Raw genomic sequence first — 72089 nt, forward strand, 5'->3', positions numbered from 1 at the left:
GCAGGATCCGGTCACTGCATGTTGGTGAGTTCCTCTACCAGATGCTAGATCTGCAGGATCTGGTCACTGCATGTCGGTGAGTTTCTCTACCAGTTACAAGAGCTGCAGGATCCGGTCACTGCATGTTGGTGAGTTCCTCTACCAGATGCTAGATCTGCAGGATCAGGTCACTGCATGTCGGTGAGTTCCTCTACCAGATACTAGAGCTGCAGGATCCGGTCACTGCATGTCGGTGAGTTCCTCTACCAGATACTAGAGCTGCAGGATCCGGTCACTGCATGTCGGTGAGTTCCTCTACCAGATACTAGAGCTGCAGGATCCGGTCACTGCATGTCGGTGAGATCCTCTACCAGATACAAGAGCTGACGGATCCGGTCACTGCATGACGGTGAGTTCCTCTACCAGTTACAAGAGCTGCAGGATCTGGTCACTGCATGACGGTGAGTTCCTCTACCAGATACTAGAGCTGCAGGATCTGGTCACTGAATGTTGGTGAGTTCCTCTACCAGATACAAGAGCTGACGGATCCGGTCACTGCATGTCAGTGAGATCCTCTACCAGATACTAGAGCTGCAGGATCCGGTCACTGCATGACGGTGAGTTCCTCTACCAGATGCTAGAGCTGACGGATCCGGTCACTGTGTGTCGGTATGTTCCTCTACCAGATATAAGAGCTGCAGGATCCGGTCACTGCGTTTCAGTGAGTTCCTCTACCAGATACAAGAGCTGCAGGATCCGGTCACTGCATGTCGGTGAGTTCCTCTACCAGATACAAGAGCTGCAGGATCCGGTCACTGCATGTCAGTGAGTTCCTCTACCAGATACTCGAGCTGCAGGATCAGGTCACTGCAGGTCAGTGAGTTCCTCTACCAGATACCAGAGCTGCAGGATCCGGTCACTGCATGTCAGTGAGTTCCTCTACCAGATACTAGAGCTGCAGGATTCGGTCACTGCATGTCGGTGAGTTCCTCTACCAGATGCTAGAGCTGACGGATCCGGTCACTGTGTGTCGGTATGTTCCTCTACCAGATGCAAGAGCTGCAGGATCCGGTCACTGCGTTTCAGTGAGTTCCTCTACCAGATACAAGAGCTGCAGGATCCGGTCACTGCATGTCGGTGAGTTCCTCTACCAGATGCTAGAGCTGCAGGATCCGGTCACTGCATGTCGGTGCGTTCCTCTACCAGTTACAAGAGCTGCAGGGTCTGGTCACTGCATGTTGGTGAGTTCCTCTACCAGATGCTAGATCTGCAGGATCTGGTCACTGCATGTCTGTGCGTTCCTCTACCAGATACAAGAGCTGCAGGATCCGGTCACTGCATGTCGGTGAGTTCCTCTACCAGATGCTAGAGCTGACGGATCCGGTCACTGCATGTCGGTGAGTTCCTCTACCAGTTACAAGAACTGCAGGATCCGGTCACTGCATGTCAGTGAGTTTCTCTACAAGATACAAGAGCTGCATGATGCGGCCACTGCATGTTGGTGAGTTCCTCTACCAGATGCAAGAGCTGCAGGATCCGGTCACTGCATGTTGGTGAGTTCCTCTACCAGATGGTGGAGCTGACGGATCAGGTCACTGCATGTCTGTGAGTTCCTCTACCAGATACTAGAGCTGCAGGATCAGGTCACTGCATGACGGTGAGTTCCTCTGCCAGATATTAGAGCTGCAGGATCCGGTCACTGCATGTCGGTGAGTTCCTCTACCAGATACTAGAGCTGCAGGATCCGGTCACTGCATGACGGTGAGTTCCTCTACCAGATACCAGAGCTGCAGGATCCGGTCACTGCATGTCGGTGAGTTCCTCTACCAGATACAAGAGCTGACGGATCTGGTCACTGCATGACGGTGAGTTCCTCTACCAGATGCTAGATCTGCAGGATCCGGTCACTGCATGTCGGTGAGATCCTCTACCAGATGCTAGAGCTGACGGATCCGGTCACTGCATGTCGGTGCGTTCTTCTACCAGTTACAAGAGCTGCAGGATCCGGTCACTGCATGTCGGTGAGTTTCTCTACAAGTTACAAGAGCTGCAGGATCCGGCCACTGCATGTTGGTGAGTTCCTTTACCAGACACAAGAGCTGCAGGATCCGGTCACTTGCTGTCGGTGAGTTTCTCTACCAGATATAAGAGCTGACGGATCCGGTCACTTGCTGTCTGTGAGTTCCTCTACCAGATGCTGGAGCTGACGGATCCGGCCACTGCATGTTGGTGAGTTCCTCTACCAGTTACAAGAGCTGCAGGATCCGGTCACTGCATGTCGGTGAGTTCCTCTACCAGATACTAGAGCTGCAGGATCCGGTCACTGCATGTCGGTGAGTTCCTTTACCAGTTACAAGAGCTGCAGGATCCTGTCACTGCATGTCAGTGAGTTCCTCTACCAGTTACTTGAGCTGCAGGATCCGGTCACTGCATGTCGGTGAGTTCCTCTACCAGATACTCGAGATGCAGGATCAGGTCACTGCATGTCGGTGAGTTCCTCTACCAGATACAAGAGCTGCAGGATCCGGTCACTGCATGTCAGTGAGTTCCTCTACCAGATACTCGAGCTGCAGGATCAGGTCACTGCAGGTCAGTGAGTTCCTCTACCAGATACTAGAGCTGCAGGATTCGGTCACTGCATGTCGGTGAGTTCCTCTACCAGATGCTAGAGCTGACGGATCCGGTCACTGTGTGTCGGTATGTTCCTCTACCAGATATAAGAGCTGCAGGATCCGGTCACTGCGTTTCAGTGAATTCCTCTACCAGATACAAGAGCTGCAGGATCCGGTCACTGCATGTCGGTGAGTTTTTCTACCAGTTACTAGAGCTGCAGGATCCGGTCACTGCATGTTGGTGAGTTCCTCTACCAGATGCTAGATCTGCAGGATCTGGTCACTGCATGTCGGTGAGTTTCCCTACCAGTTACAAGAGCTGCAGGATCCGGTCACTGCATGTTGGTGAGTTCCTCTACCAGATGCTAGATCTGCAGGATCAGGTCACTGCATGTCAGTGAGTTCCTCTACCAGATACTAGAGCTGCAGGATCCGGTCACTGCATGTCGGTGAGATCCTCTACCAGATACTAGAGCAGCAGGATCCGGTCACTGCATGTCGGTGAGTTCCTCTACCAGATACTAGAGCTGCAGGATCCGGTCACTGCATGTCGGTGAGATCCTCTACCAGATACAAGAGCTGACGGATCCGGTCACTGCATGACGGTGAGTTCCTCTACCAGTTACAAGAGCTGCAGGATCTGGTCACTGCATGTCAGTGAGTTCCTCTACCAGATACTAGAGCTGCAGGATCTGGTCACTGAATGTTGGTGAGTTCCTCTACCAGATACAAGAGCTGACGGATCCGGTCACTGCATGTCAGTGAGTTCCTCTACCAGATACTAGAGCTGCAGGATCCGGTCACTGCATGACGGTGAGTTCCTCTACTAGATACAAGAGCTGCAGGATCCGGTCACTGCATGTCGGTGAGTTCCTCTACCAGTTACAAGAGCTGCAGGATCCGGCCACTGCATGTTGGTGAGTTCCTCTACCAGATACTAGAGCTGCAGGATCCGGTCACTTGCTGTCGGTGAGTTCCTCTACAAGTTACAAGAGCTGCAGGATCTGGTCACTGCATGTCGGTGAGTTCCTCTACCAGTTACTTGAGCTGCAGGATCCGGTCACTGCATGTCGGTGAGTTCCTCTACCAGATACTCGAGATGCAGGATCAGGTCACTGCATGTCGGTGAGTTCCTCTACCAGATACAAGAGCTGCAGGATCCGGTCACTGCATGTCAGTGAGTTCCTCTACCAGATACTCGAGCTGCAGGATCAGGTCACTGCAGGTCAGTGAGTTCCTCTACCAGATACCAGAGCTGCAGGATCCGGTCACTGCATGTCAGTGAGTTCCTCTACCAGATACTAGAGCTGCAGGATTCGGTCACTGCATGTCGGTGAGTTCCTCTACCAGATGCTAGAGCTGACGGATCCGGTCACTGTGTGTCGGTATGTTCCTCTACCAGATATAAGAGCTGCAGGATCCGGTCACTGCGTTTCAGTGAATTCCTCTACCAGATACAAGAGCTGCAGGATCCGGTCACTGCATGTCGGTGAGTTTTTCTACCAGTTACTAGAGCTGCAGGATCCGGTCACTGCATGTTGGTGAGTTCCTCTACCAGATGCTAGATCTGCAGGATCTGGTCACTGCATGTCGGTGAGTTTCCCTACCAGTTACAAGAGCTGCAGGATCCGGTCACTGCATGTTGGTGAGTTCCTCTACCAGATGCTAGATCTGCAGGATCAGGTCACTGCATGTCGGTGAGTTCCTCTACCAGATACTAGAGCTGCAGGATCCGGTCACTGCATATCGATGAGATCCTCTACCAGATACTAGAGCAGCAGGATCCGGTCACTGCATGTCGGTGAGTTCCTCTACCAGATACTAGAGCTGCAGGATCCGGTCACTGCATGTCGGTGAGATCCTCTACCAGATACAAGAGCTGACGGATCCGGTCACTGCATGACGGTGAGTTCCTCTACCAGTTACAAGAGCTGCAGGATCTGGTCACTGCATGACGGTGAGTTCCTCTACCAGATACTAGAGCTGCAGGATCTGGTCACTGAATGTTGGTGAGTTCCTCTACCAGATACAAGAGCTGACGGATCCGGTCACTGCATGTCAGTGAGTTCCTCTACCAGATACTAGAGCTGCAGGATCCGGTCACTGCATGACGGTGAGTTCCTCTACTAGATACAAGAGCTGCAGGATCCGGTCACTGCATGTCGGTGAGTTCCTCTACCAGTTACAAGAGCTGCAGGATCCGGCCACTGCATGTCGGTGAGTTCCTCTACCAGATACTAGAGCTGCAGGATCCGGTCACTTGCTGTCGGTGAGTTCCTCTACAAGTTACAAGAGCTGCAGGATCTGGTCACTGCATGTTGGTGAGATTCTCTACCAGTTACAAGAGCTGCAGGATCCGGCCACTGCATGTTGGTGAGTTCCTCTACCAGATGCTAGATCTGCAGGATCCGGTCACTTGCTGTCGGTGAGTTCCTCTACCAGATGCTAGATCTGCAGGATCTGGTCACTGCATGTCGGTGAGTTCCTCTACCAGATGCTAGAGCTGACGGATCCGGTCACTGCATGTCGGTGAGTTCCTCTACCAGATACTAGAGCTGCAGGATCTGGTCACTGCATGTTGGTGCGTTCCTCTACCAGATAGTAGAGCTGACGGATCTGGTCACTGCATGTCGGTGAGTTCCTCTACCAGTTACAAGAGCTGCAGGATCCAGTCACTGCATGTCGGAGAGTTCCTCTACCAGATACAAGAGCTGACGGATCCGGTCACTGCATGTCAGTGAGTTCCTCTACCAGATACTAGAGCTGCAGGATCCGGTCACTGCATGTCGGTGAGTTCCTCTACCAGATGCTAGAGCTGCAGGATCCGGTCACTGCATGTCGGTGCGTTCCTCTACCAGTTACAAGAGCTGCAGGGTCTGGTCACTGCATGTTGGTGAGTTCCTCTACCAGATGCTAGATCTGCAGGATCTGGTCACTGCATGTCTGTGCGTTCCTCTACCAGATACAGGAGCTGCAGGATCCGGTCACTGCATGTCGGTGAGTTCCTCTACCAGATGCTGGAGCTGACGGATCCGGTCACTGCATGTCGGTGAGTTCCTCTACCAGTTACAAGAGCTGCAGGATCCGGTCACTGCATGTCAGTGAGTTTCTCTACAAGATACAAGAGCTGCATGATGCGGCCACTGCATGTTGGTGAGTTCCTCTACCAGATGCAAGAGCTGCAGGATCCGGTCACTGCATGTTGGTGAGTTCCTCTACCAGATGCTAGAGCTGACGGATCAGGTCACTGCATGTCTGTGAGTTCCTCTACCAGATACAAGAGCTGCAGGATCAGGTCACTGCATGACGGTGAGTTCCTCTGCCAGATATTAGAGCTGCAGGATCCGGTCACTGCATGTCGGTGAGTTCCTCTACCAGATACTAGAGCTGCAGGATCCGGTCACTGCATGACGATGAGTTCCTCTACCAGATACTAGAGCTGCAGGATCCGGTCACTGCATGTCGGTGAGTTCCTCTACCAGATACAAGAGCTGACGGATCTGGTCACTGCATGATGGTGAGTTCCTCTACCAGATGCTAGATCTGCAGGATCCGGTCACTGCATGTCGGTGAGATCCTCTACCAGATGCTAGAGCTGACGGATCCGGTCACTGCATGTCGGTGCGTTCTTCTACCAGTTACAAGAGCTGCAGGATCCGGTCACTGCATGTCGGTGAGTTTCTCTACAAGTTACAAGAGATGCAGGATCCGGCCACTGCATGTTGGTGAGTTCCTTTACCAGATACAAGAGCTGCAGGATCCGGTCACTTGCTGTCGGTGAGTTTCTCTACCAGATATAAGAGCTGACGGATCCGGTCACTTGCTGTCTGTGAGTTCCTCTACCAGATGCTGGAGCTGACGGATCCGGCCACTGCATGTTGGTGAGTTCCTCTACCAGATACAAGAGCTGCAGGATCCGGTCACTTGCTGTCGGTGAGTTTCTCTACAAGTTACAAAAGCTGCATGATCCGGTCACTGCATGTCGGCGAGTTCCTCTACCAGATACTAGAGCTGCATGATCCGGTCACTGCATGTCGGCGAGTTCCTCTACCAGATACTAGAGCTGCAGGATCCGGTCACTGCATGTTGGTGAGTTCCTCTACCAGATAGTAGAGCTGACGGATCCGGCCACTGCATGTTGGTGATTTCCTCTACCAGATACAAGAGCCTCAGGATCCGGTCACTTGCTGTCGGTGAGTTTCTCTACCAGATACTAGATCTGCAGGATCCGGTCACTGCATGTCGGTGAGTTCCTCTACCAGATACTAGAGCTGCAGGATCCGGTCACTGCATGTCGGTGAGTTCCTTTACCAGTTACAAGAGCTGCAGGATCCTGTCACTGCATGTCGGTGAGTTCCTCTACCAGTTACTTGAGCTGCAGGATCCGGTCACTGCATGTTGGTGAGTTCCTCTACCAGATGCTAGATCTGCAGGATCAGGTCACTGCATGTCGGTGAGTTCCTCTACCAGATACTAGAGCTGCAGGATCCGGTCACTGCATGTCGGTGAGTTCCTCTACCAGATACTAGAGCAGCAGGATCCGGTCACTGCATGTCGGTGAGTTTCTCTACCAGATACTCGAGATGCAGGATCCGGTCACTGCATGTCGGTGAGATCCTCTACCAGATACAAGAGCTGACGGATCCGGTCACTGCATGACGGTGAGTTCCTCTACCAGTTACAAGAGCTGCAGGATCTGGTCACTGCATGACGGTGAGTTCCTCTACCAGATACTAGAGCTGCAGGATCTGGTCACTGAATGTTGGTGAGTTCCTCTACCAGATACAAGAGCTGACGGATCCGGTCACTGCATGTCAGTGAGTTCCTCTACCAGATACTAGAGCTGCAGGATCCGGTCACTGCATGTCGGTGAGTTTCTCTACAAGTTACAAGAGCTGCAGGATCCGGCCACTGCATGTTGGTGAGTTCCTCTACCAGATACAAGAGCTGCAGGGTCCGGTCACTTGCTGTCGGTGAGTTTCTCTACCAGATGCTAGAGCTGCAGGATCCGGTCACTGCATGTCGGCGAGTTCCTCTACCAGATACTAGAGCTGCAGGATCCGGTCACTGCATGTCGGTGAGTTCCTCTACCAGATACTAGAGCTGCAGGATTCAGCATGACATGCAGCCACTGGCGGAGATTTCCACTTTTCACACTAGTTGCATCTGTGACTGATTCTGAAAGTTGGGTTTGTCGGGTTGTGAATCTGTTTGTGAAAGTTCATTTCAAAACTATAAATTTGTAAGCATGCTGGAAGTCGAGCCTGGGTCAGCTCTGCCATAGCGAACACAAGATCCATGACACTATCAAGTGCCAACTCGTACACTGTTGTAATTATAAGTGCCCTTGAAAGACGATGCCAATATGAGAAGTGTTGTATTTTGGACAGTACGTTTGAGTTGCAGTCGTCTGTGAAATGACCTTCTGATTTGTGTTATGAATGGGAATAATGCGATAACATTGATGAACAGCTAGTATGGGAGTATTGTCTGCGAGCATGTCGGCTAATTAATCATGTCTCATTTACCGCCAGGTGTACATAAGAAATCTACATGACATGGATGATGACTTGACAGCAATGCATGCAAGCTGTCACTCAAACACGGGCTAATAAATTCACCATGTCTTATGATTGATGAAAGGGTTTGATGTTTCCAGAACAACAACACGCATATCACATCGACTTGCAATGACTTTCGTGCAATTGATTTGGAGATTTTCTTGGACAATGTCATTGACAAAAAAACCATCAAACGTGGCGTCGAGCGAGAGTTGAAAGGATCCACGTTGTCGGTTCCGATCCCGACAATATGGACTTGTGGTAGCCGATCGGTGCTGTTTTCACGATGCTTTGATTGACAGTTGATACATCTCAGACCTGTTACACATGACCTGATAATCTTTGACGATTCTGAAATATATTTCTGGGTCATTTGGCAGCAAACCAGGCACACAGGGGAACGTAATTATCCCCCATTTGTGATTCATTTTAACAGCAGAGGATCGTTAGGATGTGAGTTTCGTTATTGTAATCAACATTCGTGTTATACAGAACGTGAAAGGGAAGTGCAGGGATTTTCCGACTTAACAAACACATCAAAGGTCGTTCATGGTTTACTTGGTTCAGTCATACGCAGGGTGACTTCGGGACCCCATGGGAGCCGTGCCGTTATATTACGACTCACAATTAACCGATTCATTATCGCCAATCAAGGCCTCACATGACTGATTTCCAATATCTTTATCATATATCGATTAGAGTCGTGGGGTGTCTGCTCCGTGGTATGAAACCTGTCGGAACTCTCAATTTGTACACTATAGACATGCCAGGAACATAGGACCGGCAGAGTATCCACAAACAAAACACATTCTCTGTGCTTAACGCCGTACAGTGACACCGCATACCTGAAGGCAGATACCTTTGTGGAGACATCCTTTCATCTTGGCCGACTTCTCAGTCAACAACTATAATAGAGCTCATGAAATATACTTCTTTCACTAAAGTAGTATTAAACACTCTTGGTATGTTTTCCTAAATATTGTAAGAATATTATTTGAAGGAATGCACTTGACATCGTCAGCCGAGTGTTCTGGCGTGTATGACAGCTGATGGCGATGACTAAACCGTCATGTCCTCCTTGTGGCCGGCCCCACAACTGCCCATGAAGTGTGCGAGGTATTTGGGCAGGGAGAGAATGGACAAAGTTAAGCATTTCTCCCACTGAATACAGGGAAGGCGTCAGTTGTTTGATGCTGACGGACGACTTGACAGCAAGTGACATGTGTTTTGTGGCAAATATATTTATGAAACATTCCCATGACATTGCGGTGGATAGTTTCGTGGGTCCTGCCCACAGGACTCGGGTTCAATATCAACATAGGTAGATGAGAACCAATAGATAACTGAAATAACTTACTGAACGTTTATGATTCCTGAATATGTGGAAATATTGTACTGTGAGTCAAGCTGCAGATAATATGAACACCTCTGACGGGAAATATAATCGTTTCGGTCTAAAACAGTATACAAGGAATATTTTATTACATATATATGCAAACAGCATTATATTAAACAGCATTTACAAATTCACTAAAACTCTACCACATTATGTGATTCTTGTTGATCGAATTCAAATATCAGACAATTCCCAAGTACTGATTCACCTACATTGTTCCAAAACTGTTGTTAATGTAGGAATTCCCTACATGTATGTCCCCTAGTCCATGAATGAACAAGTAATATCTTACTGTCAAGACGTCACTGGTCGTTGTGTTGAATCACATTCTAATATTGGTTACAGACTAAACTGGGCGCAAAGAATCATAAAACTTTAAACCATAAATTACTGATTGGAATACGCCGCTGGGGAATATTAGCCATAAGTGCAAATATATTGTCGAACCGTGTCAAAGTTATTCAGGTGACGATTCCATCTACACCTGTTAATATGTATATTTTTAATGAAGGTGAAATGTATTTGGAGCAAATATTGTAAATCTATAAAATGTGAAGTTCTAATCCAATCCAAAAATGTAACAATCCCACGAAATCAGAGGAACTTGTTATCGATTATTATGCCTGTGTGCTAATGACTGAGTATGTAAATGAGATATACACATGTGCTAGTGATATACGTGTATGTTTGACTCACAGACTGGGCTGATACTGTCTAAAACCGTTAACTGTCCATAATTGTATAGTTGCAAATCCAGAGCTCCACAATTCTATAAATTTCTTTTTCTGTTAAATTTATGTCTAATAGAGCCTACTTATTGTTTTGACGGTTTAAGTCCAATTAAAACAAATAGGCAGGGTTCACTCTTTATCACGCATCCTCTTTAATCTACATGTTATATATAATTAGCGTGAGAACAACGAACCTAATACTCGCGTCTGAGATACAATTCTAGTATACGTACTGTTATATTGTAAGATTATTTATCAATCAGTTCTGTACACCCATACCTTGTTCAGCAACATTTCACACTACTGTAGTGTTGAACTGAGATTAGGCGGATGTAGGAAAATGAGAACACACTTCGTTGACCGGAGAGAGAGCTCCACCCTACACCACTCCCTTAACCTCTTTTCCAGGCGACCTAACATTGTATATACATACGGAAGACACGCCGTTTTTTATGGCTTGTCGATTTCTTTCAAAATAGTTGCTATTCAGTGTCCTATCCCGACCCTATTGAACAGAATTATGCCATTTCATGAATATGACGAATATTATGGAGTGGTTGGCACCATGTGTTTAGCTTTTGTCTAAGTTACGGCCAGCATACCACGTCCTGGCAGTCTAACGTAGTGTCGTTACTGGGATTTTATGCTTTGGCTTCACGTGGCCACTGGCGCGTGAAAACTGTTGACGACAAGCAAAAATGCATCTAAAGAGTCGTTTAGGCGTACCAAGTCGTGGTGTACAGCAGGGCTTCCCGGGTGTGGTGAGCTGACGTTTCACGGTGACTGATCGGATATAGGCAGTGAGAGTGTTTATGGAGTGAAACATACATATGTGACATTTGCGTGACTGACACAGACATGCTAAGAACAACATGGTGAGTACATACGTCCAGTCTGTATTATACATTTCCCATGAAATAACTGCCAATGTTTATGTTTTTTTTCTATGTGTGCAGAGCATTTAATGGAACGTTATCCTTATTTACGATGTTATTCTCAGTATCCTACTGTTTAGGTGTGTATGCATGGAACCAGCATGAACGTTTAACTATGAATATATACACATTCAACCAACTCGTCTGTGCAAGTGACAGTGTTGTGTTAGTGTTGCCATTGTCGTGTTGTAAATATCACCTGTGATTTACGTGCAATATGATATCATTGTATTGAATATGCTTGTATTGATCGACGTCAGTCAGCGATCTACCAATACAGATAAACACTACCTCGTACAACGTTACTTAACTAGCGCGGGGTGTTGCCACCGTCCCTTGTTCAGTTCAGAATGGCTAACTGTCATATTCCGCAATGCATATCAACATTTTGTCAGCAGTCTATGGAAAATCGAAACTCCAACTCAAAGTTTGACAGGGAAACAATGCAAACATTTTTCTTCTTTTGAATGCCTCAATACAAAAATAGATCGTCCAAAACAGTACTTGATAAACGTATTGGTGATATTTCTAGCACTGTATAGAGGCCGACTCGTAGGAAGGCCGTTGAGCGTGACAATTATTTTCCTCACTGTGATTTATGGTGCATAATTGATTCGTTGCGCCAATACATCTTTATTTCAGGCTGTAACTCTCAAGTACATAACTGTCATTAATATCTGTTAGGGCTGAATATTGATTAAATTATAAATAATAGAAAATCTTGCTTGATTACTCAGATTAAAACATGAACATTCTTTCAATCTTGACATTATTTTCTCTTGAAACAATTTTTCAATACTACCATCTTCGGTCCTTAGATAAGTCCAGTGTATCACCAGTGAATCGTGACGGTATTAAGGATAAATACATTGTGTCTCAGACGTTGTAATACTACTCGCTATGGAACACGACAAAACGTATCAATTTCTTTTCCGATGAAATCGACAAATTTTGCGATGCATATCAGAGTGTACAATGCTTGCCGAATAGCTGTTTGTCACTGGCTACTCGTGGTTAGTGCAGTCAGTAATGATAACGGGAACTAGCACGTGTCCCATTGTGACAAGTGTCAATGAAATGTACAAGACATTGTGTCAATTTCAGTTATCATATATTGGTGGATACACTGTTATTAGCTTTCTCCTACACCAAAGAATACAATTAATTTGAAGCTTGGCTGATATTACCACGGTAACAAAAGGCCGAGTCGATACAATTCACGAAAATATGTCTGTCTCTTTTCCAAAACTAACAAATCGTTGCGAGAATGTGTCAAACAGATTGGTTTTCTGTCACTAGTCTTTCAGCATACAGTACATATAGCGAACACCGTCCTCTCACTCTCCATATATGTCACCCACACAGACTGTCTCCGAAATCACTCTGGAAAATGATACAGCATTTTATTTCAAATCTGTTTACAAAGAAGATGAAATCATGTGTATTTATTTACAAAATGGACACATAATGCCTCATCGCCGGTTTCACTACACTGACAAAACCCGCACTCGACGAGGCGGGAGCGTATCTTCAAGAACTATATGAGTCATCTACCTCACTCGGGTGATTTTAAAGCTGTATATATTTGTACAAAATGTCTTGAACGTGCCTCGTCTTCCTATTCAAAGTGATGACAAAAAATAAATGCTATAAAGCTGTTCTCCACGCTATCAAAATATGAGTAATTTTGTTGCTATATATGAATAAATCTAAAGAATTATGAATTCCAGTGGCGGTAGTCATCACGTAGAGATCAAGCTGATTATAGGCTTGGAGTTATTCGTCCCGAGGCTTCACAAGCTTTGTCCTCGTCATTGAAACCTACAAGCTTGTCAATTTCTTGTGCGTGTTCATAGCCACCCTCGCGTGTCGGGGCTTCGGGTACAGCTTGTGTCTCGCTGCACATTAGCGGTTGACATATGCACTTTGAAAAATGTATTTTTGTAGTAGATGAATTAAAAATAATTGCACTAGTCGTTTTATAGTATAACATTCCCAGTTTAGATGTTATTAATTTGGCTTTAAGAGTAAGTAGTATCAGTTGAGTCGACCGTCTTTACCGTATTGTACCACATATTACGTGATAGGAATATATTTTGTATAGAGTGGCTTATTAAAATATTCATAATACTATGGTCTGACATACATATGAGTAACAAGAGGGACATGTTATCGGTCCAGTGACTTCGGCCACCAAGGCTGTAATTAACATTTAGTAAATAGGGACGCGTCGCTGCGTTGTTCGCAGCCATATTCTCACAAATATATTCATGGAGTAATAGTAAAATAGTTTTCATCACAAGCGTTGATTACATGGAGTATGGCGAGAGAGGGACAAAGGTTTGGGATACTTGCTATCATATATTTACCACTATTAACTCTGTAGTTGGTAAAGCCAAGTTGTTGAGTTGTATCGCCGAAGTTTGTCATGTACATATCATGCCTGCCAATCAAACTGAGTGCTAAACATCATGCATTTCGTGCACGACCGTTTGTGTAAATATCGATTAACCATTATCATAAATGGTAATTCCGGCTTTTTACGGTGAGCAAGTACTTTTGTATCAAGAAATGTTTGCTCAAAATAACTTTAACTTCGTTGTAATTAAGAACATTGAGGTGCTCTTGGTTTCCACCCTTTCAGCAGTAATCATTGATCCGTTGCTCTGTCAGAGGATTGTCATCAGTGTCGCTGTTTGACTTCTGCGATTATGAAATAATCCTGGTCGCGTCAAAGTTCATTGGATTATCAATTTGTTACCTCAGTAACCAAGTCGATAATCAACTGCCTGATTTCACTGATTTTGAATCAAATAGAATTAATTGAAAACAGACAGACGTATTCGGAAATGTCTCGTCTAGGATTACAATCTGTAAACCAATCTATTTGTAGACTGGGGAATTACGACGACAACGGCAAATCCTATTTCTGTCTGCTGGGGGAATTAATCTTTCAGCGATGGCCGAAAACGGTTCCCGATCAGTGAGTTTGGTCGGTTGATTAATTTCAGTATTTTACCCGTAATCTGGCAATGCACAGACTTATTACCCAAACCAACAGAGAGTAGGTTCGTTAACCCCGTGTACTTAGTTGTGTCCACATCGCGATGAGGATTAGGATTAAGTGATTACTCTCAAGTAAGCCTGAAAAACCTTCCTGCGTTGCAGGAGTCGAATATGGCACCGGGGTTTGACAGACGATTTTTTCCGCGGAGAACTATGTAAGCGGATGAATGTCATCAGTGTGTCAAAATACATTCCATACTAGTAGAAACGTGTCAACAGTTAAGTAACAGAAAACAGGAATTTCGTAGTGACCTAGATGCGATAATGGTTAATGATCAGCAAGAAAATATACCATGCAAACAATTCTTACAACTATTTATTCAGACTATTCATATTTATGCTTATAGTTATTTACTGTCTGTTTAAACGTCATTCTTTTTTCTTTTTCTTACCTTGAAGATCCGGGTTAGAATTGATCTTATTTTTTATACTTAAACGTCATTCACAGTGACTATCTGCCGATAAAGATCGTGGAATTTCATCTCAGGAGTGACGTCATTAGCGGTAATTCCCCAAGGAAACACAAATGCCTTGTGGGTATCATCTCCTTTCAAGTCAAGGAAATAAATGTTATCTGGTGGAAATACATCTCACAACGTCGCATTATCTCCCAATCCCGCTCCGTAGAAAAAGAAAGCTAAATGACTAGTATGTTAAATTCAAAACCGTAATGATCCCATTTATTGATAACTGAAATATGCCAGGATAACACGGACTACATTATGTAGTTTTACAGTTATGATCTATTTCCTTGCTGTTTACACAACAAACCATTGTCAAGAGAGGTGGGCAGCTTGATGTTGTTTTCATGCACAGTGGAATATACTTTGAGGTCACACCCCTGTTCTTTCACGTTCAGAAAGCTGTAAACTGGGGATATACATGGTCATTATTTATATCTGTTAAATAATACACTTACATTTTGAATTTGTTGAATATTGATTTAAGAAACAACACCAAGAAAATGTTAAGATTACCAATGGGGTCCATCTTCAACTAGATAACCTTAATTCACCGTAATTCTTCAAGGGAACGGTTTCGAGTTATCTGTATGAAACAATATTGGCTTCAAGTTAGCTATGTCTTTATTGGAATCTGACTGGATACAAAGAAGAACAGGTAAATGTATTGTGAATATTATATTACATTTTGATAGTATAAACTTTATACCATACTTTAAGTACTAGCATTTTCTAAAAAATGAATTGCTTGGTCTGAAATTGGTGTTTGTGAAGATGATATTTGACCCTATTTTCCATTCACCGTACTGTGTTGTCTTCTGTCGACGGTAAGTGGTCACACGTGGGGAGATGACTCGTGGTCACACGTCCATGTGGCAGCAGCTGGACTGTTGGTCCAGCACTGACCGTCACAACCATCGATCACATCGTGCATCTGTAGCACTCTCTGTACAGTGTACACCCTATCTGTGTTCTGATCACTGTACAGGAGACAGTTACTTGGTGATAGTTCCACACAACTCTCTGTACAGTGTACACCCTCTCTGTGTTCTGATCACTGTACAGGAGACAGGTACTTGGTGATAGTTCCACACAACTCTCTGTACAGTGTACACCCTCTCTGTGTTCTGATCACTGTACAGGAGACAGGTACTTGGTGATAGTTCCACACAACTCTCTGTACAGTGTACACCCTCTCTGTGTTCTGATCACTGTACAGAAGACGACATGCTTTAGTAGATGTTTAAATGACTACACTACTCTGTACAGTGTATACACCCTACTTGTCTTCTGATCACTGTACAGTAGTAAATTCACAACGGGCCGAGATCTTACTGGTAACGTAATCATTATCCTGTGAGGCACGGCCATGCTTTCATTCCTAATCAGTACACCAAACACTCCGTTATAGCAGTAAACATACACAGTGGAAGTTGACAATGCTGATGATTGTGGGCAAATATGATCCTAGAAAGCATTTAACTGACAATGGGAACTAACTGGTAAAATGCTCATTCCTGCAGAAACTGCTTCATCATTATGTTCCGTTGATTGGACACTGCCAACATTGGTTATTTAGGCTAGTTCTACATTGTTGAGTGAATTGTCAAATGGTATTACTCTAACCTATCTCATATTGCTGGAATATTGCTAAAACGGCGTAAGACACAAATTATAATTTGATACTAAATCTACATATCGTTAAACATTTCGTCGAGGGACGTTTAATATCAACCCCCGCTTGTATGTAAGGAAACATGCAACGTGATGGCTGACACCTTCTGGTTCGTGGCATTCAACAATGTGTATATTCCCACACAGTGACACGGTCTACATGGAAACATTTCTAAATACAACCAACCACTATTTCTCATCCGAGAACTGTATGTTCCTCATTATACTCTCCAAATAATGAGTCACATTTAACTGAGTACGGTATCAGAAAGCTGTTTACATCCAAATAGACTCAACCATTTATAAGCTACATTACGCGAAAATTAGCCTCTTTTTCGTGGTAAGTTTACAACTGTTATTAAGTTCTCATGATGAGATGTTTGTATTATGTTGAAGTCTACACGTTGCTATTTTAACCACAATTACACTTGTGATGGCAGTTACATTTCGTTACACTGTGTTCCGCTAGTTACCTGTCATGCATGGGAGACAGTCTTCTATACAGAGCCCGGTAATCACCTGGGAAACAGCGAGACTGGCATCACTGAACAGCCTACATAGGTATACATATACATGCACTGAAGCCCTGGATGTGGTGGCAATAATCATATACCTGGCTGGGAAACACAATAGTATGTAATTATAGATGGGAAAAGTGAGTACAAAAGGTATTCCCATGTATCTATTTTATTGAAATGTGTGGTTTTAAATTACCAATTGACTTCAGTGGTTGGTGCAGCAAAATAGCTCATGTTCATTTTCAACTCCACTACAAACTATTAATATCTACTTTAAAAAAAAAGATTTTTATTCTCTCGAAATACATGACCTCTGACGCTGGATTTCTATATTAGGCTTGACAATACCATGAAACAACAATATTCTAAGTCGAGCTATTTCATCATACTGAGAAACAGGTCAACGTGGTGGTTAGTTTTATATTCTGGGATGCTACATGTCAATTACATAATTATGATGTGCAAAACGGGATAAAGTCTGTCTTTCTGATAATACTCCTTGTGCAAAACATTCAATCAGGGGGGTTAAAATACCACAAGCATAGATGTGATCGAGGTTGCAAGTGTTGTAGAAATTTTATTCAAATTATTCCTTTTAATCCGATAGCCTAAAGGAACATGAAATATAGTTGTGTGGTTAATAGTCTGCCATTACCGCCATAAGTTCTGCACAATGAGTGGGTTGGCCGTATGACCCGAACGTTCACAGCACGAGAGTGGTCAGCTCTGGAAATGGCCACCGTCCAGACAAATGACCATTGATTGGTTACTAATTTCTGGCCATTGTCACCTCTAACAATACATGCAACATGTCCCAGACCATGAAAAGGGGAGGTAACTGTCAATATTTTCCCAGAGTGTGAATTTAATTAAAGGTTTTACAGCTACATGTTGGAACTGGACCTTAGATCAATGTGTTCACTTACAAATGAGATTAGTATGGAGTAGAGGCATTAATTATGAGCAGATTCTTTGTATTTGAGATATTTCAAGTTAACATGATACACAGATCTATACAGGCTGAATTAAGCTTCAATAGAAACAATACTTTAGACAAGGTTTTCAAGAAAAATGAATGATAATTATGATGAAAATGATGATAATAAATTATCAGAATAATAATGATATAGACTTTTAAACTATGTATGTAGATGTATTCTTTGTACAATAGTTAGGGATACTTAATCCGACGTTTTACCCCTATTTTATCATTTTTCAAATGGAATTAAGGACAAAGGCTTTCAAATCTAAACTGAAGACATACCTGCTTAAAAAAACATACAGTGTCTAAATGTTCATTCTCGACTTGTTCGGAGAGCGCTACTGAGCAGTAGGTTTGGACCGGAACTGTCGCTATATAAATGTTTTGATGATGATGATGATTGTTCAGTATGACCCAGATGACATTGTGATGCAACCACTCATACCAACACTCTATAGATAATGCGACTGCCATGATTGTCTGAGTATGTTTGAATGTAACCCCCATCCCAGTACCAACCAGTGATGCTACCCGTGTCCCCCTGCCATCAGCCACACTCAAGTATCTGCACTACAGAAAGGTGTGCTGCATTATCCATGAAGAATATCTCACTTATCCCTGACAGACAAGGGCAACAAAAAAGATGCTCCTAGGAGGATAAGGGGGTGTCAAAAAATTCCCCAGGGTCGAACAGAGCGTCAACAGTCCTGCATGCTCTCATTCCATGGTGTTCCCCATGTTTACCTGTGCACACCTGTAGCGATAACGACCCCCTAGGATCATCCTGCTTTGCCCACTGCTGCATATTCTGTCATAAAAAATATAGTTAAAAAGCAGAGATTTAGGGTGTTTTCTGTCCTTGGAGGCTGAGTCAGATGGGTGACAAGACTTGGTGTAGGTCACAGCATCCTCTGGGTGTTGTTCCAGATTTGGGAGTAGCCATGTAATTCATGGCCATGAAATCAGATTTACATAACATTTTATAGAAATACTGGTTAAAAATTATAGTTAATGCTTTCATGCACTTCACATTCTTTATGTATTTCTCTATCAATTTAAGTGTAACAAAAATTTAGAAATATCAATTTCTTATCTTACTGAATGGTACTCCCTACCATTCACCTGATGAAGGAGCAAGCATACACTCCAAAATGTTGTGTTATTCACAATAAAGAAGTTGAAATCCATAAATCTGGCTTTTCTTAGTATCTTACTGCACATTCTATACTCTCTGTAAATACAACTTGCTTCAAAATATAGAAGTTGAACTTGAACTAACAGAAAGCACAATATATTCTTGTTTATTTGCTAAAATTTAACCTTAAGTCTTGAGAGATGTGAGCAACTATTGTCATGTCAGGTATAGAACTATGTTCCAAGTCATCAAGCCACCTGATGAAGTTAAATGGAGTTTTAATTAGTTGATCTTCACACCTACTGTGAATGTAGGTTTACTTGACCTGTTTGTTGACACAGGTGAGGTCACAGATGGGCAGGTGATGGACAGGTCTTCAACTGACCAAGGTGTTATCAACAATTCTGATGCAGTGCTGAATAGCTGGACTAGTGTTATTTATACAGATCAGTTTTTCCATTAGCTAACTGATGAGATTATTGGAATCAACATTGTTAAGAGATCCTCCTGAGCAAAAACAACCTATCACCTAGAGAGATTATGTTCATCCTTTCTTTGTTTTATGTTATTTTGTTGTTGGATATGCCTAATTCAAGTAGAGAGGAGCACCATTTTCATGTAACCAGTAGCACCAGAAAGTTTCATAATTTTATGGAAATTATGTAAAAATTGGTAACATGATATATTCAAACAATTATGAATTCTGTGACTAAAACAGAAGAGCAATACTTTCCTTTTGCTAAGATCAGAAGTGGCTTCTAGTAATGACATGCAGTCCAGAATATCAACTACCATGTCATAGTTCTGTCAACATTCAACTACTGTGTTCTGCTGGGAAGTAAAACAAACATTGTCTGTGTAATTAGATTTCATTAGCATGCATTTTAATAACAAGGAAGTAATGATGTTTTCATTGTCATAGCTGATAGAATAAACATCTGTAATTACCACCTAGTGTATGCTGTGTTGATTGGTGAGCAATACTCACAAAGTCTCAATGCTGGTGTTTCTGTTTATCTGTCTGTAAACTCAGTTTGTTATTTGGAGGTTTACAATATATATTGATATATTGTAGATGCAGGTAGAAATTGGATACCAGTAATTCATGAAGAATGACCTTATTGAATCTCATTGTATTAAAACTCTGGTTACCAAATTGAAAAAAGATTTATCTTTGTGAAGAAATTGAATTGATGATCATTAATGAAACACAGTATTTGAACAATTTCTTTGCAACTGATTGAACAACTGGCAAAATATTGACAAATTTATTGGTTCTTTTTTATTATGTTATAAATAAGGAGAACAATTGAATACTTAAGGAATAATCTTTGTTTACTGTTTACTCTCTGCAAATTATAGCACACAACAATTGGTTGAATTAATTTACTCATAACATGCCCAGCAGTTTAAATATTGAGGTGGCAAGACTTGGTAATCCTCCGAATACAATAAATATCATCCCCAATAAAATGTACTGTGCACACTTTGATCAAAATCCTCTTTAACACCCATTCACCAATTTCTTTGTTTGCATAAATGCTTTCCTCAAAATTTCCCATCTACCCTTCATTCTTAATTAGCTTGCACAGTCACAATAACAGTAAATTACCTGGATTTTAATACAGGTGATCCTGCATCCTCATCAGATCAAAGGATACGGGTGAGAAAAGACAATTGGCTTAATTGCTTGCTTGAGTGAGCAGAGTTCACCAGCTTGAGGGGACAGTTAATGAAGACCCCCTAAGGGGGAAATAAAACTGATATAGGTTACTATCTGAAGTTAACCACTTAAATGCACATTTCACTGCTGTACCTCAGGGTGTAGTGTACTTGTGTTCTTACTGAGTTGTACATTACAGTTGTATATTTCAAGTGGTCTGACTTGTTTTACCTGTCAGTTGGGACATATCTGGATCATATTTCACATTGGAAGTGTGGCATACACCACGATTCTTGGAGTTTCCATTCTGGGTTCTGTTGGAGATAAACTGCATTTTCATTATTGAGTAAGTATTTAAGTTTAATTTGAAATTTGATTTTTACAGTCTAAAGGTAGACTTAATTTGGTAAGGAGAGACAGTTTGTTTCCATAGCAGATTGTTTAGATATCTATTCCTTAACTGGTTTCACCAAGAGAATCCTGAACAATACAATTAAGGTATTTGACTGTAGGAGGTGGATATGACTTTTGTAAATATACAGATCACTGAAATCATTTAGCATTTAACAAATGTGGTCTCCAAAACTGTTTATGCTGAGCTGTCAATCAAGTATCAATAGCACACCTGTGTAGTTGTCAGTTTGATGTGTCCAGGAAGTATGATATAAATAGGCAGGATAGGTGCTTTCTTCACTGATATTCCTACCACCAATCTGTTTTGGATTACCTCTTCTCATCATAGCATGGGTCTGACTTATCATTTCTATATCCTTGTCAATTTCAAAGAGACATTTCTGTATTCTTGTCAGTATCCAGTGGAAAGAGTGGCCATTTGGTCCCAACTGTCATAAAACTTTGCAGGGGTCATCACTAAAGTGACCATTGTGATTTAGCGGTCATACCTTGGTCACCTGACCCTTAGTGGCTCATTGTCGAAATCCCCATGGGTCAGTTTGTAAATATTGCCTCTATTGGAACCCATGTATGCTTGTTGATTTCATATTGTCTGCAAACTGCAACCAAAGTTTTGCTCAGATATGGGACATTGAATTTCACATAGACCCCTTGATTTCCTCTTGTTAAGAAAGGACACTTGACTAGTTTTTCTCAGGTATGGAACATTAACTTCTCCGCTTGACTTGATCAGCTGAAACATAAAACTTACAGTTTAATGAGATAAATGAAAAGAATACTTCTGGGTAATTATTTTGAAGAATGGTTTACAAAGCTGCTTGATGTTAGAAATGGTGTCTCTGGGAATCTCCTTGACCATAACCTCTGCCTACTGAAACTTAACATTGAATGTCCTGTGTTACTGTCAGCTGCATGTTTAATCCATATCCAGCAAATGACATATGGATTCTCATTTTACATAGTGCACTGGTTTTAGTTATATAATTTTGTATATTGAATAGATGGCATTGGTTTGTGGGTGTGAAATTATCCATATCCAGTAAATGATGTATAGATTTTCATTTTACAAATTGTGAACTTTTTAGTTATATAATTTTGCATATAGAGTGTCTTGTATTGTTCGCTGACAATTTTATAAAAATCTTCCATAGTAATATACAAATTAGGTTTCCTATTTTCATACAATAAAAATATAGTAAAAGATTTTTTTCTGATGAGGATTTTTATTGATGTAATCTTATGGAAATAGGATGTTAAAATGTACTGTGCACCCAGTGAACTGAGGCTACTCCCACCCACACCACAGAACACTGGGTATTGTGACCAGTGAGCGTAGCAAACACCTTGCCTCCCCATCGGTCATACAGCCTTTCAAGACCTATAGTGTGGGGAATCAGTGTGTTCTCCTCAGGTGGGTTAGTGCAGGAAGGATAGTCCTGTATCTAGTGGAACACACATACTGAGGAAATACTGGAGAACTAACACTACATTAGTTAAGGGAGCCATGAAGTCAAATTTAAAATTGTAAAATAAAGTTGAAATTTTTAAAATTGCTATTATAGTTAACTAATATCCCTGCATGAGAGTATTTGTTTATTGAGTGAAGTCGAGGGTCTGCTGAGGAGATTAAGGTGATGTGTGATGCACTTCAAGTCTTCACATTCCCATTCTTGCACACTAAACACTTTAAGAGGGTTACAGAAGTTTGCCATCACATTTCCTTATTTGATTTGAATGTAATTAGACTTTACTGAGAATAAAGATTGTGTGTGTGCTGTGTTAATGTCTTCCTGATCTGCCAACACTCCTTGTCTGGTTGTACAGACTTACCTACCAGTCTTAGTCACTCATAGTGAGGACATTGTCACACCGGCCCAACCCACCTCTGTTAGAAAGTAGATCAGTGTCACTGTTTGGCTTAATTGTTATTTAAGTACATCTTGCACTGGGAGAATTTCACACTGCTTGTGTTACCTAATTTGTAGCTGTTCAACCATACAAATGTGATTGGTAATTTTAAATTTCATTTTCCATATTGAGATTTTATTCCAATGATATAAAAGAACTTTTTAAGTTTTGTATATTATTTTGTTTTTAGTTACATAGGCATATATGATGGGCATATGGTCTGTTTGATCATATGACAAATAGAATATCATCCAGTGAGCACTGTCATAAAACACTTAACCTCAAGAGAGGAAAGACTTCAGTAATTAACATAAGAAAAACAATGAAAGTCTCAGCTGTGTGTGTATAATTACCCTAAACATGTCAATTTCCATGTATATTTCATTGGATGATTGACACTAGGTGTCAGCCACTGTGTGGTTTGGCTGTGTCTAGCAATGTGTGAAGCCTATTGTCTCCCCATCAACTGTAGTGTTGTTACTGCACAGCCCAGCAACACAGTGTCAGACAGATCAGCCAAGGTCAGCCCTGTTTGGATGGCACTGGTTTGTTGGTGCAAAAATGTAAAAACAAACAAGTCTTAGGTGTATCTTAAAATATTTTTAAGGAAATTAACTGTTGTAGTGTCCAACCGAGGTGCTGGCATGAAACTTACAACACCTCTGGTGTGTGGATATGTGTGTCTATCTTCATTACAGACAGAAAGTGTTGACTTAAGTGTTTTCATTAATGACTTAATGAACTTATGTATGAGTTAATTAATTTAGTGAAAAAATCAATATTTATATTTGTCTGATTTTTTGTTTGTCATGCTTTAGATTTATTCTGAATTTTTTCTTTATATGTAATACAAACAAGCTTTCACAGTATGAACTGCTTGGGGTATAAAATACAAAATTTGGCATCAGTTCGTGAATTTGAACAAAGCCTGTCAAGGTATGTAGAATCAATTTTCCGGTGTGTGCAACATGATTGACAGGTATGTACAATATGAATGTCTGTAATGTTTATTTCCCACCATTATCAGTGTCAGGGCTTCGCTAATTACACCAGCATCTTCAAGACAAGAACATTGCATCACTTTAGTAGAGGGAAAGCAATTACACCACCATAAAGCTGACACCTCAGTTATCTGTGGCTGGGAGAGGGCATGTACGCTGGTGGCCGAGTGTGTCAGTGATATATACAACAGTGGAGGGCACTTGAAGCACTGCACATCTGATAGGGAGAGGGCTATAGACATGGCTGTAAACTGATGGCACTGATACTGACATCTATAGGGCTGCTTTGTTGCTTCATCTGGTGGCTTGGTGGCTTGTGAGGAATTATGAATTTATGAGTCTTTTATGTTGTAATTGGCTCTTTTAGGGGTCCTAGTGTGGTGATGTAAATGTGAAGTGTTTGACAACACTGAGAATGGCATCAGTATTGGGACATAAAACTTTAACTGACAGGTCCTACAAGTTAGCATATACCATTGTATGTATGCAACATACATATATATATGTGAGTGTTGTGTTTATGTAACTGTATTATTGGTGGTTTGTTAGAAATATTCCAGCTACTGTAGTAAGAGAGTGATCAAGTCTGGGTCAGACAATCCAGTGATGGATGAGCATCTATCCACACAACCGTGATAAAACCCTATACATTTAGTTGCTGTGGACAAACATGGTTCCACACTAACTGTGTTGATGCTTGGAGTCCTCTCCTGCCACACCTGGGTTGGAGGCTTTATTTGACATTTGTTTGAAATTTCACAAATATATGACATGTGGTTCACGGAAGCAGTTAATCTGTAAGGGGCATTACATATATGGGGAAAAATTACCACCATTAACAAATTTGTTTTCAAACTGCATGATTCTATTTTTGAAAATAAATATGTATTCCATCAATTATTTTTGAAAAATTCTACATATTGAATAATTCCATCAGTTATGTCTGAAGAAATAGTTATGTTCCATCAGTTAATAGTGATATGATGATCATTTGGGAACATGTACAATGTTGGAACATTTTCTTATTCAAAATCCCTGTTTACTGTTGGTGGCAGCTGAATGCTGTCAGGATTTGATAGTGAAATAGAGCCTGATGGATGATCTGTGGTGTTCTGGCTATCAGTTCAGGTGGGGCAGCCTATCAGTGAAATCCACTACAGAATCCGCCAACACCCCTACCGAGCTTGTCTGTTTCTCTGATATGAACAAGGTCACCGCCCCTTGTTATCCAGCTAATGACAGATTTAATTACCAGTATCACCAATGTCTGCATAAATAATGCCATGTGCATATCAACAGAAATGTACATGCAGAGCGTTATGACTTCAATTGACAACTTTACTATCTGCCTCCAAACACAGACAGCCATGTCAGTTTTGAAATTTGACAACAATCCTTAATTTATGGAGTCGTTCCCATCCAGACCCATGTCTAATAAATACTGGAGATTCTTAAATCATTGATGTGTAAATCCTGTGATGGAATTTTAACCAATAAACCACTTAAAGTTCTTGCTTCAGGATCAAGAACATACTTAACAACCTCTGAAGTTATTGTCTCTTTGATAGTGATTGGTGAAGTAAATCAGGGAAGTTCCTATTTTCTGATACAAACTCTAGTAACACGATAATCTCTATATCCAGGCACTGTGGTCACAGATTAGGTGTTGGTTTCAGATTAGTGTGAAACATACACCTCTTTGCTCAGACAGGTAAACTGTGACTTACTATCAAGGGTCAAGATTATGTGAAATAAGCATTATCTAAATGACATACCTTCCAGTGATTGGCAGGGGGGAGTGATACAACATTATCAGGTGTATGCAACTCAGTGTGCTTTATGAGGTAATAGACATCCCAGGTATGATATGGACATGATATGTACATAATAATGATAAGGCCTCCTTTGAGGTGACGAAGGATTTGGATGTTGAGGATGTCTCATTAGCCTCTGTGATCTATCCTGGGATTATGCCCTGTGATATGTGTGTCATGTAGATAAGTGGACAGTCATAAATATCAGGTCTTTTGTTTGATTGACAGGGAGGTGAGTGATATTTACATAGATCCCACAGTGGAACTGACCAGAATAAATCTATGATAACTTGAACTGAACTTCATCACCTGATAGATTCAATTTAGAATAGTAAATCCAATTTGAATAATAGTTGTAGTTATAAGTAATTAACTGTTGCCAGTTGATACAAACAATGATAAAATGTTCTACAAAATGTTCAAATGTTGGATGCTCAGTATCTTTCAGTTTAAAGAGATGATTTTGTGAAATGTAATGAACTGAATGAAGATAAGACAAGCTCTAGTTATATTTTTTAAAATGACAGGTGCTTCTGGAAATAAAACATTGATGACAAGTTAATCAATTAAAATTAAATAAAGATTTAATTATATAAATATTTAGCACCAACAGGTTCTGCTGAGCTGTTATGTCACAGGAAATGAGTCTGAGATTTAAGATGCTGACATGTATCCAAACCTATAATTTTCACTTTGCAATCTGTGTAAGTAAATCTCCCTGTTATACAATGAGGGCCTTGGTGTTGCAATCAGTGCATCCCCCATCAATGTGACTGGTTGCCGAGACAGAACACTGCCAGCTAAACATCTTCCTCTTTACTAACATTACCTAACACAGGCACATATTGAAAGACAAGGAAATGAGAGGGAGGGGTGAGGGAGAAAAAAATGATACTCGTTTTGTCATTAAGCAGAAACTACCACTGTGCAGTCAGTCCCGTGAAGCAGTGCAGTAGGTATACTGTTTGTATAGAAGCGCAATTTGGAATGCTTGGGGCAGGGAAAGAAAGAAAAATGTCTATATCGACCCAGAGGCAGTGAGAAATTTGTAAAGATCCCAGTGGGATCCTGTCTCAGCTATTAAGGCTTATCTTCTAACGCTTTAATGCCTTCTGATTTCAACCCAGGCTGTCATTATCAAGGTAATTGACGCCCCCTGTCAATCAAACGGCCGTTACCTTCCTTACGGCTTCTCATTGGTTGGAGGCGGAGCTTAGGCGGTAGGCAGGCCCAGTGTAAAGCCTTGCGTCTCGGGCAGTGCAGTATTGATGTTAGGAGATTGGAGCGAGGTGGTGTGTTAGGCTAGCTTGTGGATGGGGATTGTTTACTTATCAAGGTAATATTTGATACTGGTTTGTGATGTATTCAGGACAGTGCCTTTCAGCTTCAGTGTAGCATGTTCCCTCAATCCTACTTTCAGTCCATCTATATAGTTGCCACATGCAGGATTTACCCACTGGCCACAAAACATTACTGTGCCTCAGGTGACACATTCATCTTACAAATGGGATTTTATGAATGGTTCAATATACAATATGTTATATTGAATTATTTCTCCAACTGTATTGTATATTTTTACAATTGATGTTTCTGTGGATTAATACTCTTTTCTTCATTTGCAGCTTGTGACTAAAATGAAATGAGTAACATGAAGATTGGAGCAAGATACAAGATGGAAGTGTGTCTACGTTTTGTGATTGTTGTGTGTTTCATGACCATGTGTGGATGTGCAGAGTTTACATACTATTACGACATCCTTGAAGAAGTGCCTCCAGCACACTCCACCTTTATAGGAAACATCCCAAATGACACCAACCTGAAGTCCATGGTTAGTGAAGCAGACTTCTCAAATTTACAATACAGCTTTTTGACAGAAGGAGATTATGAAACAACGAAATATTTCAGCCTGGATGAAAATACTGGCAACCTGCGTACATCAGGTGATAATGTGTTGGACAGGGAAACTCTGTGTACATTTGCATCTACCTGTGTTTTGTCTTTGGAGATTGCCATCAAGTCTAAGTTAAACCAGTTCTTCAGGACAGTTGCCTTGGAGATAGCAGTAGCTGATGTTAATGACAATGCTCCTAAGTTTCCAACGAACAAGAAGACACTGAACATATCTGAGGAAGTAGTGACTGGAGCCTCCTTCGCCCTGGATGGAGCCGTGGATCGGGATACTGGAGCCAATAATTCTCTACAAACATATACCATTCAGCCAGCAGATGGACCTTTTGAGCTTCAGTTTAGCAAGAACTTCGATGGAACATCCTATTTGAATCTGGTTGTTCGTGAGAAGCTGGACCATGAGGAGAGGAACTTGTACAATGTGCAGGTCATAGCTGCAGATGGCGGGTGCCGCCCAACCAGGGGGTCCTCAGTCTGGAAATCAGCGTGATCGATATGAATGACAACCGACCAAAATTTACACAAGATTCCTACAGTGTTGTTGTGGAAGAGAATGTGGCACAGAACTATGTGATCCTGGCTGTGAATGCCACTGATGCAGATTCCGTGCTAATGGAGAGGTGAGGTACAGTCTCAGCTCTCATCAGGCTGTGAAGAATCAGAATCTGTTTGCCATTAACCCCCAGACAGGTGAGCTAAGTGTGACAGGTGAGCTTCAGAGTGAGCCGGAGGAGAAGTATGACATCATTGTAGAAGCGAGTGACATGGGGGTGCAGCCCTTCACGACCCAGGCGGTGGTCACTGTGGAGGTCCAGGACACCATCAACAACCCACCAAGGATCAGAGTGAACCTACTCACCGGTCAGACCACCAACTTCTCCCTCATATCAGAATATGCAAACCTGGGTGTCGTGGTGGCACATATCCGAGTGTATGAGTCCGACAGAGGGAGGAATGGTATTGTTAAGTGTGAGCTTCTACAGCATGACTATTTTGAACTGCAGGGCTTTGATGTTAATGAGTATAAGGTGATTGTGGCTAAACCGCTTGACCGGGAGTATAAAGCAGAACATACCTTGACCGTACAGTGTGAGGATGCAGGAACACCCCCACTTAGTGTAAATGCAAGCTTCATTGTGAAAGTCACAGACGAGAATGACAATGCCCCACAGTTTATCCCTGCTGTCTATTCAGCTACCATCAGGGAAAACAACAAGATAGGGGACAGTGTTCTGACAGTGCTGGCCCAGGACCTGGATGAAGGCAGTAACAGTAATATCAGGTATTCCCTGTCACCAATGTACAACCGGGATGAGTTTATCATCTCTCCTGAATCAGGACTCATATTGGCCAATACAAGGTTTGATTATGAAACAAAACCAGTGATGAATTTCTCTGTGATTGCTGTTGATGGTGGAAATCCACCCAAAACTTCAACTGCCAAAGTGACAGTGCGTGTGATTGATGTTAATGATCAGAAGCCCACATTCTCCCACTCCGTTTTCCATTTCAATATCTCAGAGAATGCTAAACTAGGGCAAAATGTTGGACAAATTGTTGCTTTTGATTTCGAAACTGGACGCAATGGAGAGGTGTATATTTCACTTTCACCAGAAATTGACAATGTTTCCCCTTTCGCTCTTTTTCAAAATGGGACAATTATTTTGAATGGAAGCATAGACCATGAAGTGGAAAGTCAGTATGAATTCCGAGTATTGGCTATTGATAGAGGTAGCCCACCACTAAGTGCAACTACTTACGTCAGAATTTCAATCCTGGATGAAAATGACAACATGCCAGTCATCACTTACCCCAACATCACCCATCACTCAACTCGGATATCCACTGACTATGAAATAAACAGCATCATCACATCAGTTCATGCCAGAGATGCAGATATCGGTATCAATGCTCAGCTGAAATATGTCATCACATCAAGAAATGACAGTGGTCGATTTGAAATTGATGGCAAAACTGGAGACATATCTGTAGCGAAGCACCTGTCCAAAAGTGACATTAACATGTACAAGTTCATGATAATGGTCCAAGATTCAGGTGTTCCTCCCCATGCATCCCACACCATTCTCTTCGTCAACGTCCTTGCTGGCAACGGTTCCACCATGATCGGTCCTCACGGAGGTAATGACCAAAATGTCCTCATCACTGTGACAATCATCTGTGTCACTGCCATCGTCTCTGCAATAATTGTGCTAGTTATTATTGTAATGAAGAGGAAAGACAAGCAGAGGACGAAGACCCCGCAGGGGTCGATGTATCTGCAGACTCCCGAGCTCCCTCACTCAGTATGTGGACAAGGTGAAGGTAGATAACGTCAGGACCAGCAAGGGAGTGGAAAATCACACAGATGACGAATTTGGATTTTCAGCCCATAAAGAAAAAGATGTTGAGAACATGAAAAATGACCCCAATTCACAGGTAAGAGCACTTAAAGTCAAGATGATTTTGAAAATTAAATCGAATATTTAAGTGTACTCAGTAGAATCAAACATGATCTAAAATTTGCAGTTAACACTCCTGAGTGTTCAAGCCGCACATCCTTCTTCTAATGTAGCAGTGCTAGTATTTATTTCTCGTTTTGTTTTGAAAGTTGGGTGATATCTTCAAATGTAGTAACATTTAATGAAGAAACATCACTTTCCTTCAGTAATTACACAATGGGAGGACTGAGGTTACACTTCGGAGTGGTGTTAGTGATGCAATTGTGGTGGAAATCTACAACAGTGTTGTTTTAATGAGGCCTGAGCAAATCTAGCCAACTGCATGTATTGGTTGTCGGTTCCATCTATACACTCTTGACACCTCAAAGAGAGACACACAAATAGTTTACAGCAGCGACAAATAAATGTCTGTCAGAAGGACAATAAACCAGAGTGAAACATTTACCCACCTAAACAACATGAGTATATGGGCATGTTCTGTCATCTCGCTCATAAACACTTGACATCAAACTGTCTAGCCCTGCCATGCTGTGATAGGGTAGTGACATGACATTTGATGGGCACACAGGTCTACAGGCAGTGTGTACAACTTTGATCAATTTATGACTCACATTTCAAAGAAACCTGAACAATCTCCCTGACACTGAAGATCATAATCATACACATGTGTGAGAAGAATTTGAAGTAAGTCTACCAATCAAATACTATGATCTGATTTATGGAAAGATGTGGATCAAGGGCTGGTATAAGTACTGTTTTAATACATTTTTTGTTTATGAACCTCCATTTGAACCTCTCTTTTTACGCTCATGAATTTAATGCTTTGGACATCCGAGCTAAGCTGCTGTATTGGTCTAATGAGCAACTGCAAGTCAGTACAGATCAAATATTTACTAAGAAAGTGGAATTATTGCAATTAACCTCTCCACTAAGCTGATTACTGAGCCTTTAATAGTATCCGATTTATGAAAGTCCACTCTTGAAGTGAATAGTCATTAATCATAATCAGACTTGATCAGGAGACGGCTGCTCAAGGGTTAATTTTGGAATACCTTGATACTGGTCAAAGAAAAGTAGAGGAAAATCTGAATTGAATTAGGAAGTAAAAGGGTTAATTTGGAGAATTTGGTTTTAATTTTGATCAGTTGTTAAGATTAAAGAACAAGGACTTAGGAAGCAAAGTAAATTATACTTAATTATTATAAAACTGATATCTACTTTAGATCTCAAACATGAAAACTTTATTCTATAGTGTCTGCATTTTGAAGTTGATTATTGTTCTTTGTTATTATTTAGGACTATGGAAATGTTAGTGTCCAAATACCATATTGAATCTCAAGCAAACATCTTTTTCTTTAGTATTTCTGTCATAAGTCAAAATTAGGAAAGCAAGTCTATTGGAGATCATGAAATATATTTGATTTGGCTTAATTTGTTGTAATATCCATACTTTTAAAAGGAATAATACTCATTTGTAAGGTACTTTAGTTTTACAAAAATATTTTTAATGTTTGCATGTTGACACTGTCAGACAAGCTATCAATGTACAAGCAGGTTTTTGACATTGATTGGAAACAAACAAACTTAAGCCAACTGCACTAGGTAATATCGGCTGGATTAGAAACCAACACCTAACAAACTAATGGTCAGCCAAGTGTCAAGAAACAGGCAGTGAAATGAGCAGCTGACATGCACAAGCGCTGAGTCACTTGGAAATTGACCATAACGTACAAAGCTTATGACACGAACAACTATTGTATATAACAAAACAGGAGCCTGTAATCTGCATTGTTACCTGTTTATTGTTTACCTGTGCGCTGATCTGTGCCCCTCCCAATCATACCTGCCGTTCCATGCCCCCTAATCCCTCACACCGAAATGCTAATCACCAGCGTGACATAATTACTGCGGTGTACATATAAATCAGTGACTCCAACAAGACAAATTTATTACCCTTAACTAAATTGTGAACAGTGCTTTACACCTGTCCTGTTGTTGATTTCCCTGGGACATGTAAATAAAGATGATATGTTGACATGGATCACAGGAGTTGACAGAAATATTATCCTGTCATATTTTCCACCGCCAACTGTTTGTACAATGAGTGTGAGTTACATTCAAGACATTGAATAAATTAAGAAACAGGTTCTGTCATCATTGAAGGGTTTTCAAGTATGATATGTGTCAATATTAGGAATTTGAGAGCAACTTTGACTCAATGAACAGTAGTGTTGACATGCACATTTCACAAAACTGACTTATGACGTGGATGTGCTGTGTGTGGTTATTTCTGTGCTTGTCTTTATCATTTAGGAACACACAGTCTGTAAGAGTTCTGGAGAGGTATTTCAATGTCTAGTGCAGGTATATTTGTAAAGATCCCACAGTGAATATCACGTGCTGGTTCAACATGCCTTGTTTGAACAGTGTATTTACTTTATAGAAAATAGCAGTTAGTTTCTAACAGACTGAAAAATGAAACAATAGCATATCAAACACTGAAAAACTCATCATATTAGCTGATCTCCCCAGCTGTCAAAAAGGTAAATTTGTCATTTCAAATACTGGACATAAAATCAGTTATATTTTTGAAAGCTAATATTTGTCACAGCTTTTAAATTGAAAGAAGGAACAGTTTTATTTCTTCTGACAGCTTATTTCAGTGTCAAGTGTGTTTGCCATTATTTGATTGACTTCTCAATGAAGAAATGTACAAGTGACATAAATGTACTGACACTTGTGCCAGTCAAGAGGGACGGGTGGTCACAGTAGAGGAATGTTGGGGTTGGGTGGCCAGGCACGTTTGTGGTGGAGGGTGGAATTATCACCAGGAGGGGTACAATTACACCCCACCCTGCTGGCTTTGATTGTTGGGCAGATAAAACAGGTACAAATTGAGTCCAAGCGTGGTTATTATCATTTAGTGTAATAATTGTCTTGCTGGACTACAATGGGGGTTCCAGGGCAAGGCTTGGTGTATGGTCAGGAAAAAGACATGTCATGTAAGGCTTATATCTAGCAGGAAGGAGGTGCCAACTTGTCAACACCATTGAAATGGGCATGAACAAAAGTAAATGTACACCAGATTTTCTCAGGATTGTCTAAATTGGATATTGTTATCAAGTTATCATAGAGTATTCTTTTATAAGTAAAGCAGTGTAAAATTGTGAAACATTTTTTCAAATTTACTTGCATGATAGATTCTATTTTCAACAGGTGTGTTTATTCAGAAACTTGTACAGGTACATCTGCTTATGAATTTTAAATCAGAGAGCTACAACCTGCAAAATCCTGTAATACAATCCTGCCCTGATTTATCAGATTGCTTGTCTAGTGTTTGCAGTAGAATCACAAATTTGCAAAGCAAAGCAATACTTCAGTCAGTGTAACTGAATCGTGTCCAAACATTGCTGTTCCTCTGTAGTATTGACTTTCTATCTCCTGAATTTACACCTGTTTGATTCGTTATCAAGGTCGTCTTGAACCAACTCTCACCAGCTCCCAGAGCATTTATGACATGAAACTATCAAGTGCTAGCAACAGTAATGCATTCATTGCTTCACAGTATCTCTCTCTGGAGATGCATCTCACACATGGGCTTCATATTTTGCAAACACAAACAATGCACGGTCCAATTTGTTCCACAAATATGGGAAATACTCTTAATACATTGTCCATAATGGCCGTGCAGAACAGCCGACTTGGACACCACAGCAGTTGTAAAACTGGACTTGTCAATAGCTAATCTGAACCCTATAAGGTCCCTTATGTAGCAATGTAATAGTAAATCTTTTACTTTACAGAAATAAATACTGGTACTCATACTTAAAGAACTGTGAAGGATTATACTTGCAAGATAAAATCATTTGAAGGAAGGCTTATCAGTGATAGACTGACACTAGAGATTTCCTTTTCTCAAAACAATTTCACCTCACCTGGCAATTCAGTCAGTGAGAATAATCTGGCAGTAATAAATTCTGACTTGTTGGCAACTTTTATTGCAGTGTGAGATTTGTAGCTGGCCATTAAATAAATGTAATTACACCCAGTTGTTTCTTGTGGGGCACTACAGATGATCATGGCCAAACTGATAACAGCTTTTCTTCATGCTATACAGATAAGGTTAAAAAAAGTAAAAAGAACACTTGATAAGAATATTAAGAAGTCAGTACTTACAGAAAAAAACAATTTTGACTTTTTAAAATTTAATATCAGATTATTTTTCAATTTGATAAGAATATGAAAAGATCAGTTTTTACTTACAAAAACAATTTAGACTATCTAATATTTAGCACCAGAATATTTATAAACATAGAATTTAATTCCCAAATAATTTGAAGATATAAGATAAGCTCTGATTAGTTGAAGTGTTTCTTGTTAAACAACATGCTCACAATCTGTGTTATTGCCTAAGCTGAGTTTATATGATGTTTGAAATGTGTGCCTCTTTTCCAGCAGTACAGTTTGTCAAAAGAGACGCGGGATGAGAGTGACGGCCGACTGGACCAGCTGACGGTGTTGCAACTACACCATGCGCTACTGCAGACATACCAGGGCCATCAGCTGTCTAACACACAGGTACATACACCCAGCAGTCCCTGCTTACATGCCATGTATTGATGTGCCATCCCAATATTGCTATCAGCATGCCATTGTTTATTACACATTGGGCAGTGTGATAACAGTGTATAGATATTGCATTTGTAATGAAAACAAGCAGTAAACTAGAGGGCAGGAATGTTTCATACACCATTAATGTCTTGTACATTTCTCCATTCTAATAATACAGCTATTTTTAATCTTACTATGTCTTTCTATAAATTACTATGCTATTAATAAAAGATTTAAAATCATAATTCATCTTCAGTTGGATTATCAAAAATAGTGTCTATAGATCTGATCTGCCAGAAACATATTTCCTGGTGATTGATTTGTATTTCCTGTGTCTGGCAGTCTGAGCTGTTGGGAATGGGCGGCTTATGCTGATCACTGAATGTAGGATTCAATGGTGAAAGGTTTTCCATTGTGATTGGTGTTAATATTACTGTCTTGATGGTATTCTCCCCCAGGGAGCTGAGCTGTTATGATTTATGTCCAATATCCAGTGTTATGATGGTAGTCATGTGTGACCTCATGTGGTGAAACTGATCACACTAGCTGACAGTCAGCATTCCACCGACAGCTGACTCGGTACACCAATAACGGCAATTATTGTACTTCAGGGCACAAAACATCTGTTATAATGAACGCTTCTGATATAGATTTATGCAAAACAGTTTGAGATGATAATGTCCCAACAGAATTGAAATTCCAATCTGTGAAAGATTTATTTTAGTGTGTAATGAGTATTTGAGCATCTCGAGGAAACGCAGAATCCAGCTGATGTTTTTGATGGCATAATAAACCCACATGTGGTTTCCACTTCTATTCCTCTGTTATGATGTCAGGTATAAAATTGCCACCCAGGGATTTTAATCAACTGGGCCCATCTCGGCCATGGTTCCCCCTGAAACCAAGGGAACCCTATCTGTGTACACAGCGTGAATATCACTAAACACTGAATCTCATGCCTAATTTAGAGTTATCAGGAAGTGGAAGATAGTGTACCTAATTGTGCACAATATTTTATAAACAGGTAATGTAAAACGTTTTCAATCTTACAGAAAATTGCAGCATGGCAGCGTGCTCAAGATGATGTTCACAGTGATGCGTCCGGTGAGACAACAACCAGCGACAGCGGCCGTGGCGGCAGTGAAGAGGACATCTGCAGTCACAGCGGCGCCTCAGCATCTCAGATTGGTAAGTGTCACTCAGGAAGAATTGGACTTGTGACTTGAATTACCCTTAGTCATATAGTTGCTTGTGTTGCAGTTAGTTTTCCTTCCCGAAGCCAGTCCAGTTTGTGCTGTCGGATCCTCTTGCCCCTATGCCCAATATTTTCATGTGTTAAAATAATTACATGAAACTTATATCATCATATATTATTATTTTTTATCTTAAGTTCTATTTGAATTGTATTTATAAAATAAGCCTCAAATTAAAAATGCATTTGCCTCTATACCTATTGATGTTGGCTAAACAAATCTCTTCAACAAATACCGTCCTATAGCTGGAATGTTGCTGAGTGCAGCATAAAACTAAACCCCTAAAACAAATGTAGCTTTGCAGATAAATCTCATATTGAATATTTCCTGTATGGAAGCATTAATCAAGGGTAATGATATGGTGCTAAGATATTCATGATGAAGTGATGATATTTATCCTGGCAGGGTTATGGTCAATAAAGCATATCAAAGACTAAAAGGGAATTCCTCAGTGAATAATGAATAAGGAAGAATGTATTTGGGAAACGTTACTGCGTGAGGAATAGTACAAAATGTCATGGTCATTGGAAGAAAACAATGTTTACAATCAAATAAAATTATGGTAATGTTCACTGATATGAAAATGCACATATCTCTTCTTGATGTTTTTGGATTTGAAATGTTTTCCTGAAGATAGCAGACCATATATATCATTCATTAGAGATATATTGGCTACTTGAGAGCTCTGACACTACATCATCCTGATATCTCAGAGACCGTCTCCATAACAAATACCTAAAGAAAGTCTAAATACAGTAAATGTCTAAGATATTTATTGAACAGTTTAACAGGAATCTCACTGCAAGTGATTGTACATTTCACGTTGTCAGCATGCACTGACAGGTGTCATGACAAGTAAAACAGTGACACTGTGTGTGTCTCGTGTAAATGCAACCACCTGCACATACACCTTACTGTTCTAAATTCGAAAATTTCAAGAAAATGTTAAAAACTTTGAAACTCTCTAAGACACTGTAATTAAACATTATTCTGGAAACAATGATGAGACATTATACATCGGAGAAGAAACAAGTCAGTATTGTCTTCTTCTGGACCATTTTGTAAGCATTCTTTTGGTCCTAAGATCACATGTTCAAGATTGACAGTCACATGATGAGTGAAATATATTGAGGGTGCTAAGAAACAGAGGGGAATGTCTTATGCAGTGAGATGGCCAGTGGTGGTGTACTAATAATAGGCCTACTCCAACTCTACACAAATACTGCACTGTTCTGGCAGGGGATTTCTGTTTGGCTACACTTCTCCTGGGGAACAAAACATGTCCCGTCCCCAGTTGTCCCCCGGGCTGCTCGGTGAGAGGGAGCTGGGAAATACAAACACAACTGATCAAATGTCGTATTGATTAGGAAGGGAAAGTTAAAAAACAAGTTGAAGGAGCTAGTGAAAGGGGTACCACTTGGAGGGTACATTGGGATATGTATTTGTTTGTTGTTTTGAATTTGTTTTATATCAGTGGTTATTTATTGAACATGAAAGCTGTGCTTTGCAAATATTTAAAGACAGATCTTGCTGTAGATTATTATAGTGATGATATAGGATAGGAGTGAGTGAGTATAGTTTTACACCGCTTTTAGCAATATTCCAGCAATATCAGGGCGGGGACACCAGAAACAGGCTTCACACATTGTACCCATGTGGGGAATCAAACCGGGTCTTCGGCGTGAGAGTGAACGCTTTAACCACCAGGCTACCCCACCACCCTATAGGGTAGAAGGGGTTTTAATAATACTATTATTGATCATAATAGTAGCATTTATGGATGATGGTGATTATTATGAATGATTATGATTAATATTATAGATGATGATGATGATGATAATGATGATGATTGCTTTACATAGCATCAATACTAAATTATATATGTTGTTCTTCAGAAGACCTCCATGAGATGTCGCGGGATACCCTTCTGAACAACACCAGCTTCCAGTCTAGTCAGACCATACCAAGCTCTCTCAAGTCGGGACTTAAAGACAATGTTCGAGCTAGTGTCAGGAAGCATGTGACCTTCAGAGACTTGTCTGACAAAGGCCGCACTGACATTTTCCCAGAACCCACTCAACATCATCAACAAGTGCCATCTTCGAAACACCCACAAGTGAAAAACATGGACAAAACATACCCACAGAACCCACCCCCGAAACCTCCCCCTCGGGGCCCTCAAACTTGTGGTTTCACTGTGAGAAATCCCACTTTTACCAATGACAATTTTTACCATGGTGGGTGCAAGAAGTCTGTGTCCGATTTCCATTTACCGGTGCAAGATCATATCACACATGTGAGAGACTGGAGAAACGACAGTATTGCAACAACAGAGGATGGCGATGACAGGTCGACGACGACCTCAGGGAGCTATACTATTGACAATGATGAGTCCTGTGTGAATTTAGACTTCAATGACTTCAAGGATGTTGTGGTATGACATTAGCATCTTATGTCATTGTCCACATCAGTTGCAAGTGTGCTAAACTCTGCAGCATCGTCCATGACGTTCCACGGTTCCATGACCCTTCCTCCATGGAATATCCCAAAGACAATGGTTTCACCTGCTTTATGGCTTGACATGAAGGCATTCGCATTTGTGTTGTTCAAAAAGTGGCTTTAATGAAGGCTTCCATACATATTAAAACTGATATTTAATGTTTTGAGTATACAATTTTTATATATACTCTTGTATTGTTTTACAGATTATTATGAAATCAGGATAATTAGGATATAAAGAACTTCCATCTGATGTTTGAAAATGAAAAGTATGATTGATAATGTTTAAAGTACACGTACTTCCATATATGGAGAATTTAACTTATCATTATTCTTGTAATGTCAGTTGTTCTCAGATGTTTCACTCACACCTTGGGCAATTTAGAGACAATATTCTGAGCATCTTCTGAAAAATATTTCACCCTTCGTCAAACGTGAGAAATTGTGGACTCCGAGCTAGAGTAGAAAATAATTGATGAGATTCCCCTGGCTTCATTTGCCAGCTGAGTGTCGTGCTTATTATTGGAGCTGACACAATATGAAATATTGATGAAGTAAAACCTAGCAAATATGATGATTAATTTAAAAGCATGAGAAAATATTTTTTCTCATCGTTAATATGATTGGAATTTCATGCGTCAACAGAAATGATAGAATTACTGATCTTGCAGGATGTTTTTGCTGAGCACAAATCACAGAAAGTGTTAGGACCTGAACGTTCAGTGGCCTCATTGATATGAACTGGGTTTGTAGTCATTAGAATTAAATTATTTTATAGTATTGTTGTAATTCCAATAATGATATATTACCAATCAGCATTATTTGATTACGTATCTGTTAATTAGTACAATGGGTATTTTGAAAGCAATATCTTGCCAGAGATATCATAAAATTGTCAGTTTCACAAATGCAGCCACTGTGTTCCTGCACAGGAGATGTCAGTGTTTGATGTTTGGGTGATAAAAGCTGGTAATTGATGCAAACTATTTCTTTATGAGGACCAGGTCTGAGGATTATGTCCCAAGCAATAAGCACCCAGGGTGTGTGGTACCACCAGGGCTGGTGGTAGGGCAACACAATTGGCAACGGCTATTGATTCATGTCAATGTGAAATTAACATTTCTCATCTCCGCCAGCTTTCATTAGCTGCCAATCAGTGGACAATGTGATATTAACACGTTTTGATTGCAAATATGACACTGACATTTCCTGAACATTAAATGAGTTTTACAGCTCTGTGACTCAAACAATGTGAAGCATCTGAACCATAGCAGAATATCATTGTTACTGACACTGTAGTTTAAACTGTAAGGTAAGGATTTAACAAGACAGTAAAATTGTAACAAAGATTTTAGAAAGTTGATGCCAAAGTTTTCAGAAAGTTTGTGACTATCAATCACAGTTCCAGTTGTTTTTCTTCTAAGTTTGTTGTTACTTAGATAATGTGGTGCTTTATTGAACAACAAGACCGACAGTTATGATTGTGACTGACTTACATTGCTCAGAGACCATATACCGACTGTATATGGTCTCTGCATTTCTGAAGTGTTGAGAGCCGTTTGTTTTCAATCAGGTAGATACATATCAAATCAAATTTGTAGATATCTGTCAATCAAAATGATCCAATCTTGTTGCCATGATTATTTATTATATCACTGAATTTCCACCAAATGCTATGTTGAATGAGTGAATGTGAGAGTAAATGTTTTTGTTATATTTGTTACCTGAATGATATCTGTGTGTGTATGTGTGACTTGTAAATAGCAACGAACCACAACGTGTTCAGTTATTGGCATGACAAACCATGTACATTTCTCTCACCTACAAATAAATGTGGGAAAATATAAAACAATCCAGCTTTGTTCTGATTTCAATGTGACGCAGCAGCTAGACAGACCACTGTCGCTTGATCTAACGAACAAGCACCTGGCGGAGAAGGAACTGTGTAGAGTGTATACTTGCTCTCTAATAATACAGCCGTCAGTCAGCAGTACGGTAGCCTTGATCCAAGGCTGTATTGAAGTAATTCTATCCTTTAAAGAGGCAAATCTAGATAAGCGGCCAGTACATGGACGCCAGTCTGTTAGGATGATATTTATATGTTTTAGAAATTATCATTTAAACATTAATTATTACCTCAGGGACTTGTTCAAGTGTATGCGTACATTGGTACTCGCAGGAGTGGTGTCGTAAGCTGATACTTGTCAAATTAACATTATTGCAGATTTACGACCTAAGAATATGCAGTTGTCATTAAAAAATCCACTATTTCGTGTTCAGTTCAATTTCTTCGTGGACTAGAAAATGATCTGTTCGTGGAAGATAATAACAGATGTTAACGTATAGGAAGTTAAGCGTAAAGAGAAAACCACAATTTAGCATATACACCACAGCGCTGAATCTGCACCATTAACACATTCTCAAACTGAAACAGTACTAATGACGTCAGTCTCGTATATATGGGACCACTGACAGAGAAAACAATACTTGATAGTATTCCCCAGCAGTTCACACACTTGTACTACAGTTCAATGTCTCGTCAACACACGCTGCAGTAGGAATGCACCATCTGGATTTCCATCAGCAGTTTGTTGTTGCATGTTTTCATTTCATATCGAGTTTCTCCTCTTTAAAACGTCATTATCTTTACCTGTATTTATAAACAACACACGCGTAGACCGGCGTCATTATTTAGGTGATTCACTTGTATTCAGTATAAATGTCCTCCAGAGGTCAACGGTATTCTGGATATATGTCCGTTAGTGGTCAACGTTATTCGGGATATATGTCCGTTAGTGGTCAACGGTATTCTGGATATATGTCCGTTAGTGGTCAACGTTATTCGGGATATATGTCCGTTAGGGGTCAACGTTATTCGGGATATATGTCCGTTAGTGGTCAACGTTATTCGGGATATATGTCCGTTAGTGGTCAACGGTATTCTGGATATATGTCCGTTAGTGGTCAACGGTATTCTGGATATATGTCCGTTAGTGGTCAACGTTATTCGGGATATATGTCCGTTAGTGGTCAACGGTATTCATATAAATGTCCGTAAGTATTGAACGGTATTCGGGATATATGTCCGTTAGTCTGACTGACTGACTGACTGAGTTTAGTTTTACGCCGCTTTTAGCAATATTCCAGCAATATCACGGCGGGGGACACCGAGATGGGCTTAACACATTGTGCCCATGTGGGGAATCGAACCCGGGTTTTCGGCGTGACGAGCCAACGCTTTAACCACTAGGCTACCCCACCGCCCCTGTCCGTTAGTGGTCAACGGTATTCGGGATATATGTCCGGTATATATGTTAGTGGTCAACGGTATTCGGGATATATGTTCGGTATATATGTCAATGTCTTTCATCATATCTGTACAAGTGTCCATCTGTGTTCAGCAGTGTTGAGAAGATCAACCCGTCCAATGAGCCATAGTGGCAGTATCTCGGACATTGCTTGCAGTTATCGTGGGAGTCGAGTTCAGAAACTTGTTCCACGAGTCACTGAGCAGTTGAAACAGATGAAACGTGTCTATATATGTCTGGTTGAGTCACCATGTTGCTGATGACAGTCGAAGACAGTCTGAAATTCGCGACAGCGAGTAATTAACTATCACACCGTGTTACTACAGGTGTATGTGGAACTTTGTGTGGCATGTTTCCCATAGGTGGAACCATGAATTTTCAAAAAGGGGTGGTGGGGGTGGGCTCTGGGGTTCGAACCCCTGGACCCCCAACACACCCACGCGCACACACGCACGCGCACACACACCCGGGTCCGCCAATGTTTCCATATTGACATTGTTCTCTACAAAGTGAATATTGTAATATATCAAGACATTATCACATCAACTGCTCCGATCTATTCTCACCATTAGTGACATTTGGAATAATTACAAATACTTCATGTATTAAGAAAGCAATATTTGTTTACATCCTCGACTCCAGCTCAAACCTGTATCTTCCTGGTGTTTAGAACATTATTTTATTATGAAAAAGAACATGGAAAAAGAAATCTAAGGCATAATAATTCATCGTGAGAGTCACACAACAATACCAAGGCAACAAGAGCATGTGGACACAATGTATCGTCTCTTCAAGACAAATGTCATGACAACTGAAATGGAAATTTGAATTAGGATTAGTTTCTGCATCTGCAAGACATTTAAACCACAACGTCATTGTCTGGAAAAAGATGAAGGTTTCCTCCCAAAGGTCAGCCGAAAGGAAGATATTTTCTCACCTGTACCATGCCCAAGAACTATAGATATATTGATATAGTCTCTACGTAACTGTTCGAGTTTCTCCCCGGTATGACAATCACCACTAAACTGTCACATCCAATAGCTACATCTTCACCAACACATTCTTAAACAGTGTGCCCTGGGTAATGTGTACATGATGTTTCCAATACAATGATTTAAGTACTTCCAGTTGTTTAAAACCTTGTAGTATATAGCACATGTGTCCATGTCTGTTGAGTTTCTCTCTCAGGTCTGACGAATGTATTTCATATTTTGCAGCTCATAAATTAAGAAAGAGCATAATCACTATAAATAGAAAAAAATGACTGAACAGCGTTGTGCCCCCTTGTGTACAGCACACAACCTCATCGTTGTGTAACGATTTGGGGTCCATGTCAGCCGCAGAGTATAAAAACACTGAAGATATCGATGTGATTGTAAAGAATAGCTAGATTGGCCAACAGGTCACCATAATGTATAATATAGCAAACACGTTTCGAAATTGTTCTGACCGTTGTTCTAACTTAGGTTATTTGAACACATGCATGTCTTGAAACGGTTACAACACTAAATGTTAAAATGTATGGATGTGTCTGATTTTAGATGTTTTCAGAAATTTCATGACGAAAACTGTTATTTTAGGAGAAAAAGTTAATGATCACAGGTGTGTTCTTACTTTGATTTTGTGTTTATTGTTCCTACAATCAGTCCTGATTCAACCACTGTATACTTGGACATACTTGAAGTAAAAGGGTTACACGTGGAAGAAAGAAAAACGTCACTAATTCACAATATCATATTCCTCATGTTACGACAGTTACTACTAATGGATTACTACGAGAAGACATGCGTCTGTTTTCTCTTCCATCGATATCTTCATTGCCACGCCATGTATCTATATATTAACACCATATAGATATCACTGAAGCTGCTATCACACTCCGCATCTAGGCTTACACTATGGCAGAACGGGGCCACTTATATAACGTGTTCAGTGAGGTTACGTTTACACTATTTTCGTATTGCCCCAGGAGCGGTTATTAACTGTAATAAAGATAAGCAGCAGCTACTGGAGATGTAGATACTGATCTAACTTCGTCTCAACGCCTGTGGAGAAATGTACTCTGATATATAGTATAAGAAATAAAGATATCATATAAATATTCATCTACAAAACAAATCCAAATGAAGCACAGAACGATAAATCATGTCAGGCCAAGAACTGAGGCAATCTTGACTTGCTAACTGATTCTAGACTTAAGTAGGGCTCCCATTCAATTTATTTTCTAGGGTCTGGTAGACAGACTAGGAGAGATGATGCTAACAGCGAGATCCACGTGGACCGAAGTTACACCTACATTGTGTGCAGCACACGATGTTACTTTGGATTGGGTCAAACAAACCAGACGGTGACCCCTTCCACCCTAGCCCCAACCCCAATACACAATCAGTCAGTCACAGGCTGTAACCCCTCAATCCCCATTAGAAACATCAAGACAAGTGTGGGGTCCTGTTGGGCTTCTGTAATTGTACTTCTACAAATACAGGATAACTATGTTAGTATTACGTTGAAGTTTATGTCCTTTGTTCTGATACAAACACTGAAGGATTTTACATACAAAAGCAGAGAACATTTTAACGATGTATCCAGTTAAACAGGAAAATTACCAGCACTGAATATACACAGCACATTACATCATTGTTTGACAGGGTCCGTGTCGCAGTGTCGTTGGAAACGACGGGGTGGAACCTGTTCTGTCGTGAGAAGACGCTGCAGACGCCGGCGTGAGTCAGCCTCTGTGACTGTGGCGGTATGTCAGCTTCAGACTCTGGCCGGATCTCCATCCATCAAGGTCATCTCTGCCCACTGATGTAACACGCTGGCTGCATCCTGACACTGAGCAGGAGGAGCAGCTACACGACCCCAGTGTATGTTTCCCCTGGCAGCCAGCAGCCCAACAGGTTACACCAGCCACCTCTCTCTGTAGGACTCATACTGTCCTGAAGGTTATTCTCATGCACCAACTTACTTCCCTGTGTTGTCCTTCTTGAAAAACCGGAAAACATATATACAGTTGAAGCTTTGGTCTTGATAAATGAATAGAAAAATTTTCACCTCCGGCTGCCCAATACGAAAACACTCGCTTGAATTAGTCATTGTGGGATTTGTTCTTAAACACAACAAGAATAATCATTCCGCCAAGATATTTGATATCAAGTCAATCACGGCCTACGTTTAAATTCACTGTCACGATGGTACCTTGTTCCGTGTCTGTGCGGTCCCCAAAACAACTTCCACAAAAAAACAAAACAAAAAACAAAACAAAACCTTTATACAAAACTGTGTCTGTGCTCATGTGAAGTGTTTGTCATTTAAGCCCTGGGCTTAATAACGGAAAATGACCCTCCGTTAACAAATATAAACCCCATAATTAAGCACAGGGCTTAAACAAATCTTGTAACTGAAGAAAATGATTCGAAGACAGTAAAATGGAAAACTTTAATAATGATAACATTTATTGCGACTGCATTTGAGTCAGATTGGTCTATTTGGTATGTAACTGGGACTCCGAAACGTTTAACGTGAAAAACTCTAACTGTACTACACACGTTATATATACTGACGTTCAATGTTGCAAGGGACGTCACTCTCGTTAACGGGAAAATTAAGCCCATGGGCGTAATTCGAGTGGGCTTAAATACGGGAAATCCCGGTATGTATACTCAATACGTAAGTATGCGGTGAATCGCTTTATTAATTAATTACACCTGTGTTTTAAAAAACCCCTGATCAATTCCCAATATCAGTTCAATGTGTAGAATAATATCGGTGGATAAATATATTGTTAAATAAAACCTCAAATCACATTACCTCATTTTATAGCCGGTGGGGTGGTCTAGTGGTCAAAGTGTTAGTTCGTTACACGAGAGAATCGGGTTCGATGGGTGTAAAGTATGAAGCCCATTCTTGACGTCCCGACTGGACAAAGTAAAGTATAGCCGACGGCTAAGTCATTCAATCACTTACATCACGTTAAGCAGCACACTGTAGCTTGAAGCCCAGTGACATGATCCTATTCGTGTAACATTGACTACACCCTCACTAACTAGCCCGCTCATTACGGCTCTACCTGACGCGCTCCCCTCACCCCCAGGTGCCCCTGAACTAATCCAGGTATACAGACAAGTAGATTTCCCGCTCCCCTGGTGTTAGCGCGTTATCACCCCTCAAACAACCAGCTTACTCTTCTCCTACCAGAGCTCGCTCGTCTACAGGGTCAATATTTGCTGGCTAGTCCGAATTTTGCTGTTCGGAAGAGAGCAATTTGGTCGGCGATTTAGTTTTATCCTCCAGCTAACCGAATGTGTTGTTAAGGAGGACAGGAGCCACTTGTTAGATGGGGCTGTGGGTTTAAGTACATTGCACCAACAGAAACATACATCGTCTCCGATCTGGCATTTACAAACACTTGACCGACGTGGACGTCTTGCTAGGGAATTCTGCCCCCAAGAAAAGTCAGGATCGACCTGTGTGGCAGTTTAAGTAACCATGATGACCATAACGTCCAGGCATCTTCAGATCAATGCAACTCTCAAACAACGCGACCTTCAAATCTCTGCCGTTAGAGGTGATCTATAACGTTAAATAACGTGTATATTTACTATTTGCCATGTTGGCAAAACAAAACCCCGAGAGACAAACCAATAATGTACATTCGCAAGCAAATAGAACCACGATTATGAACTATTTCATTCTGAATTTGTTAAGACAGCTGAAAGTAGAACTATTTGGTTGTAAACAAAACGTTGACATTGATACACAGGAGCCTGAAGGTGTACTGGGTACAGGGGGGTCGGGTTACACCGTTACATGGGGGTGGGGAAGGTAATGGGGTGTTGTTGACGTGATCAGAGCACGTTAGTGTGTGACAGATTAGTACATGTAGATGTGGACATGTATATCATGTACTCGACTTCCGGTAATTACTGTATAACGGCCTATTACAAGGGGCGGTAACTGTGCTGCTGTTGTGACCTCTATTTCACACCAATATAGGAATATGTTTGCGCAGTTAAGTTGATAAGAAATCACGTTTTCTTACAAAAATAGTTTTTTTTATGATATGTAGTTGTTCTTTTGTTTCGCATGTTACTTATTTGAAAATGTGAGAACAGGAATGCCTTTCATGAAAATAATGTCTACAGGAGTGAGTCTGTGTGATAAGTAAACCAGACACTGATTAGAGTCACACATGACATCCCCGTTAGAACATTACATACTTATATATGATATTTGTGGTGTCGTTCGGGTTTCTTCGCCACCATGATGTGATGTTCCAGTAGTTCAAGGAATATGTGAAAGAGATCAAACAGTCCGTCACTACTATTAAAAATATTGAAGGGGTGATGAATGATAAAGGTAATTATGTTGACAAATTATAAAAAAACTTTCGGTAATTCGGTATCACTACATAAAACTGCTTTAAAAGACCGATTTAAACTTTCCTTTTAAACTCAAATAAAACACAACGTTTAATCGATTCACGACTAGATACACGATAGAATATCGAGGATGTTGAGACAATTACTTACGATTAAATATGACTACATAGTAAATTACAAACCTATGGCAGGTGCATCATACAGTACAATTGAGCAGTTTGTGGCCTTCGAACATTGATACGTATTTGGAAGCTTATTGCGAGAGACACAAAGGACTTTACGATGGAAGGCACTAATATGCTTTACATTATGTCTAAATCTCACGGCTATCATTCGTTAAATATGAGTCGCTTCTAAATTCAAGTTTCAATGCTTTAGTGAAGGATTCTTCAGAAGAACTGTTGATATCAGATGACCAATTTTGAACAATCTTTGAAAATGGGAAAATTGTAGAAAATTGTAGAAATGACACGGCTGGTTTGTCCATACAGTAGTATTACCAATGCATAAGAACATGGGGCATTGTAGCTATTTTATTGTATTTGCTATGAATATGGCATGTTCTATTTAAAATGTTCACGTGTTGCACAATTCCTTTATCCCGTGTATCATATTTCCAATGTCTTATGGTAAATAACCTGGACTCCATCGGTAACATGACTTCTTTTTGAGAGAATATTGACTGAGAGGAGAGATGACAATAGTGGTGTCATTTCCAAACAACGCCATCCCCTAAATACAAGGATTTGTTTTCGATAGCACAATTTATGTATGTGCGTACATGATAGGTTGCTCAAAGCACGCACATTCCGTCCATCCGTGTTTGCGACTTTTACGTTCATCCAACCTTTAGCTGTTTGTTGACGTTGTTGAAAGTGAAATCTTCAGATGGCAGTATAGGTCAGTACTGACCCGTTATAAGGGACGTGCAGTGAGTAACATTTGGACATCAGCTACCGTATTCACTTTGTCATGACTACATAGTAAGTGTAATGGTCCATGGTGGTTGATTATTAAAATTATCCAGATTTATTTGATTCAATTTGATTTGTGTTTTGTATCAAGGCGGCTACAGACCATTATAAACCAGTTATTGTTACTAATTCTAGGAACCAACATCGCTGGATCACACATGATTCTTTATAAGTGGTCGTTATGCAGCTTAAAGAGTGCAGACTATTCAAAAGTGTTGAAAAACATTTATGCACTATCCTTAGGACACGGATAATATTTGATATAGGAGACAGTACAGCAATGGCCAAACACGGATGGATGTACATCCAACGCAAGGACATTTGCTTTGTGCTTCTGCAGCTTGACAAGTGTTAAGCAAGTGCAGTTTGTGACCTACCAACTTAAACAAAAGCGTCACTGTTTGCACCCAAGTTGCCCATGGCTTCTGTTTGCCTTCAATCACACCTGTAACATCAACCCCGTTCTCCAAATCTATTTCCACCACCAACACCTAATAGTCCAGTCAACGACAATGCAACACTTAATTTTCCCCACCCAAATTATCCCAGCACACGCGAACTATACACGGTTAACATATTGGAATGTGTGGCTGTAAACAGACAGATGAACGCTTCTCTATAATCTTTACCACAATGTCATGATAAAGTTTCCCACTATTAGCACAAATTGAGCAGACGAGATTCTTGAAGGGTCATCACCCAGCGTCTGCTTGCGTCACGTGGTGCAAGACTGTCCAACCTTCGCTGACAAGCGAGCTCGACATTTTTACCTTCACTGTCGAATGAGGTGAATCGATCCGCGCTCGGAATACCCTTTGAAAAGCACCTTCCCGTCACAAGGTGGCATGGCTTGAAACCAAACATACACGAAGCTGACATGCTTGTGGCGGCCCAGACCTTCTTGAAGGCGGGATTTGTCGGCCGTATGTTGTGCGAGTCGACTCAAAGTCAATATTGTCAACCTGCAGCGTCTTAAAGGGGTGGTAGGGGCATACACATTCAGGGACAGGGGAAGTTACAAACATGCAGCTAGTTGCCCTTAGAAGCCTCTTGAGTTCAGTCCTTTATACGCCAAAACACTCTTCTCCTCAAGGGCCCTTGATGCATTGCGGCCATACGTCTTTGAGGAAATGTGAATAGACAGTATACGAAGTCCAATATTGTGAACAGCGCGGGTCTGCTTTCAATACAATAGAGTCAATAAATTGTTATTAGTCTTATTGAATTTGATAAAAAAATCACTTTTACTGTGAGCATTATTAACTGGGGTCAGCGCCAAATGAATAGACAGCAGATTTGCGTGAACCCGAAGCCATCAGGTACTGTATAGAAGAAGTTGATAAATTACTATGGTGTGGTGCTACAAATACGATTTGTAGTCCTAGATTTGGAACAAATTCAACAGGAAAACAATATATTCTTCCCCGGGAATAATATATTCTTCCTTGGTCTAAAGAAACACATTTTTCAGCATGATTACCTTCCTTGTGTCTCGAGTTTTGATTAATCTCATATTTGACCATTCGCCAGCTGTTATAACACATATCCTGTGGAACACAAAGATAGTGCACAGAAAAGTCTATACAGAGTTCTGTATTATGTTTATGCACTGGATTTTCAAATATAATTTTTGTTTCATGATATTCATTTTTGCAATAAGAAAACACGAATTTAATGCTGTCTTTTACATGGATGTAACATCAATCATTACATATACACAATGTACTCAACGAAAGAGAGCAAAACATCTATACTGAGAAAAAATAGAATGTGTCGAATGTTTACTTTGGCGATAATGTACGTTTAATCATTTTTATGACAAACTGTCAAAGATTATTCAAGGTATAACAGGTATCATTTTAATGTCTGATACATTCTAATCCTGTTTCATTCAGAAAATAACAATCATTAAGAAAAACAACTTCAGCTGAATGACACAAGGCACATGAAGTGATGCCCATCCTTATAGACATTCACGTGTACATTCATGTCACAAACGTCTGAATCTTTATGATGTGGAGGCGGGCTTCAGTTGTCTGTGGTTTGCCTACATTTTAGTTTTGTTTGGCAGAAATTCAGCAGGCGGAGAACTTATGTCTTAATATTTGTGCATGGCGCTGTCTGTTGCACTTTGAAAAACCCCACATGCACAGTTATTGAACTCTGTTTTATATATTTAATTTGTATATGGCCTATTAACTTATAAGGTTAGGCCGAAAATAGTTGTGTTTATTATCCTGAGCCATCTCTAAAAATCTGTGTTATCCATAATGTATTCGCTGTATGGGAGGTTTCAATTCCAATGCGATATTTATACGTAATGTAAGAGGACTCACAACAAACCAATAATAAGTTGTTATCGTAACACTTCAACATGAACATGTAAACACTCACACAACAATTGACTTATAAAAGCGTAACGAGGGACAAGATTTTATTGATGCAGCCATTTACTTGAAAACACCAGAGGTTTAAATATTTACCGTTATTGTTGACATCAATCTATCTACACGTGGTAGGGGGTATACATTACCCCCTAACTGTAGTTTAACAACTGATTCGACCAAATTGACCATTCCTAAGTAGGAGCCATAAATATGTTACCAGCGTTGAGCAGGTGGCGCCATATCGATGTCAGCTATCACAAGCTGCCACCGAATCCTGTTGCGCCAGGCATAACGGGTGGGTTTGAATGTTCAGTGTATGACTGCCCGCATTGGTATGTGTATGGAGTGTCCATCTCGAGTGTGCAATGGCGATTATTTCTACCTTGCCTTTATCCGTTAATCGAGTGTGACCAGTCACATCCGCTTTTCTTCGTGAAAGAGAGGACATGCTTTCACTTTTTGAAGCAGTGTTGTAAATAGCGTGGGCAATGTGAGCCCATGTCGTGTTGGTTGTGTCTGGCGGAGCTACACAGGTGTGTTCTGTCTCTGGATGTTGGCCTTCTGTGTTCCATGCTAGGAGTAGCAGTTACTGCCAGACACGGAGGCTGGCAAGGTGATGGCCAATCCTGCTCGCTGCAGGTGTATGAACAGGGATAATTAAGGTAAATTGGGTAATTAACTAGAGCAAACTACACAGAACCTCCTCCTCGTGTGGACATAAAACGTGTAAACCATTGGTGGATTAGAGAGAGAGAGAGGTGATCCTCCTTATACATATACAAGACTATACTCTCAACACGGTCAGTAGAGAAAGGTAAAGGAGATCCTCCTTATAAATATACAAGACTATACTCTCAACACAGTCAGTAGAGAAAGGTAAAGGAGATCCTCCTTATACATATACAAGACTATACTCTCAACAGAGTAGAGTAAAGGAGAGACTATACTCTCAACAAGAGAGATCCTCCTTATACATATACAAGACTATACTCTCAACACGGTCAGTAGAGAAAGGTAAAGGAGATCCTCCTTATACATATACAAGACTATACTCTCAACACGGTCAGTAGAGAAAGGTAAAGGAGATCCTCCTTATACATATACAAGACTATACTCTCAACACGGTCAGTAGAGAAAGGTAAAGGAGATCCTCCTTATACATATACAAGACTATACTCTCAACACGGTCAGTAGAGAAAGGTAAAGGAGATCCTCCTTATACATATACAAGACTATACTCTCAACACGGTCAGTAGAGAAAGGTAAAGGAGATCCTCCTTATACATATACAAGACTATACTCTCAACACGGTCAGTAGAGAAAGGTAAAGGAGACCCTCCTTATACATATACAAGACTATACTCTCAACACGGTCAGTAGAGAAAGGTAAAGGAGACCCTCCTTATACATATACAAGACTATACTCTCAACACGGTCAGTAGAGAAAGGTAAAGGAGACCCTCCTTATACATATACAAGACTATACTCTCAACACTGTCAGTAGAGAAAGGTAAAGGAGACCCTCCTTATGGACTACACTATGAACACAGTCAGAGGAAACCCTCAAATACAGACGCCTGCCTATACCCAGATATAGGACATCATCCGCAAACATGTACCTGGCTATACCCTAACATAGTCAGACAGGTATGCCGAGAGCTTGCACAAGATCACACTCTCATGATCGTCTTGATGAACAAGATGCCGTTAGCTGTTGTCAATGCATACCTTAACGGCAAATTGAATTATAGTGTATCATCACATTGCCGTTCCCGTCATGCTCCACACATAACCCGGGTTTAACCAACTCATTACCCTTCTTTGCCAGCCCAAATCAAAAGAAGCATCACGCATACACCAACATGCCGCCGTGGCCTCTAACCCAGCTTGCTTCACGCCGCCACCGTCGGAACGACGTTAACGCTCCCGTGTTAATGCCGCCATCTTGTGGACGCCACGTCCGCCTGTTGTCTGTGGATTATGAGGGGCAAAGGTCACAGCGAGGGACAGGAAGACCGCTGGATGGAGGGGGAGAAGAAAGGGGGACGTTTGTTTGACGGAGATGTTTGTGAAGACGTTAGCCTGTAGTTACACATGTTGCAGTAGTCACGGAAGAATTCAGCAAATGGTCAAGGGGGATTTAAGCCGGAACCCAGTCCTATACTTAACACGATCAGGTATTTTTAAAGCGTCGCTTCCTGATCCGAGCATGGTCAGTAATGCATGTAGCGCTGACCAGTCGGGAAACTGAGGATTGCATATACCACCTGATATGTTTCATGCAGATAGCTAAAGACTATATCGTGTCTTCATCTGGATATATTTCACATTGAATAACACAGCAATTGAAAACCTTTATATCAATTCTACTTAAAAATATAATATGTAAAGATATATCACTTTTCAATGCAACTCCTTATCCATATAAAGTTTAGTTTTATCATTGATATTTGTAGAAGTCACACTGCAACCTTGACCTGGCTGTGAACGGTAGGGTTACCCTAAATGGCGTGCAAAGGCAGCGACCATGGCAAAAATCTCCCGTCAACAAACACATATGAAATGACATTCGGATTATTGATAATAGTGAATGGGAGATGCGTGTGTGGCTTATAGGAATATTGCAGCAATATCACGACAGGAGACACGGAATGGTTTCAACCTAGCAGCTTGACGCCTGAATCTATACAAGCACCTGTGAACTACGGACTAGCATCATCATCTACAGCATGTCTGTCTTTGTGTGCAACATTAGGGGAATAAATCAATGCCACACGTGTTAAATCACTGCTGTAAAGGTTGCACCTGTAAGTTGAAAACGACTAGTGCTACAAGACGTTTCTTTATGGTTATCCAACGTCCATGTTATAAGATGACACGGATGAGTTCATGTATTAATAAATCTATCCAGCCAGTTTGTATTTGTAAGAGCTTCAGATTCCGTGTGAGTAGTCGGACAAAATGGCCGTGGTTTGTTCAGGTGATGCTGGATGTGGTGGAGCATATCCCCTGGCTGGTGACACTGGGACCTTTCAGTATTGTTTGATTAATTTCACATTAGCTCGGTCGACACACCATCTGTAACAGGTTCCAGCCCCTACCGATCTCATCACGCGGCCCAGTGGGCTACCAGAGCCAGGTCAATTTGCTGCGGATGGTAATAAGCTTACACGGGCCCCTAATGTGCCATTACCCACAAAGCTAGGGCCCTCCTTACCCCTATGTTAGGGTCCTCCACAATGACTAAATGCTACCTTCGCCGGCTGCTGAAAAGGGAAGCGAAAAGGGGCGGTGTAGGAGGACGGCCTTGGTGAACACCATTGTACCCTGTACACGATGACACGGACTAATCCCGATGCTTCATAAATCAGATGATAAAAGTAAACATTATGAATTATACACAGTATATCAAACAGCGAGCATGGGTACATACAAAACCCCATAGAAGCATCGTGAGAGCCACAGATGGTCGCCGGTCAAGACATTCCTTCAACTTTGAAGCTTTGTCAGGGGTCAGTATTGGCCAGTTAGTGTCCTCAGATAGTACTTGTCTCTTGACACAGCTGGGTCTGTAACTAAAGAACAGAATGTTGTTTCTCGGACATCTTTTATTTATTCTAGTTTAAGTATTTATATATGTTATATTTTGGTTATATTTACTTACTGAAGCCAAATTCTCTCGCTTGTAGACAGTACAGAAGGAACCGACTATTGTTCACAATGTATACAGGTGTTATATATGTATTATTCTAATAAAATATTTATTTATTTACTGATGTAAAAATCATGTATACAGTAGAAAACATTACTTTAAGAAGATTTTCAGGTTCATTTAGCTAAAACTATTATAAGAACTTTGAGAAACACTACTGAATGAATTCGTCATGGCCAAAGATCCCAATGTATTTGGACGGTTTACTCTGATGGCTTTGGATTAAAGAAGTAATAACTAAAACAAGCTGATCCCAACACAGTTATGACATATACTCGGGTACTCGGATGCACTCCGTCGGTTAAACAAGACAGTGGAGGTTCCAAACATGGCTGAGATTCCAGTGTTCTCGCCGCCATTAAATCTATAAAAATCGACCCACAAAAACTGATAAAGTAAAAGGGAACCAATGAATATATACAGTGCTGAGAGTTGTACGAACATATAAACTTAGGCAGAAAGTCCAACAACAGTACACGATACCGATAACTACTTGGTGCTAGGTGACGTCGAGGTGTTACAAAGATAGCCTGGATATTAGTCCCAGTATTGCAGCTTCCATGACAGTTGTTTAGTTGTACAGTTTTACCATTGAGTATACTTTTAAGTGATACCTTCAGTATGCCATGTTGTTTTCGCCGGATGGGTATTGCGGATTTACTCTTCAATCATGGGCTCGTAGCAACTACACGACTGAAACAACTTTCATTAGATGACTGGGCACCGTTGTACAGAGTGATCTTAGTGCTATGGTGATTGTAAATCCCATACCTTAACACAGACTTACGACTAGCGTAGCGCTAAGGTTGTTTTGTACAACGGCACCCTGGTCTTAATAATATTTACTTACTATCTCATTATTGGTATTTCTTGTTAAACATGTATAGTATGTGTACTCAATAGCCGCACAGGTTACTTAACTTCTCCCTTGTTTCACGGGCAACTCTACCCTCCACAAAGCCATTTTAAAACCAAACTAAAATATATAAACTGTGTTGGGTATATTGAGACCATGGAAAGCATGGCGATATAACATTTATCAACCGAGCTACTGATTGAGGGAGCATTCCATGGTGACCATGTTCCGACAAACCCAAATGACTACCTACCAGCACTGCGCTTGTGTGCAGGTGTTTAGGAAAACGCTCTTCCTATTGTATATGTGCTATCTTCCCTGCTAAGGACACAATCTCATGTTAAATCTTCCATCGATTTTCTATTTTCACGCCATACACAGATCGGACATGAAGATAAAACCGAGCCGCGGTTATTAATAATCAGCTTCCATTGAAGGCCGCACGCTCTACGATGTCAGGAATTAAATCTCTCTCTTAGCCACATAATTAACGCTCATATTCTCAAACCACAAATCATATGCTAGTTCAATATTTCATGGTTCCATTAAAACCTTAATGCACTTTGTAGATAACGCACGTTGAAATATCAGAAGCTCAAGCCACGGCTTTCATGGCTATATGAGCGCTATATATAAATGAATGTTGGCCGAAACCACCAGCGGCCAAACATGCATGTGTGATTTATTTCCATGTCGGATTGAAATAATGGGCAAAAATAAAGCCTACTTAGTGTAGGAAATGGTTGAGATGCCCCAGAATACCCCGCGGCTGAAATGTGATCCGATTGATGATCTCCCAGTCACCTGTCGGGATCGTGGAAAGTGCCTTGTAGATTCGGGGGAATCTCGGTACTTTCCGTCAGTCTGGTTTCTTCTCACACCCGTCGTGTTTTGATCTTCACTACATAGTGAAACTCTGTTACCTGGAACTTCAAAGCCAAATACGACTTATGCATATTACGTTTCGGCATTGACAGATATACCCGAGAGTACGCCATGACGTATGCTGAAACAGGCCACGTTCTCATATCCCAGTGAAGAAACGTATTGTTTCTTTCTGGTACGGAACTCTATTCTTGAAAACGAAGGTAGATTAGTTGTTTTGGTGTAAAAGATACTGGTTACTGAATCTCAACCTCATTGGTCACTACCGTGGATCATTTTACATTTATGGAACTTTACAAAATTCTAATGATACAATGACTGTCAACAGTGAGAACAATCCTACAAAACATTTGTCAATCACACATTTTGCAAACAGTACAACGATCACTCATTCTCATCTAAATTAAATATAGCAGCTTTGCTGTAGTACGGTTTACACTTGCCACGAGAGCTATCTCGTTTGTTAAGGTAGGATCAGTTATTGTTGGTCGACCATTTGATGGTCCTGACAAGACTCGACATTTACAGGCCGCCCTCGTACTGTTGGGCGGCGTCAGGCAACACGTACCTATATATGCAATGATGGTGATGGTGTTCGTTAGTCCGTAGACACCACGCTCCCAGCTATTACTGTCGGAGACATTACATATGCTGAAGTACATCACTCCTTACATCGGTGGTCACACTCACTGACAGTTGAAACATGTGATCGTATTCAAAGTACATAGACATATGCTCATGATGTCAGTCACTGGATAGTCTGGTCCTGAGTCGAATATTTACAGACAGGCATCATGTACCTGGAATACTGCTGAGTGCGGTGATTTTAGTGGTATGGTACAGCCCGGGTTATCTCCCTAAAATATACCAGGTACAATAGCCTTCAAGTGAAGGACAGTATACCTTACTTGTGTGTCCAGAATTAATAATTGCACTCAAGGTTCTGTTAACTCTCAATATAGTGTTTCGTCGCAAATCATTTGAACCTAGATCATGTGATTAGAATAGGGCATGCAGTACATTACCTGTGAACTTCCGTAGCCTTTAGTATAGGGTAAACCTTGTTATTATCAATGGTTCTCTCCAGCATTGTCCAGATAAAGGAGTGTCACCATGTGTGTATGGAGCAAGGATACAAACATCCCCGTCATATGTGGATGAAGTCGCATGTCAGGGAATACTATCTATTCATCATGTGTCTGATGTTTTGCAATCATCAAACCAAGGACTTTCAGGCTGCGGAAACACAAACTGTTCAAACTTTCGTGACAGAAACCTTTGTTTGTTATATAATACAATGTGTTGTTATCTGTGTGTCATTAATTTGTGTAATGTTGTTTTCAAGATGGAACAAAACGGTTGTTGAGCCGATGCGGATGGTGTATCCTCATCTCTTCCACATGATCCGTGATGACGTACTGCCTGATGCCAGTGAATGTAGAAGTATTGAAAAGTACCAGCCACGAGTGCCAGTTCCCTTGACGTCATGGTGTATTTATGTGATAGATTGCCCCTGATCAATACCTACAGATGCCACCTACCTAACTAAACTCTCCTATCCTAGTTATAAATTACCATTACTTGGCATCTCATTCCGGGTGCGAGATCTTGTTAAATAACGCGAGAGTTGTATCACATTTACGAAATACCGGTATTGAATTCTGCGCCTCACTTACGTCACGGGGGAAAGCCCCATCTACGGGGGGTCTCACAATCCCTGCCAGACGCGGACAATTAAAGGATTTCAATTTCAAATGTTGCCACATTATTGAGTGGTTATTGTAACAAATGAGCGCTCCATCAAGTGCCGGGAGAAGGTGATAATACAAGGTTGTAGGCCGATGAACATTGGTGCGGTAACATTGCCAGGTAACTGCGCATTGATAGGTCCAATCTATCAAGTGTGTATGAAGGGGATGTTCGAGGGGAGGGGAGGCAACGCTAAGCAGGCTGTCGCAAGGGTGATCTAATACCGCCCATATTCATCTGAAATACATAATGCGGTACATATAAAATACATATAAAAAGAAACAGCTGAAGTCAATATTTTGTCCAAAACATGTGATTCATTTGTGAGGCTGACACAAATTCAGATTCAGCTTGAATATACAAATACATGTAAGCATCTATTGCGTTTCTTGAAGGACAATAGTGGTGTCAAGCATAGGCACTGATGGATGGTAGGATTAAGGGTATGGTCTGAAGTAGCAAAATCTCCGACCTATTTTCACTGTTAATTGTACATATTTGGGATTAAGTGTAAACTACAAATGTTTTTGCATAATGTTTTCCACGGGGAATATATCTAACATATGTCATGTTTGTGATTACATTTCTCTTTCACTTTACGCTTTAAGGGTTAAATAGAGATTCTTGTATTGTTTGGATTCCCACTGACAACTTCTGGGTCGGATACAGCTTTTTGAGAAAGAGGGGGTGCACACTTCATTTTCACGACCGTTTCAATAGCCATTTAATAAATGGTGTGTGTGTGTGTGTGTGTGTGCGTGTGTGTGTGTGTGTGCACACACATGCCTCTGGATCCGCCTATCGGAACTTTCTAAAATGCATTGTGTATTTTTATTTGAAACTCCTTTTGATCAGACGTCCCAAGAAAAATAGGTTATACCATTAGATGTTAGTTTTGTTGGGACAAGCAAAAACCTTTTGAGTGTTGGCAATGAACTATATTAAAGTGACTCGCTGCACTTCATAAAGACATCTCCCTACATCGCAGTTTCAGACCATATACTGACATGGAAAAAATGTTTAAGACATTATATACGTTTTTGTCATTGAAACTGTGGAAGCATTCCTCTATATCAGAGTCGAACAGAAACGTGTAGATATTGGGGGCGTCTGGGGCCAAGTATGCACATAGATGCGCGTGCAACGTTTTTAAATGCAAAACATCATTTATCTCATAAATGTGGCATCCATGCTCAATATCCACATTTTTTTATTCCATGTAGTAGAAAAAGGATGTACACTAAACGCCAAAAGAAGCGTTACCCTCGTACCTTTTTGAATTACTATCAAAGATATGTTAGAAGGTATTAGTTTACAAAAAAAGTTTAACAACACGGCTTTATGCAAATCACGAAAAAAAATCTCAAATGCATTCATATTTAGGCGAAATGCATCTATTTCAGAAGAGTTAAATTGTCCTATTTTCGTCCATGCCGAAATAAACCAATAACAGTGATTTAGATGTCCAAAAGAAAGGTTGAAATAAAATTCTTCTTTGTGACAAAGTTAAACAATTTGAAGTCACCATTTAGCAACTATTAAAACAAGAAACAACTGTTGTAGAGTGTGTAAAATTGTAAAATAATCATTCCTATGATTTCAATCTTTTAAAACATTTTCTGCTAATTTGCATTAGTGAAAAAAAGTAAAACGTGTCTTTGATATTGTGAAAAAGCGTTTAGGAACATCTAAAATTATCTTTGTTAACATTTTTGCTTGCAAAGTAACATTTTTCCATTTTCTGTTTACACTTAGCAATATCAATCGTCAAAACGCATCAATATTCAAGCAGTATTTGCATCCATTTCACGTGTACAATGATTCCACAGGGTATAAAGAGAGCCTAGAATGCATGATATGATACACAAGTACGAGAAATATGCCACAATTAACAGCTGAAGAGAGAGAAAGAGCCATTGGGATGGTGCAGATGGGGTCGACATACAATGTTGTTGCCAACGCACTCGGATGGCACCGTATCACGGTTATAAGACTTTTTCGGGGCTTCAGAGAGACTGGGGTCCCCGTAGATAGACCAAGAAGTGGACGTCCACGCATCACAACGCCAGCTGAAGATAGGCACCTCCGTCATCAAAGTAGGAGAGTAACGTTTCTTTCTAACGTTTAGTGTATATAACGACTTTAGTCCAAATAACTGTGGACCCGTGAAGATCCGGGTTAGAATTGGTCTTCAGCAACTCATGCTTGTCGTAGAAGGCAACTAACGGGATCGGGCGGTCAGGCTTGCTGACTTGGTTGACATTATATCCCAATTGCGTAGATCGATGCTCATGATGTTGATCACTGGATTGTTTGGTCCAAACTTGATTATTTACATACCACCGCCATAACAAACCCGATAACAGTGAGGTGCAATTGTGGATTTCTCACTGGCACTGCAGAAGAAGGGAAAGGCAGTAAGAAGCATTTGTATGGACCACAACGTATTTCACCATTCCCGGGCAGATACAAGACCTCAACATATTACCATTCACGCAATTACTTGTTCGTATTGTTGGCCGTAATAACGTACTACCTAACGTTACATTTACATGGAAAATAACAAAACCAAAGTTTCAAAATTCTTCGGCAAGATGCAATTTGCATTGTACCTACTACACACAGGTCTTCAATTGTTCATTTACGACTTGTGCTTGTCCGCCGGGAGCGTCCGCAGTGGTCGCAGAGCTGATGTTGAACGTTCCAACAATGACGTGGACGTCACCACACCCTCCCACACCGGTGTAATCAGTCGTATGCTACAGTCTCAGAACACAAATGTAAGGTATGTTTAATGAGTGTTTGATATCATAATGGACCTATTTCATTTTTTGCTCGGGTTGCCCATGACAATACATCACCAAACAAATGACCGATGTTACATCTCTCAAAAAACGTGGTTGCCAATTTCATTGAGACATATTACCAAATCTGACGGAAGACAACGTCCCACAATGGTAGGGCGGAGATCACTGACACCGAGGATAGCCGATTAAAGACGAATTTGCCCGCACAACCCTTAGGGTGGAGTGTGGGGTGTGGGGGGTGTCTTACGTCGATAACAATGAAATTACAAATACAGGTCTTTAAGTCAACGTATTTTCTCCCTATTACGTGGTTTGATCGACTGTCTGCAGACACTGATGCGTCAGAGGTAATGTGCCAGCACTGATTGTTTTCCGCTCTGGTGATGCGTAGCCGCTCGCACTGCCCACTGCCCACTGGGCGTATATTCAGCATACATACAGTTACATGGCGTGCGAGTGGTCAGTTGAAACAGCGAGGTTTGTTTTTGGTGAAGTTGTCACTTGTACTTCCGATAGAAGAGTAGTATATGAATGGATCACTTATACAACGAGCTCTGGGTGGCATCGACTTGCGAAACGCATTACATCGCTGAACTGACTTACAATATACTGGCTGCACCCAACACTTGTCCGCATAGTGTCGTCTGCTGGTTACCCTGTTCCCAAACGCTTGATAATGATTTGAGACTTATGTACCTTTGCTCACATGTTTCTTAACCTGCCACTCGGGATTACAATTAATGCCAGATTAGCAGATTACAGATTTAGAGCGATTCTACACACTGGACTTTGTTTGATTGTCAATTTGCAGAATTAAATTCTTAACGACCTAAACGACAGAATCAAGGTTGAAGTCGTCCGCTCCTCAGACAGCTGAACGAACGAAGTCCACAATGGTCAATATTTAATTTGCCAGTTAAATTTGAGACCCAATAAAATCATTTGAGAACGTAATTGTCGCAGTGTCAGAGGTTGAGGTGGCACCATGGGAGGACGGACCGCCAGGGGTGGGGCACAATGACCACACCAGAAATGGACGGAGACGTCATCGAGCTGACCACTGCTCACAATCCCCTATCACCTGGTCTAATCGCTACCCCAACTCAACAAATTACTTTCTCCTTCCACGTTCCGTGACACTTGATCTCCGAAACACACAACAATATGGAGTCCGTCCCTCACTGGGATAATTAAGCAACGTCATTACCCGAAATGGTGGCGCAAGAAAAAAAGAGGCGTCCCCCCTGGTGTGAGCCACGCCTACTCGCTATCCCCGTCTCGTCTGAGTAGCGACATGTGCACTTCAACGATGGTAAATATAGATCTTCTGTATGAAGTACTGCCGGGGAAATATCAAGCATATCATGGCCTTTGTCACATAACACTATGCCGAGTTATGAGAGCAGAACCAACAGAAGTTGTTCAGGGTACGAATTATCCAAGTCGTAATTACAAGCCTTCGGTAAACGTCATCTTGGGGTCCGAATAGTTATATTGAACATAGAAAATCTGTGTTAAGTAAATTCATTGGCAAGGCCCTTCCGTTTCCCTGTTAGAAGATATATAAGAAACGCTCCGAGGTGTTTCCGCATGACTTTCAATGGTATTTGTCAACGTGGGCAGGTTGTTGTCGATAATGATAACGTCAGTTAAAGCTCTTGACGAGACAAACAAGTGGTCAACAGTACGAGCATCTGTGCTCGTCGAAGTTTATGATGACACACAGCCAGGAAGCGAGTTGTCTCCCCTGGTTGTCACCAATCTGAATACAATGAATACTCATTATGATCATCTGATCCCCACCTTACTCCTGTCCAGGACTAGCACGGGGGCCTCGTTGACTGGTGTTAGGTCCACAGGACTGTATTACATGAACTCACTCACATAAATGGGCTTCTTCCCAAGAACACAAGCAGAAGACATACATAACGAAAGTGAGTGAGTGAGTGGGTGAGTTTGTAGATTTGTACCTAATGTTTTGTGATAAGGTTTGTCGTCATGATGTGCCAGGATCCTGAACTGTTCTGCTGTAAGTAATGGCTAATTAAAACAAAACCCTGAATGCTAATTTCCTCGTGACAATCCATAGACATGCCACAGTATAACCACAGCTACCTGAATACTGACATGTCACGACTGTAGGGTGTGGCCAGCTAGCGTGTCAGTTGTTGAAGTCAGGAAATCTATGAAAGGTAAAACTGAAAAGTGTCAGTATTCCACCAACAGATCATAACGTGCCAAAGTATTTCTCTGTTATCGCAGGATCTAAATCTTCAACATTACCGAAATAATAGCAGTGGCAGCAAAGTCATCAATTTCTCTGTCACTGTGTAAACTGATCCGGCAGGAGTGTATGCTATGGCCTCGGCATCGCGTGTCGTCCGAGAGTTACCCATACAGACAACACTCACAGTTCCCTACTGCAGACTTGTTCAATATTCACTTGACTTGAACGCTGTGATTAAATTACCTAAAGTCAGCCGCGCTTCATTGCTCTTGTCATCGTACATCATTACCTCAGAAGGGGAAACGCTGAGCAATATATTTAGACTTATTCCAGACGAATGTTATACATTTACTCAACTATTGTTGTTAGTGACTGGCTTGTCTGGGTGTACAGTATCGGCCATGTATACAGGTGACTGCTATTGGTAGTGACTGGCTTGTCTGGGTGTACAGTATCGGCCATGTATACAGGTGACTGCTATTGGTAGTGACTGGCTTGTCTGGGTGTACAGTATCGGCCATGTATACAGGTGACTGCTATTGGTAGTGACTGGCTTGTCTGGGTGTACAGTATCGGCCATGTATACAGATGACTGCTATTGGTAGTGACTGGCTTGTCTGGGTGTACAGTATCGGCCATGTATACAGCTGATGACTGCTATTGGTAGTGGCTGGCTTGTCTGGGTGTACAGTATCGGCCATGTATACAGCTGTACAGGTGACTGCTATTGGTAGTGACTGGCTTGTCTGGGTGTACAGTATCGGCCATGTATACAGATGACTGCTATTGGTAGTGACTGGCTTGTCTGGATGTACAGTATCGGCCATGTATACAGATGTACAGGTGACTGCTATTGGTAGTGGCTGGCTTGTCTGGGTGTACAGTATCGGCCATGTATACATGTGACTGCTATTGGCAGTGACTGGCTTGTCTAGGTGTATCGATATATTGACTACAGACGTTATTGATGTCATGTATTGCTGACGTTATCAGGCTATTGTATTACTGACATCATCGGTGTATTGTATACGACGTTATCGATGTCATGTGCTACTGACGTTGTTGGGTTATTGTATTACTGACATTATTGATATATTGTATACAAACGTTATCGATGGCAGGTGTTACTAACGTTATCGGGCTATTGTATTACTGACGTTATTGATATACCGTATACAGACGTTATCGATATATTCTATACAGACGTTATCGATGTTAGGTGTTACTGACGTTATCTGGTTATTGTATTACTGACGTTACTGATATATTGTATACAGACGTTATCGATGTTAGGTGTTACTGACGTTATCTGGCTATTGTATTACTGACGTTATTGATATATTGTATACAGACGTTATCGATGTTAGGTGTTACTGACGTTATCTGGCGATTGTATTACTGACGTTACTGATATATTGTATACTGACGTTATTGATATACCGTATACAGACGTTATTGATATATTGTATACAGACGTTATCGATGTTAGGTGTTACTGGCGTTATCTGGCGATTGTATTACTGACGTTATTGATATATTGTATACTGACGTTACTGATATATTGTATACTTACGTTATCGATATACCGTATACAGATGTTATTGATATACCGTATACAGACGTTATTGATATATTGTATACTGACGTTATTGATGTACCGTATACAAATTTTATTGATATACCGTATACAGATGATTTTGATATACCGTATACAGACGTTATTGATATATCGTATACAGACGTTATTGATATACCGTATACAGACTTTATCGGTCTATTGTATTACTGACGTTATTGATATATTGTATTACTGACGTTATTTATATACCGTATACAGATGTTTTTAATATACCGTATACAGACCTTATTGATATGCTGCATGCTGACAGGACGAACAGTTTCATGTTAAACAGTAAGGTCAGAATTTCCCAAGTAAATGTAGATAGAAACACACCATAATGATTTTGAAATTTGCTATTACAAAAATGCCAGCATAAAGTATAATATGTTGTACCATAGCAAAGATGAGTACATTAATGTAGATCAGAACGGACGATATCGCTTGATGTGACGTTATAACAAGACTGTAGTCTTGGGACGAGCAAACGACAATATCGACTCATCAGACATAATCAGAGACAAACTATCACAATGTAGTCAGATCTATAATGTTTTATTTCAGCTTATAGTCCACAATTATTTGAATTGTTTTCATTTATCCATAATGATTTAATGTTTTCGTTATTTACTGAGTTTTTTGCATTATTGACTTCCTTGTACTTTCCCGCCGCCCCAGATCCAGGTGACAAGCTCCATCACCCACGCCTGGTCCATCACTCGTCTGACGCCAGTCCACTGATGCGGTTATCTGATGGAGGGGGTGACAGATAAGACCAATTATCCATCGATCGGGTTTAAGGCAAATCGATGTTAACACACCGTGCAACCGGTCCGACTCTTAATGTGTGTAAATACTGACCCGGCACTGACATACATCACTACCCGGGGGTGTGGAGGAGGGTGGGGCGAGACACTCTGCAGCTGGTGCCCCGGGATATGGTCGTCTATGGAGCATTCTAGGGCAGTAACCATCGTCAGGTGTTTCTGGCATACGTTAGCAAACTTGATTTAGGTGGCGATAAGAGTTGAGAACATCACACGCAACCAACTATAAACTACCCCGTACAATCAATATGACCAAGTTATATTGTCTGATAGACAGCGGCGTTTTCTAAACGTTTCCCCATCCTTGCGGCCATTGACTGGTACAGTGGTGAGCGATGTCACGCCGGAGATTCCTGAAATGAGTACAATATTTTATGGTTATATGTTATTACCCGACTCACATAACTGCCACGATAGTGTTAAAGATAGCGTTTCGACTCTCTCGCAAAGTCCGAGGCCCCCCATAAGTATATATCTATATTATATATGACACATAATTCATACAATCGTTGAAAATACAAAGAAATAATTGTCTTTAAAGATGTGTTTTATCTTTCTGTGTAAGGAGATTGTATTATAAATTAAGCTTGGAACTAAAGTTTATTTCAAGATGAACGCTTCAAACAGACAATACACAGACACAATTTCTCGATCATTGAAAATCTGTTCATTTTCCACATTTTCAAAGAAGAAAAGGTACAAAAACCACAAACAAATAGTAAAACAGACATGAGCCAAACCAAACCCACAAACAATGCCAATCCTTTTCGTTACTCATAATGAATAACATTTGTTTAAATCACAAACCAGATACTTCTGGACCACACTGCATTTTTAGCGTAAATGGAATCGCCCGAAAGTTTAACAAAAGTTTTCGGGTTTTTCGCTTAATTATAACACAATACAAATTTGCATATGTCAATGTTTAAAGCTTTTGCTCCCGTCCTCTTTATAGTAGTGAGTGTGTTTAGTTTGACGCCGCTTTTAGCAATATTCCAGCAATAGCACGGAGGTGTCTTTATAATAAAGGAGACAGCTCACCGCCATATACCGTCAAGTACAGCGAGTGTCTGCGAGCATTGAATGTTCACAATTGTATTTATAATTAATAACAATGGAGTACATTTTATGAAATTGTTGATAAATTATACAGACGCACAATATGGTTCACCTTGCCAATATGATCGGATGGACAATGAATATTTTCTAATATTCCTCTAAAACAAGGGTATCTTGTACTGACGTAAATGTACAACAATGAAATCATTTGACAAACACAGTTGTCACGGGGGTATGCCCATGCTCCCAGCTATGACCAATTTAATGTTAGCGCGTTCCTTTATAAGCTTTATATAAGCGGCAAATGGTTTATTGTATTCTTCATCACGTTTAAAGCACATGTATCTCTTTAACAACACTAAGGACCCAGAATCTCGGTAGTCACAATACCTCATGTAGACCGTGACTCTCCATGTGATCCTCCAGCAAGACCTGTTTTCCAATCCAGCTGAGAATCGTCAATTTTAATGTTGTATAAAATTGACACAAATTGTTACTGTGCCACAGTGCCTTTCATCATGACCGACTTCGTAAAATTACATTTTAGAAAATTGTGTTCTGGAGCGTTAATGGCATTGGACGTTTCTATTGATTTGAATAATGCATCTGAATTGATGTGACTTTTACATCTTTTAATTTAACAGATGCTATTCTGTAGCTTGTTTTATTTCGTGTGATCTTTGAAACTGGCTGCGGTTCCTTTTACTTGATGTTAGATGGAATTGTCCCGGCATAATTGCTGCGATGATAGTATCCTGGAAATGGCAGTTAATTTAATTTTACATCAAAACACCTTCACATAATGTCCAAATTTCAAACAGACTGCCCTCTAATGTTTCACATCAATGACGAACAGAATGTCAAATTACCTTGTTAATAAGTATTCCAGATGCTTACTGACAATTGGTAATGTTCCCCCGATGCTGGTCGGGTACATTTATGTCTCTGAACTCACGGCAGGTTCATCTTTATATGTGATGAATTATAAAGGGGATGTTCCTTACAGTTCTGTGCACATTGAACTGCAGTAATTCTCATTGTAGGCCTAGACATTGTAATTAGTGCCTGTGTACGGCGGCATTGTCCATGTGAACGTAATGAAGTCGTATGCATTTAGATTTTGATATTATTTCAGGTTTCAATTCAATAGTGATATCTGCATTAAGTGTGTGATACGTCATCACTGTCTTCATTGATAATACTACTAAAATAAAGAACTCAGTTTTCACTGATGCCAGATCTTTTACAAACCTAGAAATACATAAGTCGTTCTGTCTTAACTCATACCACAGTTTATGACATGAAAACGTATGTGTAATTATTAGAGCATTTATCATACAGCATACCAGATTTCAAATGACTTGAATCCAACTAACAAGAATTGAAATTTGGTTCCAGCAGAGCCCCACCTTCACTCTCACCCCTTACGACCTCTATCCCCATCCCACTCCCCCATTTCCACCTTCACCTCTTTTCAGCCAGCGGTCGTCTTTAAGTGGCATTTAGAAGCTGGTATGATACAGAGGAACACTTTTCTGGATAGACAACTTCTTTAATGCAATAGATGCGACATTTCCGTGTAGATCCCAACACAGTTAGCATCTACACCGATGTCAGCATCTACACCGATGTCAGCATCTACACCGATGTCAGCATCTACACCGATGTCAGCATCTACACCGATGTCAGCATCTACACCGATGTCAGCATCTACACCGATGTCAGCATCTACACCGATGTTAGCATCTACACCGATGTTAGCATCTACACCGATGTCAGCATCTACACCGATGTCAGCATCTACACCGATGTCAGCATCTACACCGATGTTAGCATCTACACCGATGTTAGCATCTACACCGATGTCAGCATCTACACCGATGTCAGCATCTACACAGAAACGTCGCATCTATTGCAATAAAGAAGTTCTCTATCCAGAAAAGTGTTCCTCTTCAGCCAGAGGCCTGTTTGAATTTCGGAGAGTACACATACACGGATCACTTTTCGTCAACACCCCGAGTAGACATATAGGATAGAGTACAACTTGAAGCAGTATAAGAAGTATCATCTATCGAGGGGTACACTGCCGCTCGTAGACAGCTACATATATAGTCTAGTTGTCCCGTGTACTCTGTCAATAGGAAAAAACAGAGAGTAAATAGTGTTTACTTTAATATTATGAGTGGTGGCTTTGAGCAAGACTCGTGTCCCCGCTATCTGATACAACATACATACGACATGTATAGCGGCACATTGGACGCTTGTGTTTGCCGACCTGCCGTGTACGTGCTATTTGTACATTCACTCGACCTACATGAAAATCTGCCGACTTAGTGGAAGGGGAAGGTTGTCACTTGCGTGATATACAAAAAGAAGACACTCTTTGAAAGTTGTCCCTATTCTTACTGTTGGTCTTATGATTTCTGAACATCTTTCACTTCAAATTAAGTCAGGCTGTAGTATAGCCTCCGTTCAGTATCAGCCCCTCAGTTCGTGATTTTCATTTCGAGGCAGCAAAAGATGCTCAAAGACATGTTTTAATTGAATATATTTGTTGTTTAAAATGACTTTACAAGAATCATGCCTTGACCTGACCCGTAACGCAATAGTGCTAACCTATGGTTGTGAATCGTTATCGCTGATATATGGTGGCAGTGATATCTCCAATTGCCATTAACTGTGATATCTGGGTGTATCATAAACATGACATCATCTCGAAATGTATCAATACCGTATAAACCAATGACCAGAACGGTTATTGACCAAGCAGGGAACCCCTTGATGTCTAATCCCTATCGAGACACACTTCTATAATTGCCCCTCTTCTTCCCAAGTGTTAAACGATAAAAATATTCACACCTATTGAAATTAACATCTAATCTGCGATCCAGTCGATAACATATCATCAATCCCGTGTATCTACTTTATCTACCTGTAGGTGTATAATTGGCATGCTGCAACTTTACATCACCGTAGATTGCATTAACAGAGACCAAAGGAGCCGCCCTGCGCATCTTCCTGGAAGGTGAATTATATCCGCCACGCGGCTTATGTCTATGTAAATCGGGAAAGTTACAAAGAACCAGTGGCTTAATCCCCCCGATTATATACTTGAAAGATATCCGCGAAGTTTAAGGCGTGCAGCGTGGGTAATAGTCGATGAAGCTCGGTGCTACACAGGTAGAGATTAAGCATCAAAGTAAACATCAATCACAGGGGACGTGATGACAATGCCTGCTTGACACTGTAACAATTGATGTGCTGCTGTTTTTGAAAGGTTCTGTTCTGTGGCTATGCTTTTTAGCTTCAGGGACATTGATTTTGGCGACAGAAAGTTAGGTAGTTAAAGTAAACAGGGAGATATGAGAAGAGTAGACGACAGGGGAAACTGCTTAGGCCCTGTGTTATTTGAAGGTGTTTAGAGCATTTTGTGCGCGTTTGTTTATTTAGGATGCTAGTTTTAAGGATCAGTTGCCTTAATTGAGCATCCAATACAGAATCAACAAGAAAAGAGTCCTTGTCTTGTTTGTCCGAGAGGAAGTATTGACACACTGCAGATGGCGACCAATCGCAGACACGATCATACGAAGATGATAACTTGTTGTCAAAGGCAGCCATGCGGATTGCGTGTCAGTATCGTGTGTTCTGGACCCCAGCTTAATGACTTAAACACTGTCAGAAGGTCTGCCATGTGTCAGCGTGTACATCAGGCTACACTCTAGTTACCGAGGAATTCTAGATTGCTATGTAGCATTTAGGGCTGCACTGTATTACCGGATCTCATTTTCATCATCGTCACCATCATCATCATCATCGTCGTCGTCGTCGTCGTCATCGTCAAATGTTTATTAACGTCTCATCTGTGTACATAAAATAATGCTCATAAAACATCATATAGTACAAAAGTTAAAACAGAGGTACACAGCCAATCGCCCAGCGATTTATGAGAGACGATGAAAGTCAAGTATAATGATTCATGATATTATATGTACATATATTAAGGTAGACGGTATATACAGAACTTTACTATATTAAAGCTCTTTCCGTTTGGCTAAAATAGAGTGACAGTGCCTGCAGTATAAGAAACAATATCTGGTGTACTTAAAATGCGGATAAACTTATCACACTAAAATCATCCCATAAATCTAGACAAATATTTACGTTCTGCAGCAAAGACGGGGCGTGTAGTTCATCTTCAAGCTGATTTGTACAATTAAAACAGTTCCGATTTTCCAGGGGCAAGTTTTCATATCGTCCAGTTTCAATAGGTAAAGGTGCAACTCCATATCTGAACTTTGCCAGTGCACTGCCTAATACGCTTTTCAAACGATACGTATTGCAATATCTTTTCCCGAGAACCGGTATGTTGGGTAAAGAACATATATGACGCTTTTGTGGCTATCTTTATGGTTTAAATTAAAATCTACACGGATTTCATTCACAACCAATGTTTTCCTTCGTTATTCAATGACAGAACGGCCTAGTGTATTGAGTGTAATACGATAAACTGTATAAAGTAGAATCCCCGACTATGCAACCTAATTAGGAGGTTGCTGTAATCAGAACCATAACATATATGTTCAGGGATTTGTAATGTATAAAATAGGATTGATATGCCCAATTAGTGTCACTCACTGTCAAACACTTAAGTTCCCAATACATCGCAATACGGGTACCTGAATCGCAATATGTTACAATACAATTTATTTGCCAATACACAGCCCTAGTAGTATTAGTATCCATGAATCTACGTAACTATCTTGAATCACCATATGCAACATTTCTGTCCAGGTACCTAGGTTTAATAGATCGTCTTTATACAACCTAACTTTCTAGGTACCTGGTTTAAACATACTTATTCATGTGATCATGACGGGATTGGCAAACAAGCATAAAACATGCTTATATCAATGTCGCTCCCTAACAATGATACAAAAGTATTAATAATAATGATGGATAGTGACGTACATATGAACTGGATGCCAACATAATGGAAATCTACAGGACAATGCTGACGATATGATGTGTGACAATTTACAAAAGAATCGTTGAAGGCAAATAAACTCACTTTAAAATTTAGTAGCTGAGTCAAGATATCAGCAAGGCACTATGTACAATAAAACTAGATTAGGTAAATTGCGAGAATTCTAGGTATCTATGTATGATAAGTCACTATTTGTAATATTACTGCACGCATATCTAGGTGTCATCGATCACCGGCTGTAATCATACTGCAAGCATATCTAGGTGTCATGATTTACCAAGTCATATTCTAGGTATCATGATTTACCACCTGTCATATTACTGCACGCATATCTAGGTATCATGATTTACCACCTGTCATATTACTGCACGCATATCTAGGTATCATGATTTACCACCTGTCATATTACTGCACGCATACCTAGGTATCATGATTTACCACCTGTCATATTACTGCACGCATACCTAGGTATCATGATTTACCACCTGTCATATTACTACCACTAGGTATCATGTGTCATATTACTGCATAAAACTGAAACTGCATAAAACTGAAACCATCCAATTTTCACGCAATACTAAACCTCCTATGAAACCTCCCCTCTCGATGAATGGTACCCCTATAAATGGAGTGCAGATTTCTTAAACATTTAGGTATTACTTTTTAGGAAAACCTCCTTTGGCATTCCCACATTAATGAAATGATAAGAAAAATTAGCCCTATGATTAATCGCCT

The 72089-nt window shown here is 40.7% G+C and overlaps 2 protein-coding genes across 2 annotated transcripts; both read left to right on the forward strand.

The window, feature by feature from the left end:
• The first annotated feature begins 10934 nt into the window (after positions 1-10934).
• On the forward strand, positions 10935-30088 carry LOC124257248 (protocadherin-9-like). Its single transcript, XM_046691262.1, is given in 4 exon segments — positions 10935-11154; positions 27473-28204; positions 28207-28362; positions 28365-30088. Coding segments are annotated over 3 exon segments (2595 nt in total). The 5' UTR covers positions 10935-11154; positions 27473-27489.
• On the forward strand, positions 30082-40429 carry LOC124257249. Its single transcript, XM_046691263.1, has 4 exons — positions 30082-30194; positions 34673-34795; positions 35881-36016; positions 37977-40429. Exons 1-4 carry the CDS (start codon positions 30171-30173, stop codon positions 38519-38521), a joined length of 828 nt encoding a protein of 275 aa, XP_046547219.1. The 5' UTR covers positions 30082-30170; the 3' UTR covers positions 38522-40429.
• The last annotated feature ends 31660 nt before the right edge of the window (positions 40430-72089 follow it).

This window comes from Haliotis rubra, unplaced genomic scaffold (genome assembly GCF_003918875.1).
Source record: "Haliotis rubra isolate DU_JTF1 unplaced genomic scaffold, ASM391887v1 Scf654, whole genome shotgun sequence".
Lineage (NCBI taxonomy): Eukaryota > Metazoa > Mollusca > Gastropoda > Lepetellida > Haliotidae > Haliotis > Haliotis rubra.

Bases quoted from the DNA above. Each gene is read 5' to 3' on its own strand.
- LOC124257249 (XM_046691263.1), top strand. From the start codon at position 30,171: ATGAAAAATGACCCCAATTCACAG. The intron at 34,796-35,880 runs GTACATACACCC...TCAATCTTACAG, and splicing joins ATCAGCTGTCTAACACACAG to AAAATTGCAGCATGGCAGCG. The intron at 36,017-37,976 runs GTAAGTGTCACT...GTTGTTCTTCAG, and splicing joins CGCCTCAGCATCTCAGATTG to AAGACCTCCATGAGATGTCG.